This window comes from Miscanthus floridulus, chromosome 7 (assembly GCF_019320115.1).
Source record: "Miscanthus floridulus cultivar M001 chromosome 7, ASM1932011v1, whole genome shotgun sequence".
Lineage (NCBI taxonomy): Eukaryota > Viridiplantae > Streptophyta > Magnoliopsida > Poales > Poaceae > Miscanthus > Miscanthus floridulus.
Genome location: NC_089586.1, coordinates 102,860,065 through 102,932,153, shown reverse-complemented (window position 1 = coordinate 102,932,153; position 72,089 = coordinate 102,860,065). Strand labels below are relative to the sequence as shown.

The 72,089-nt window shown below is 44.9% G+C and overlaps 3 protein-coding genes and 1 long non-coding RNA gene across 4 annotated transcripts; 1 reads left to right on the top strand and 3 right to left on the bottom strand.

Annotated features, from left to right (window-relative positions):
- Positions 1-39,168: 39,168 nt before the first annotated feature.
- Positions 39,169-40,519, top strand: LOC136464050 (uncharacterized). Its single transcript, XM_066463016.1, has 3 exons — positions 39,169-39,394; positions 39,478-39,793; positions 39,879-40,519. Exons 1-3 carry the CDS (start codon positions 39,185-39,187, stop codon positions 40,391-40,393), a joined length of 1,041 nt encoding a protein of 346 aa, XP_066319113.1. The 5' UTR covers positions 39,169-39,184; the 3' UTR covers positions 40,394-40,519.
- A 3,350-nt stretch (positions 40,520-43,869) lies between these two features.
- LOC136464049 (uncharacterized) lies at positions 43,870-44,463 on the bottom strand. Its single transcript, XR_010761138.1, has 3 exons — positions 44,336-44,463; positions 44,104-44,176; positions 43,870-44,032 (listed from the first exon to the last, which is right to left on the bottom strand). It is a non-coding gene; the product is annotated as an uncharacterized lncRNA (long non-coding RNA).
- A 2,210-nt stretch (positions 44,464-46,673) lies between these two features.
- Positions 46,674-48,211, bottom strand: LOC136465976 (vegetative cell wall protein gp1-like). The gene is made up of 2 exons (XM_066464504.1): positions 47,443-48,211; positions 46,674-46,693 (listed from the first exon to the last, which is right to left on the bottom strand). Exons 1-2 carry the CDS (start codon positions 48,209-48,211, stop codon positions 46,674-46,676), a joined length of 789 nt encoding a protein of 262 aa, XP_066320601.1.
- Positions 48,212-57,536: 9,325 nt separating this feature from the next.
- On the bottom strand, positions 57,537-61,041 carry LOC136464048 (uncharacterized). Its single transcript, XM_066463014.1, has 5 exons — positions 60,677-61,041; positions 59,448-59,525; positions 59,285-59,369; positions 58,403-58,491; positions 57,537-57,943 (listed from the first exon to the last, which is right to left on the bottom strand). Exons 1-5 carry the CDS (start codon positions 60,980-60,982, stop codon positions 57,806-57,808), a joined length of 696 nt encoding a protein of 231 aa, XP_066319111.1. The 5' UTR covers positions 60,983-61,041; the 3' UTR covers positions 57,537-57,805.
- Positions 61,042-72,089: the final 11,048 nt, after the last annotated feature.

Sequence of the window (72,089 nt, the reverse complement as noted above, 5' to 3'; positions counted from 1 at the left end):
CCAGTCAAGGCCGCCACTGCCGTGCGCATGTGGCCGAGCCACCATCGCCTTGTCATTTAAGACACTTTGGCCGTGCAGGCCACGCCAGTCGGACGCGCGCATGCCTTGTCTATAGCGCCTGTGTGTGGGTGTCCTATGGCAGAACCGTCTAAAATAACTCACTTCTGGAGGTGCTTGTCTTCCATTAGACACTAAACACCCCAAGAGTGAGCTAATTTAAATAGTTCTGTCGTGCACACCCCATGGGAGAACCCAAAAATCCATATTTTTCAACAGGATCATAAATGGGAGAATAAAACTTACAACATTTTAGCCATTTCTTACATCACTTTCCATGCAACATCAGAGTATAATATTTATTGTTTATAACAGCGGAATATAACCATGTTATTAGAGTTTTAGCGGAAATAAAATTATTTAATGACAAGTTAAACATTAACATGATGATCCGTTATATACATCCTAACCGGTTATAAGTTTTTCCACTATAAAACATTTTGGGTGAAAGTTTTAAATAAACTCTATGCCCGCAACGTTAAGGAAATCCTCGCTGAGCCCACCTGGAGGTTTCCACACACAAGTGTCAGCTCCACATGTTCCTGTCACCTGCAACAGGGTAGAACAAACCCTGAGTACTCAATTGTACTTCACAAGACTTACCCGTTAGGAGGAAAGAAAAGACTCCAAGGATATGCAAGGTTATCTGGCTTGTGGTTTTATTGCATCTGCAGGAAGCATTACTAAACATGCATCCTTATATTCAATTTCCTTAGCATTCATCATTAGTTCATTAACTAAACATTCTATGTAAGCACCTATGCTACTTTTAAGCAGGTGGTAAGCAATCAGAATCATTTTACCATCTTTCATATTCCAGTTCTTACTACGGTGCTAGATCGTAGCCAAGCCATACCGTATCACACGGTGATTTGTGAACCAAGTATCCTAGCTAGGTATCCTGAAACACACGCCCCGCTTGTACCCTAGGCACAAGCAGGACCAACCCACCACTCTCCTATCAAAGGGTCTAGGTCCCCGTCCAAACTTGGACTCCAAGCCCCCACACCTAAGTCCTATACCCAGTGTGGTGCTTAGACCTCCACCATCCCCGCCTCCAATCAGTCGGTCCAGAAAGAGCCAGAACCCACAACAAGAGAGCAACGAGCCTTCCCGCCTCCATAAGCAAGTATGTGCTCAGGATAATAAGTCTATGACCTAACTAGAATCCAATGCAACGGACGGTCCTTAACCGACATAGGCAGAACAAGTGCAATCCAAGCCTCACTCGAATTCCAAACCAAGTCCAGATCCAAAGTACCATTCCACCCGATCTCCAATTATCATTCATATATATTCCATGTGATAGTAGTATAATACCAACAATAATATCTTTTCTATCTCTCACGAGTGACAGGCAATCACTTGACTTCTACCGGAGTCCTGTAGCATAGTAATCTACATGATCCTGTCATACTAGTAAGACTCATAGGATAAGGATATATATATGCAAGTGGGTTTCATTTAACTCCTTAAACTTAATGCACAAGCATAAAATAAAGTGCAGAATAATAGAGGTTATGCACTGAGGCTTGCCTGGTGAAAGGATCAAGATGCCCAAGAGGGGGGGTGAATTGGGCTAATTCTAAATTTCTTTCAATAATTAAACTCTACGGTTAGCCCAATTAACCCCTTGTGCCTATAAAGTGTTTCTATTGATCTAATGCACAAAAGTTTAGCACCTTAAGTTCCAATCCTACTCTAGCATGGCAATTCTAGGAATGTAAATGACAAGAATTGAATTGATCAAAGTAAATGCTCAAAGTAAAGAGAGAAGGAAGAGCACGACGATGTTTTGCTAAGGTATCGGAGAGTCGCCACTCCCCGCTAGTCCTTGTTGGAGCACCCACGCAAGGGTGTAGCTCCCCCTTGATCCGCGTAAGGATCAAGTGCTCTTTACGGGTTGATTCTTCGATACTCCATCGCGGTGAATCACCCACAACCGCTCACAACTTGAGTTGGGTCATCCACAAGCTCTCCGGATGATCACCAAGCTCCCAATCACCACCAAGCCGTCTAGGTGACGGCGATCACCAAGAGTAATAAGCACGGACTCTCACTTGACCACGACAAGCCTAATGAGAAGGGTGGATGCACACTTTGCTACTCTTGATCTCACTAATGAGGGCTCTCTTTGGGATTCTCAAATCTCAATCACCTTACTAGGACCTTGCTCTTCTTGGCACTCTCAAGGATGTTTCTCAGCTATTGAAATGAGCAAAAGTACCCCCACACACGAATGGAGGAAGTATTTATAACATGGCCTGAAAAACAAACTGTTATGTGCCTCTGCAGGGTGACCGGACGCTCCGGTCATGTTGATCGGATGCGCCGGTCAGTTCACCCCAAACTCCAGTGTTTAATGTGTGATCGGACGTTGGCCAGCGTCCGGTCAGCACTGACCGGACATGTCCGGACGTGATTTTCCCTCTCTGGAACCTTACTGGAGTCGATCGGACGCTGGCCCTCAGCGTCCGGTCACTTCACCTCTTAGCGTCCGGTCACTTCTAGATGACTTCACTTTGATCAAATGAACTGACCAGACTCTACGCCAGCGTTCGGTCACACCAAAGCCAGCGTCCGGTCAGTATTTGACCCTCCATTCACTTCCAACTTTCAAACATACGTGAATGAAGTTTGCTCCAATGGATCTAAGGGCTTTTTAGGAGCTACCTAGTGCTAGTTTTAGCAAGTGTGCACCACACCTAACCCACTAGACTCACCTAGGTCAAGCTACCCGTCCATACCCCCCTTAATAGTACGGCCAAAGGAGAAACAAAGTCCTAAACTATTCTAAGTGTCTCTTCAACTCCAATCGACACTTAGAACTAGTCCATCCTTAACCTTGTCGTCCATCCTTTGAAAACCAAAATGATTTCCATCGTAGGGGCATGACCACCATGATAGCCCAATCGATCTCCATTACCAGGACCTAACTTAATTGCCTCTGCAAAATACATGTTAGTCATAGTAATCACGTATTGTCATTAATCATCAAAACCCAACTAGGGGCCTAGATGCTTTCAATCTCCCCCTTTTTGGTGATTGATGACAATACTACCTCGAGTATGTGAAAGAGTTGAGGTTTTTGACATGCTTGGTTCATATAAGCTTTTGACAATAAGAACAAAAGAGTTAGGCAAGCTTATATGACCCAAGCCAACATGATGTACTCAAAGGATATGAAATAAGCATGAGTACAAGTAATAAAACTCATTTGCATCGGAGTAAAACGTGGAAGCAAAGCAAATGAGCATAACACAAGTGATATGACATGTAAATAATTCAAAGTAGAAAGCACATATGTCATATATCACGATCACGTAGATATCGCTATCACATAAATATAGTTTGATGCATAAAAGTAAACACACAAATGCATAATAATGTATCACACATAAAACTCCAAATGTAATAGATAGTCTAAGTAAACTAAGCTCCCCCTAGATATGTCGCTCCCCCTAAGACTAACATACTCGATCCCTCTCCCCCTTTGGCGTCAAACACCAAAACCTAAGGGTCAGTCGGCGGGGCTGCCGTGGACAAGTCAGGCGGTGAGGTATGAGGAGCAAGCTGGAACTGAGTGTCATCATCATCTAAACCAGAGCTCTGAGCAGTCTGACCCTCTGTAGCTAGAAGCGACGCTGAAGCGGTCTAGGTCAGATCAACAACTAGAGCTACAATAGACTGTGCAGGTATGACTGGAGTTGCTGGCTCTGATGATGCGACTGAGGAAGGGAGCGTCTCTATAGTCTCGGTAATAGGTGCAACTATAGAAGGACCTAGGATATGCAAATATGGCAGAGTAGGCTGCCCTGTCAACTCACTGAAAATCGCTCCAAGACTCCTAGAGACTGAAGTATCTAGCATTAGTAGCGAGAAAGTCTGAGCTGGTGTGAAACCCGTCTAGAGAGGTGTGAACTGTAGGGCTAACATGGGCGAAGCAAACCACTAGGACACCTGCTTTGTAGGTGAAGCAAACTGTGCTAGTGGCTGTCCCTAACTCTGAAGCCCACTAGGCTGTAACGCTAGAGTCATAGAAGTGGTGGCAGGCTGACCAAGCTGGGGTGAAGGCTGTGGCGGTGGAACCTCAATAGTTGTCACTACATGCTGCATAAATCCAAGGAGCTATTGTTGCATGAGGAGCTGCTGCTGATGCATGGCCTGCTACTGCTGCTATATGGTTTGCTGCTGTTGCTGAAACTCATCATGTCGAGCCTGGAACTGTGCAAAAGTAGTGGTGGTCTCCTAAGCTTGGCGAGCCTAATCCTGCCTCATCCGCTCAAGTATGGCAAGTAGAGCAGGGTCAGTCTGCGGTGTAGATGGAGCTGAACTGGAGCTACCAGCCTCATGATCATGTCATCGAGGAGGCATCTAAGGAATATCATGGTAGTCCTCATCTGAGCTATCGCTGGGGTCGCTCTCGACCATCCCCTCCTGCTGAGCATCAAGTTGCTCCTCCTCTATAGCTGCTATGCCCCTGATAATATCATCCTGCTGGGTTGTAGTCTCTAGCATCTCTGGACAACGACGTGGCTGACTAGGTGCACTCGGTGTACTATGGCGGATCATTTGAGTTAGGTTATATGCAGGAAACTCTATAGTAGCACCACTATACTCAGCTAGCATCTTAGGTGGCCTCATTGTAACTGCCCTGTGAATAAGAAATGTGATCCAGTGAGCATACAACAGCTGCCTGTGACCCCTAAACCCCTCTACAATAGTATCTTCCATCTCTGATAGAAGAAGATCCCAAATATCAAACACTGTCCACTGCATCAAACAATTCAGTAACCACAACTGTATGTGAGTCAAGCCCTCGCGATACCCCATCCTTGAAAGCAGTGTACTCCTCATAATGGCATCAAGCACTCTAGTAGTGGGAGTGAGATCACTGGGTGTCCTGCTAGACCCATCGCCGAATGGCTCTATGAAGCAGTGGCAGACTAGATCTATAGGGGGCACCATCCCGCCATGAGGATGTCTAGGGGGCGCTGTCTGTCCATAGCAAACCTCATGTAGCTAGACTGGCTACTCCTAAAGTCTAAGTATCTCTCTGACCCTAGTGCTCGTCAGCCTGTAATCTCTGCCACTGAATGCAAAGTGTATGAATCTGTGCTGCGGGTCAATCCAGAGAGAAGCATAGAACTGATAGACCCAAGATGGAACATACAAGCCTGTCCGTCCAAGTAAATCTGTCAGCCCTGGCAAGTAAGATAGGTAGGGGCGAATGTGCTCTCTAGCTGCTGCTATAATGGTCTCTATGTTACACACCCTCTGAGATCTGAATACAGCCCCACTGTTAAGATATGCATTATAGAAATCTTCCTATAGAGGTGTGTAGAAACCCTCTAAAGCACGCTCATCCCGCCTCGGTGGAAACCACTGCTCAAAATCCACAAATCTGAGCTGTTGAACCTGCTTGGCCGTAGCGGCCCTCAAATCCAAGTGGGTCACTAGGGGCAGACCCTATGGTCTAGGAGGTGGACGTGAGCCCCTCCACTGAGTCTTAGACCTTGGAGTGACTGGCACATAGGTACATCCAGAGCGGCGAAGCTGTGGCTAAGGAGCCTGCTCTGTCTCCACGGCCTGCTCTCCCTCCTGAGTCTATGCTGCTGGCTGTGGCTCCTGTTGTGACCCCCTTGAGGTGGACTCTCATCCAAGACAACTCGCCATCCCGCAATCATGACAGTCCCAGCTAGACCACCATGATGGTGCTCAACCTGCTCTAGTATGGCCCTCGTAGATGGAGAGAGCTGATCTATGATCTGGACTCCACTCCTAGCACCTCCTGCCTCCGCACGCTCTGCTGCTGCTGCAACTGTGGCTACTCTAGCTATGTCTGCATCTGTATACTTCTGCTTCTTTGTTGCAAGTTTCTTCGTCACCTTGCCTTTTGGATCTATAGGCAGGCGAGGCGGGTGTCTCGGATCCTCATCACCGGGACCACCTCCAACATTCTTAACACGAACCATCAGATGGATCTAAAACGAACAACTGCTGCTGACAAGAAACAACTATCAACTGTCACTTCCGAGGCTTGGCCTCGATCCGTACTCGCAAGCTTGGCCCTGAGTTGACTGACAACTGCAAATAGGACCTCAACGGCACCGACTCACTAACGAACCAGTGATCCAAAAAGAAGAGGAACGTCACACAGGGAACCACCGGGAATCACTAAGAAGTTAGGGTTCGCGGTGAGCAATGAATCGATGGCTAGGGTTCCAACAGAGCTAGGGCACGACAGTGCTGGCACTAGGGCACAGAAGCAGATGGCACGGCGGCACTAGCGCTAGGGCATGGGGGTAGATAGTACAGTGGCGCTGGCGCTAGGGCGTGAGAGCGATGCTGTGGCTGTGGAGCTCGATGGCGGCTCGGGTACTGGAGTCACGGGGAGGCTGGCATGGCGACTCGGGCAGAGGAGGCGTAGGGAGGCTGGCGCGGTGGCTCTGGTGGCTCTGGCATAGGAGGACGGGGCTATGCGGCAGTGTGGAGCTAGGTAGCGGCTCAGGCAGTGGAGTTGCGGGGAGGCTGGGGTGGCGGCTCAGGCAACTCGGGTGTAGGAGGACAGGGCTGTGCGGCGGCGTGGAGCTGGGCAGCACGGCGGCGAGGGCAGAGGCGAACGTGGGCAGAGGTGAGCTCGAGGCGATGATGGTGCGGAGGCGGTGGATTTGCGGCTCAAGAGCAGAACACGGCACGATTAAATAGTGCCCCCAACGTGACGGGAAAGGAAACAGAGAAGAGTTGGAATCCCGCACGATTTCTACTGACCGGATGCTCCGGTGGTAGTGACCGGACGCTGCCACCCAGTGTCCAGTCGATTCCAGAGAGGTCCAAATCCCCTGGAATCACGACCGGACGCGTCCGGTGAACCCCGACCAGACGTAGCCAGTGTCCGGTGCAAGCTGTCTCCTTCGTCTTCGATCGACTGGACGCTGAGCCACCATCTGACCGAACGCTCGGAGAACACTGTTTCAACATCCGGTCACTCCTTCTCAGCAGCAGTTCACCTCCTATGAACTGACCGAACGCTGGACTTTAGAGTCCGGTGCAGTGTCCGGTCACTCCTTTTCCAGCGAATCTTCAAAGTCCTTCGTGCTGCCTGTTCTCAATCAAGTCCCAACTTCAATAAGATCCAAATAAACACAAATTGGGACTAATATGAGTGACCTCTCTCAAACCCTCATGTTTTTCAAAAATATTTTGCCTTAGGCTATTTTTCTTTTTATGAAAATAGGCAATAAGAGGGCAATTGAAGATAAACGATAAAACAACATTCATGCATATACAATGCAATACTTGAAGATAAATCTAGTTGCTTGTCAAGTTTGATCCAAGGTTAAGCTTCTTCACACGCTTTACGGTGGATATCTTAACCATGTTAGACAAGCCCTATATGCATTACCAAAAATTAAACATGTTGTATATTACAATGCAATGCAAGGGACAACACAAGCTCATTTTTTGTAAAGTTACTAAAATCAAGAACATTGAGCTCATTCTGCAATCGACAAAAAGTCACCTCATCAAGCAGTTTAGTGAAGATATCCGCCAATTGATCCTCGGTCCTTACACCTTCTAATGATATATCATTTTTAGCAACATGATCTCTAAGAAAGTGATGACGGATATCTATGTGCTTGGTGCGAGAGTGTTGAACCAGATTATTTGCAAGTTTTACCGTACTTTCATTGTCACACAAAAGAGGTACTTTTTCTAGAACTACACCATAGTCTAGCAAAGTTTGCTTCATGTAAAGTATTTGTGCACAACAACCACCCGCGGCAATGTATTCTGCTTCGGCGGTGGACAAGGCCACACTATTTTGCTTCTTGGAGGACCAAGACACAAGTGATCTACCAAGCAAATGGCACCCTCCGGATGTGCTTTTTCTATCCACTTTGCAACCGGCATAATCTAAATCGGAATAGCCAACTAATTCAAATATAGCTCCTTTGGGATACCAAAGGCCAATGCTTGGTGTGTGCTTAAGATACCTAAGGAATCTTTTAACGGCTATCAAATGAGTTTCCTTAGGATTAGCTTGAAATCTAGTACACATACACACACTAAATATGATGTCGGGCCTAGATGTGGTTAAATATAACAAGCTACCAATCATAGAGTGGTAGATAGTTTGATCAACCATGTTACTTCTCTCATCTAGGTCGAGATGTCCATTAGTTGGCATTGGTGTCTTGATTGGCTTACATTCATCCATCTTGAAGGCGCTCATACCAAGCTCTTGGGGCTTGCTTAAGCTCATTTAATGCCTTGGACAACCTATAAACATGATTAGGATATCTAGGGTCTTCAAACCCAGGAGGTTGATCAACATAGACTAGTTCATTAATAAAGCCATTGAAAAATGCACTTTTCACATCCATTTGATATAGTTCCATTTCATGATGTGATGCATATGCAAGGAGGATACGAATGGCTTCTAGTCTTGCAACCGGTGCAAAGGTCTCTCCAAAATCCAATCCTTCAACTTGAGAGAACTCCTTTGCACCTAGTCTTGCCTTGTTCCTCACAACTACGCCTTGATCATCTTGCTTATTGCGGAACACCCACTTTGTTCCCATGACTCTTGCACATTTTGGCTGCTCTTCAAAAGTCCAAACTTCATTGCAGGTGAAGTTGTTCAACTCTTCATGCATGGCATTTATCCAATTAGGATCTTGAAGAGTTTCTTCTACCTTGGTAGGCTCATAGCAAGAGACAAAAGAGTGATGAGCAATAAATAAAGCAAGTTTTTGTGAGCGAGTCATTACACCCTTTGATGGACTCCCTATGATGAGATCTTGTGGATGACCTTGTAGTAGAGGTGTATTTCTTCTATTGACCACTTGAGGATGAGGTTGTGGAGCATCAACATCTTGTGCTTGTACCACCATTTGATCATGGAAGACATGGGTGTCTTCATTTTCTACTCTTCCATCTTTATCATCATCTTGTGGCACACTTGATGAAGAAGGTGGATCAATCACTTGTACATCATCTTCATCATCTTTAGGCTTGATGTCTCCAACAAGAATATTCTTCATGGCCCCCTCAATGGCTCATCACCTACATCATCAAGATTCTCATGTGCTCCTTGGGAGCTGTTAGATTCATCAAATTCCACATCATATGTTTCTTCAACCAAGCCGATGACATGATTAAATACTCTATATGCTTTGGACTTTGATGAGTAACCAACAAGAAAACCAATATCACAACATCTTTGAAACTTCCCTAGGTGTTGCCGCTTCTTGTAGATATAGCATTTGCAACCAAACACCCTAAAGAAAGACACGTCCGACTTCTTCCCATTGAGCAACTCATAAGGTGTCTTGCCAAGGAACTTTTGAAGGAATAGGTGGTTGGATGCATAGCATGCGGTGTTGATAGCTTCCACCCATAGAGCTTCGGGGGTGTTGTATTCATCTAGCATTGTTCTTACAAGAGTGATCAATGTCCGGTTCTTTCTCTCAACTACCCCATTTTGTTGAGGAGTATATATTGCGGAGACCTCATGCTTGATCCCAACTTCATCACAATAGGCTTCTATATTTGTGTTGTCAAATTCCTTCCCATTGTCACTTTTAATCTTCTTGAGCTTCACTTCAAACTCATTTTGTGCTCTCTTGACAAACTTCTTGAAGCAAGATGCAACTTTGGATTTGTCATGAAGGAAGAATACCCATATATATCTTGAATAGTCATCAACAATCATAAGACAATAAAGATTTCCTCCCAAATTCTTGTATATTGTTGGTCCAAATAAATCCATGTGAAGGAGTTCTAGCACTCTTGTGGTTGACATGAAGGCTTTGGTTGGATGAGTATTTGCAACTTGCTTGTCGGCTTGACATGCACTACAAAGCTTGTCCTTCTCAAACTTCACATCATTCAACCCTCTCACCAAATCATTCTTCATTAGCTTCTTGAGTGAGCTCATCCCAACATGAGCAAGTCTTCTATGCCATAGCCACCCAAGTGTTGTTTTGGTGAATAGGCAAGTCTTCAAATTTGCATCTTCGGAGGTGAAATCCACTAGATATAGGTTGTTGTATCTAAATCCTTTGAATATTACTTGATCATCATCCTTCTTAGATACAACAACTTCCTTCTCGGTGAACAAGCATTGGAAGCCAAGATCATACAATTGTCCAACGGATAGCAAGTTGAAGCTCAATGAAGCAACATATAGCACATTTAAGATAGAATGATCATTTGATATTGCCACTTTGCCCAATCCTTTAACCTTGCCCTTTGAGTTATCTCCAAATGTGATTCTTTCTTGTCCATCTACTTCTTCATCTAGTGAGGTGAACATACGAGGATCATCGGTCATATGTTGTGTGCAACAACTATCAATAACCCAATGACTTCCACCGGTCTTGTAGTTCACCTACACACAAGAGATCAAGCTTTAGGAACCCAAACTTGTTGAGGGCCCTTCACCTTCTCAACAAGTGACTTAGCAACCCAAATTTTCTTAGGCCTATTCTTGTTGGGAGGTCCTAAGAACATGACTTTCATCTTTCCACTAGAATCCTTTCTAAGCATATAGTAAGCATTGAAGGCAAAAGGTCTAGCATGCTTGGGCAAGGGTTGTGGTGGTGGAGTTTGGCACTTATGAGCAAAGTGGCCTTCTTGTCCACACTCAAAACACTTCTTTGGCTTTGGCTTTTGTTGTTGTTGAGCTTGAGCCTTCTTCTCTTTGTTTGCCATGTACCTAATGCCACTTCTATCCATCTTCATGACGGTGTTCATTAGTAGCTCACTTTGAAGATACTTGTCTCTAGTGAACTTGCTCAATCCAATCTTGAGATGCTCTTTCTCCAACTTGAGCTTCTTGTTCTCTTCCTTAAGAGCATCATTGTTTTTCTCTTCCTTGAGCTTCTTGTTTTCTTCTTTGAGCTTCTCATTCTCAAGCATCAACTCACCATCATGATTAAGAGTTTCTAGCACAATGGTGTTGTGACTTTTGATCTCTTCAAGATCTTTCTTGAGCTTTTCATTGTCATTCTTGAGCTTGACAAACTCATCATAATCATTAGCCTCAACCACTTGCTTGCCCTTGCTACTAGAACTTTGCTCAATGATCTCAATGATCAAATCATCACATGATGTAGCTATATCAATCTTAACAACGTTGTTAGTAGCATCATGTGGCTCATTGGATAAGAATTCTTGAGCAATAACAAGATTATCATGATTGATCTTTAGAGTTGTATATTCTTCTTTTAGCTTGTTATGGCTAGTGATGAGCTCATTGTGTATTCTCTCAAGTTTATCATGTTTTTCTCTAAGCTCTTTCTTAGAAAATTTCAGCTCCTTGAGTTTGGATGATATAGCATCATTTGCTTCTCTAAGCTTAATACTAGCCTTTTCCGCCATATCACATTTTGCTAAAAGTGAATCATTCTTAGCTTGTTCATTACTTGAGTCATCTTTCTTGCCCTTGTACTTGTTCTTGAACTTATCTTTCTTGGGCTTGGTGCATTGGTGTGCTAGATAACCAAGTTCTCCACAATTGTAGCAATCCATCTCGGAGATTGGCTTTCTTCTAGAGCTAGTGAAGAACTTCTTCTTCTTGCCATCAAACTTGATGCCACTCTTGTTGAGCTTCTTTAGCATCTTGGCGGTTTTTCTCACCATGAGAGCAAGACTTGCATCATCAACTTCGTCATCACTTGAGCTCTCATACTCAAGTCTTGCTTTGCCCTTCTCTTGGCTAGCTTTGAATGCTAAGTCCTTTTCTTTCTTCTTTATAGAGGATGAGCCATCTTGAGGTGTGATGTGCATGTACATCTCATGAGCATTGATCTTTCCCAAGATTTGTGTCGGTGTAGCGGTGGAAAGATCACCTTGATGAAGCACGGTCACAATGTACCCATATTTGTCAATAGGGAGGACACTCAAGATCTTTCTTACAACATTAGATGGTTGCATTTGAGTTAGTCCAAGCCCATTGACTTCCTCTACAAGAACATTCAAACATGAATACATTTCATTAGCACATTCTTTAGGAAGCATTTCAAAAGACTTAAGCTTTTTCATGACAAGATGATAGCGTTCCTCACACTCACTCTTTGTTCCCTCATGGAGCACACAAACGTCCGACCATAGTGCATGGGCGTCTTTGTGGTTCCTCACCCGGTTGAACATATCTTTACAAAGGCCTCTAAATATGGTGTTTCTAGCCTTTGCATTACATTTTTCATAATTCAACTCATCGCCTTGTGGGTGTGTGGCATCCCAAGGTTTTGGAATATTCCAACATCTAGAGCTTCTAGATACGCCTCCATGCACATTTTCCAATATGGAAAATCATCCCCCTCAAAGATAGGAGGAGGTCCATCCCTATGAGACATCTTTCACTAGGCGGTTAAGCCTAAATACATGAGCACGAGGCTCCGATACCAATTGAAAGGATCAAGATGCCCAAGAGAGGGGGTGAATTGGGCTAATTCTAAATTTCTTTCAATAATTAAACTCTACGGCTAGCCCAATTAATCCCTTGTGCCTAGAAAGTGTTTTTATTGATCTAATGCACAAAAGTTTAGCACCCTAAGTTCCAATCCTACTCTAGCATGGTAATTCTAGGAATATAAATGACAAGAATTGAATTGCACAAAGTAAATGCTCAAAGTAAAGAGAGAAGGAGGAACGCGGCGATGTTTTGCCGAGGTATTGGAGAGTCGCCACTCCCCACTAGTCCTCGTTGGAGCACCCACGCAAGGGTGTAGCTCCCCCTTGATCCGCGCAAGGATCAAGTGCTCTTACTGGTTGATTCTTCGACACTCCGTCGCGGTGAATCACCCACAACCGCTCACAACTTGAGTTGGGTCATCCACAAGCTCTTCGGATGATGACCAAGCTCCCAATCACCACCAAGCCATCTAGGTGATGGTGATCACCAAGAGTAACAAGCACGGACTCTCACTTGACCATGACAAGCCTAATGAGAAGGGCGGATGCACACTTTGCTACTCTTGATCTCACTAATGAGGGCTCTCTTTGGGATTCTCAAATCTCAATCACCTCACTAGGACCTTGCTCTTGTTGGCACTCTCAAGGATGTTTCTCAGTTGTTGAAATGAGCAAAAGTACCCCCACACACGAATGGAGGAAGTATTTATAACATGGCCTAAAAAACGAACCGTTTGTGCCTCTACCGGGTGACCGGACGCTCCAGTCATGTTGACCGGATGCACCGGTCAGTTCACCCCGAACTCCAGTGTTTAAAGTGTGACCAAACGCTGGCCAGCGTCCGGTCAGCACTGACCGGACACGTCCAGTCGTGATTTTCCCTCTCTAGAACCTTACTGGAGTTGACCGGATGCTGGCGCTCAGCGTCCGGTCACTTCCAGACGACTTCACCTTGATCAAATGAACTGATCGGACTCTGCGTCAGCGTCCGGTCACACCGAAGCCAGCATCCGGTCAGTATTTGACCCTCCATTCACTTCCAACTTTCGAACGTACGTGAATGAAGTTTGCTCCAATGGATCTAAGGGTTTTTTAGGAGCTACCTAGTGCTAGTTTTAGCAAGTGTGCTCCACACCTAACCCACTAGACTCACCTAGGTCAAGCTACCCGTCCATACCCCCCTTAATAGTACGGCCAAAGGAGAAACAAAGTCCTAAACTATTCTAAGTGTCTCTTCAACTCCAATCGACACTAAGAACTAGTCCATCCTTAATCTTGTCGTCCATCCTTTGAAAACCGAAACGATTTCCATTATAGGGGCATGACCACCATGATAGCCCAATTGATCTCCATTACCATGACCTAACTTAATTACCTCTGTAAAACACACGTTAGTCATAGTAATCATGTATTGTCATTAATCATCGAAACCCAACTAGGGGCCTAGATGCTTTCACCTGGGTAAGATATAACCAAGTTAGATTTCATCTTGGTGGCATGATCATCAAGTCACCATCTTTTCCGCTACTTTGGTCATCTCCATGATCCATCATTGTTCCTATTATGATATACGTGGATGCAACGCAGAGACACAATTAACCAATGGTAACTACAACTCTATAATACTATTACGCTCCATGAGCTAACGAGCCAACTTAATGACTAACGTACTAGTCTACGTATCCACGTCGCCAAGTAAGGCTTGTTTCCAAAAAATGTTTTCGTTCTACAAACCCCAATTATTTTTGACATTTGATTGATTAAATAAATATTTTTATACTAGGGCTCCTTTAGTTACCTTAACAAACTAATTCCTATGGAGCTACAAAAATTACAGTGAGCACCTAATAATGTTAAGAATTTACTGTAAAAGTTTTAGAGCCAACACTATTACTAATTTATCACGAAAATTCCTACAAGTTTATACTTAAATAATATTAGAGCATGTTAATTTTTTTAAGGGAACCGTGAAATATTTTAGAACCATGGGAACCAAGTACACTAGCAGGTAGATCATGATTTTATGAACTTAACAAAATTGGTTTCACAATTTTTGGTCAACTACACAAATTTCTATTGAATTTACAAGTTTACCTTGGAAACCTAATTAGAAAATGCTTTACAAAAAGAAAAGGGCCGGTGGCCAACGATTCGACGCAGCAGCCTAAATGGCTCATGCAGGAGCGGCCACGCGCGTAGCACACCGGCCCACCAAGTGGCCCACGGCGAGGAGCCCCCGCGTGCTTGCCCATTTTGCAAAAGAGGGCTCATACTCTTAAAAATTCAAACAACACCATGCAACACTATTCCACTAGTCTTGAATTTTGCACAAATCACCCCAGAATACCTCGCCTTCGCAACGGGGCGGTCCTCGACGTGCCCACGCGTGGCGGCATGGCACATTGGTGGCAACAACGGTTACATCGAGCCAACTAGGCTCGCTACAACAGAAGGAAGGGGCCAACAACCATCTATAGCTAAACACGCCAGGATGGGTGGCGGTTAGGGACTCGGAGGCGCCCTATCACGAGCTACAGCGGCGAGCGGCTATCCGTAGTGGCGGCATGACTATTCTAGCAAGCCTATGCCCTCACGGCTAGGTAGAGATGGTGGAGAAGCATCCATAGCTCACCTGGTGTACACCCTACTAATGGTTGAAGCTAGGAAGCGTTGTGGTGGTCTGGCCACGTGTGACCGTGGTGTACACCCTACTAACGGTTGAAGCTCTACGATGGACACCGATACATCACCACATCATCGATGAGTTCCCTACCCAAAATAGTGTGAGCACTGGATAGAGGGAGTCAAGATGAGTGCAGGGTTATGAGCAATCAAACTACTACCACTCCTACATGCCTTACCTCCCAAGCTACTGATTCAGCGGCGCCCACGGCCGGCGGCGAGCAAAACACCAAATTGGCTGACTACAAGGCCCGTTTGCACTTTGGTGCGGGTCGGTTTGCTAGCTAGCTTCCAATCCTAGCCGCTGGGGCACTAAATCAAGATGGGCTATCATGGACCGCACGTTTTAGGCTTGCGAAGCGGCGTGGCTCCTTCAGTGGCAAGGCAATGGGGCAGTGGCTTCCAGGCCCGGCCAACCTTGGTCGAGGCTGCGTTTAATGAGCGTGAGTGTCCTCATGGTGCGGCATAGATGGAGCATGTCATGGGGTACTAGGATGGGATGGCTTGGTCTTGGTAGGGCATGGACAGCGACATCGGAGATATGACCACACGAGCGAGCGGCGCGTCGGTTAGCGCCTGCGTGCGGCCACGCAACAGCATCGAGATGAGGGCATGGTAGGTGGGTTGAGAGGCGGAGGGCGAGCACTACAGTGGACAAGGTGAATCAGAGGGCGGGGAAGACGCCACGATGATCGAGCGACGGCAGTCGTAGCCTCACCTTAGCGCTGCGCGTGGCATAGCGGCTCAGCGCGGCCTAGCCAGCAAGAGGGCAGGCAAGGTGAGATGCACATCGTGGCATCATCCTAGCAGGCGGCACTATCCTACAGGGAAAGGCCATGACTAGCCTAGGGCTGAGCTCAGCACCAGCTGCGCACGTGCGCGAGGCGACCATGCCCATGGGGCCAAATGGACAAAACAATGACATGCACGCTTATTAAAGCGGGCCAAAAACTACTTACCAACTTGATGAAGACTCAACCAACTTCGTGAACCCAAAGTCGATACTAACACCTAGCTAACGAAGCAAACCTCATGTCCAAAGAGCGACTAGAGAGGGAGATAGGGAGGTGCCAACCTGGGTTCGTCACGCTGAATGCCAGATCGTGAACCAAGCACCGAATCAGGGTTCGCAGCGTGTTCTTGTGAAGTTCGGACAATCTTAGAGCGGACAACGTGACATCCAACACAATGTTAACTCATTCCATGCTCAAACACTCGCTTTGATGCAATCAACAATACCAAATTATGCGACTAGTGTTTAAACATTTTTGTTAGAAATTAAATATCAAAATAGCATTGTCTTACTACTTTTCCATACTTAGGAAGTTAAGGATTTCAATTGAGGCTAAGTCACCATTAACTCTTTTGTCGTAATTTTTAATAGATCTAAACCTTGTTAACTTCAACCAACAAATACTTCATGCAATAGTCCATACCCTATACTAACCCATAGGAGCAAAATATTTAAGCACCATTTAACTATTTCGCTCAATATAATTCACCAAAAATGGTATTTTAACAATCATTCAAGTGCTTGTCGACTTAACGAAAAGAGCTTATCTTAACGTGAAGTTTGATTTTAGAGCTCCTAAAACACTAGTTAACAACGTCTATTTTCCAAAAGTTAAAGTTGCATTGTCATCTACCAAGTTTGTACTTCCAACTTTATTTAAGTGTCACATCCATGTTCTATAGTATTTTTGCTTAATAAAAATTGGTTTTAAACCCTAAGTGATATTACATGACTATTGAATCAACTTTCGTTAAGCATTTTTGTTGATCTTTTTGAGTTATGGAAATTGATCTACACACTTTATCGCATGCAATGACACATAAACATGATGCTCATGACATAGTTTAGCAAGTTGTTTAAGCGGTAACACCGGGGTGTTACAGCTCTACCCCCTTAAATAAAATCTTGTCTCGAGATTTGAAACACGAATCAGAAGGGGAGAAATACGATTACACTTCGTAGATCTAAAATTACACGAAAGATTACACGACAAAACTACATGGCGATTTAAGGATACATGGTTAAGAGCAACCTAGTACAACCAAGGCTTAATTCAGAAGTCGGGATAGACGAGGGCAATGGAGAAACAATAAGAAAATAATTATCCAAAACATGGCGTATATCCAACAGATTCAAAAATAGGAGACTGAGAAGTCAAACATCGTGAACCCTAAGACCCAACTAACTAAGGTGGGCTTGAACTTCTTCGACAAAAACCAGATCCTTTCTTCTTCTCAGATTACATAATCACCTCGTACTAACAACCCTAGTGCTGCTGCCATGTGCAGTGCTCATCGATGATGCCCACCACTTGTTCGACGAAATGCCTCAGAGGGGTAACCTTACTAATTCGGAAAATAGGTGACGGTATCAAAACAAACTAGGCAACCAAATACACCTCAAGGCTAGCTAGGCTTACACAGCATAGACAACCAAACAACTAAAGATTGGTTTGGTGGGAGCAAGGTAAGGCTGCCCAGGCCACGATTCTAGCCAGGCTAGAAGTTGACCAGGAAACCAAACACACCCTTACTCATCATCAATTCAAACACATACAAACCCAAGCCAGGTCGATTCCAAGCGTCGCCGTCCTAGTTGGTCCCATGCTGGTTTGGGTAACATTTGGGCCGCAAAATGTCCTCGCCGACGTCGAACACGGATGAAGGTCCCACCTGCATCAAACACCGCCGTGGTTTGGTTTCTGCCCAAGATTTCCCATTTCCTCTAGGCCCAGAGGAATTCTCTTGCAGAAACAAAGTTTTCAAAGAAACCATCATTGCAACTATTTCTTTCCCATTTATGGATTACGGACAGCCTCATAAACCTTTTGGCAATAATGATGAAAAGTTGAGGTGTGTTTGCCAATGTGCTTCCCTCTCCTTTTGTCCAGTGGTCCTAGTCCCAATAGGGCAGCCGGATTGCCAGAGCGTAGCGTTCCCCTCCCTCCATGGCTCCATCCATCCCCCCTTCCTGGCTTTCCCTACAGATGTACAGTTAGTCCAAGCCCCAGCACCCAGCACCTACAGGAACAACAACGATCAATGGGCGCATTGATGATGGCAGAAGGTCAAGATAAACGAGTCTTTGCAATGTTTCATCTTGGACAGGGACACAGGATACTGTGGACTAGTATTTGGCTTTGGGCATGAAAAAAAATCCAAAAAGAAAAGAAATGTCGACCAGGCCCTGAATTTTTTGTTTTTAGCCCTTTTTTGAAAAATTTTCACAAAATATGCCCCCGGAGGTATGCTTTCAAAATCTAGACCCTTAGCTCAGCGCCATCGTTGGTGGCGCCGAGCTTACATGTCTCGGCGCCATAGATTTTGGTGCCTAGGTCTTGGGCTCGGCGCAGTAGATCTTGGTGTCGTAGATCTTGGCGTCGTGGTTATTGGCGCCAAGCTTGGCATCGTGGTTATTGGCGCCGAGAACGGCGCCAAGATCTATGGCACCGAGGTAGTGTTTTAGCCCAGCGCCCAACCTTCCTGCTCGAGCCTTCTTCCTCTTCTTTCTCCTCCCTCTCGGATTTTTTCTCTCCCCACTTCACCCTACCTCACAAATCAGCATATTGGACCTTGGAAACTTTAATTTGATCCATAGATCTTCGAGAGCAAGGTATCCTCGCTCCCTCCTAGTTTTTTTCAAATCGATTCAGTATATGTTAGTCGGATTTTTTCAACTTAAGAATCATCATTACTTAGGGTTTCATGCAATTTTAATATTTATATTATACAACCATAGGATGCCAAGGCATGGAAAAGCTACCAAACCAAGGTAACCTTAGCACATTGTTGTTGATCAAATGGGAAACCTATGGTTTAATGTTAATTGCTTTTGGCTCTTAGAACAAAAATTGCTAAATTGCAGTTATGGCCGGATGACCAGAAATGCCTTCGACCCATTGCCTCTGCCTAGTGGTGTTGCAGTGCCCATGTGCTTTTGCGGTGATCCTTGCAAGATAGCCAAGTCCGATGAAGAGAACATGTATAGGCAGAGGTATTGGATGTGTTCCAATTTTGCGTTTGAGCCTTCACTTCGTCAGTGCCGCATCAACAAGATGGTGAGGAATTGATCTTTGTGTCATATGACATCTTGCATGATTTTTTTGTTTTGTAACAATTGCATTTTTTGCAGACCCCTCCATCGCTCTATGATTTTGAGAAGTGGATCGACACTGAGATCAAGCCTGAAGACAAGGAATGGATGCAGAAACTGTTGCAGTGGGAGACAAAGGACAAGGAGATGATGGAGAAGAGATGTGGAGAGGATGCTGCAAAAAAGGAGAACAAGGAAGAGGAGGAAAGGAGCCATGTTTCTGCGTATAGGGAGGAGAGGGAGAAGAAGCTTGAGCGTGCACGCCGAGCAAAAGCAGCGATGGAGGAGAATCCTGATGCCCTGAGGAAGGGAAAGTGGCCTCGTTGCACTCAGTAGTCTCCATTACTTGCTAGTTATATGGTTTATTCATGAACAATGTTGTCTATTGTTGGACTTTTCATTGTGTTGTCATGTAATGCACTTTAAGTATGGGCATGCTTAGGTCATGTACTACGTTATTTAGTTTGTCAGCACGTACTTCTAGTATTATTGTGTTGTTTGATGTGTCATAGTATTGGACTTTTCATTATGTAGTTGTTTTCATTATTTGTGGTCATAATATCCAGTTTAATATTGCGGATGTAGTGAAATGTGATCACGTGCTGCAAACAAAACCTAACGAAGTTGGGCATTATATAATTCAACACACAAAAAACATGAAATGGCATGTGAGAACATGTATCGAACGAGGGTACAGAGGTCCTGAACTAAACCTAACATGCCTTAGGTAATTGAAGCGAACAACAAGCACAATAAATGGCATGTGAGAACATATACCAAACAAGGGTACATAGTTCCTTCGACTAAACCTAGCATGCCTTAGGTAATTAAACCAAACAACAAACAAATGGATGTGCCATGTTAATAAGATAGGGTCATCCTAATAGTGTGGCCAGATAGCAAATTGTGTTGCACCTTCTCCACAGTAGCCTACCATTATTGGTGGTTGTGGTGGCAGGGGTGATGGCAGAGGCCCCTTGTTCTTGTGATTAGGGCAGGTGTAATATGGATCATTACAGAGTGCCTCCTATGAACTTGCACCATTATTGTTGTTGTCATCTTCGTCTTCCTTGTACTCGCTGCTAACTTCCTTTTGCAGATCAAAGATTTGGTCCTACATGTAGTAGATGTATTGCTGATGCGGATAAATTAGTTGAGAATCGACCCACCTAGTGAACCCATAGTTTTCTTTAGACTCGAAAGACTACAATAAGTATGTCATGTGAGTTGTAAGGGTATTCAAGAAACATATTTAACAAATGAAATGTAATAGCAATTACCCATGCTCATGGGCATTTGAAGAAGCGACGACCTTCGTCGATCCCCTCGGTGAACATCTACACTAATCAGTCCTCACCATGCATACATTTTGGCTAATCTTCCTTCCTATCATCGTATCCTCTAAGAGGGCACTCTTTAGTGAAATGACTCTTGCTCTCAGGGGAAAACTGATACACTGGTTCCTCAAAAAAGTCAGGCCCAAGAGACCCCTCCCACACAATGGGAGTTCCCTTCATCCCCCCTTTCCTCTCCCACTCCTGAAACCCTTTCCTCTAGATGACCCTCCATACATTCCTACTCCAATGAAATCGAATACTAGTTTGGTTTTCCTTTTGGTTAGCAATGCTTCCTAGAACGCATATATATAGGCGGAGGCAGGTTTTCTAGCCATTGTATTATGCTGTAAATGCTCCTAGAAAATCTACTCAGAATCACTAAAAAGCCTACATCGTAGGACAGTGGAGAGCCTAGATTCCATGACTGAAAGCCTATTTGATTCCAGACTTCAATCACTATTTCGAAGGACACTGAAAAGTCTATTCGACGGTGACATGACAAATCATTGTAAAGGTTATTTCCCCTAGATTCCATGATTAAAAAGCCTATTTGATTTCAGACATCAATCACTATTTTGAACCAGAAAAACTGATGTCGCTGATTAATACGTACTTTAGGTAGAAAATTTTGCCATAATTTCCCCTATTTTTTATGCCATCCATACACAAATATGAGATGAATATTTAACCTCAATACAACATGTACAAACATACAAATATATGCCACATTTATCTGAAACCATATACATGAGCATATTAATAGTCCACACGGTCCATAATTACGGTCCATAGTAGTTCATATTCGATAAAAATAGTCCATACAGTCCACAATAGTTCATAATGAAAGTCCACAAAGTCCATAATACTACATAATAACATCTACCACAAACCCTCACTGCCTCCTAGTCTTACCCTTACCCTTATGACCAAGAGCGTCCGTGCCTGGAGTGTAAGGGTCAGGTGGATGGCGTCGCCTAGTGCCTGAAGGCTGTGTAGGCTGAGTCGAGGGAGCGTCCTAGAGCTAAGATGGGCCAAGCTCCTCATGCCTCTAGTCCACCTCATTATCATCCTCATCCTTGTCCTCATACGCAATGCCTATGGACCCTATAGGTGCTTGGCTAGATGAACCTAAGCCTCCTCTGCCTGTGGAAGGAACATGTACGTCTTGCATCGTGGCTGTCCTACTACCACAACGAGCAGCCACATGGCGTAGCCGAGGTGACAGTCTCTGTTGTAAAAAATAATGTTAACTGAAAGAATTTAACGTATTAATAATATATTTCAAAGAATATTTTGAATCTTACGTCTAGGAAGCTACGCGTGTCGTCGTCCCTGACTCTCGGACGAAAGCGCTCAATGTCTTCAATCGAGAATTTGAGGGTATTGCCCTGCAACAAAGTTCACAGTAAGATTGTGGTGGACATTGAAAAATGAGGATGCTACTAATCTAGTACGGAGTACTAGTTAATTCCTGACTAGTTCCTCAACTCTATCTGTTGTACCAAATTATAAGGATGCTACGACTCGAAGGTGCCACTAACTAAAATAGAGACCTCAAACACATAATGTATTGGTATGCAACTTAACATAGAAAAATAAGGCAATTGACTTACCACTCTGTCCAAGATTGGTCCTGCCTCCACCTGCCTTCCTACACGAGTAGTTTGGTCGTACGCCGTGTCTTCATCGTCGGAGGACTCGATATCGGTATAGTCATCTTCTATCCATTATAGCCTCAGCCTACAATGTGTCGCACGTTGGTACCAAGCTTGGTAGCGCCTGTACTCATGGTTCATGTGCGGCTCGTTGTTCTCATCCATGTTTTCATGCAACAACTCCCATTGTTCAATTTAGTACTGGTGGTGCTTCTCCCAATAAAAAATCTTCCTATTCTTCTGACGATCCAACCTTCATGTCACATAAGATGTTAGTTTCTGGCAGTTATAAAATTGATGCTGTAAAACGATGGCACCATTGGCCATCACGAGTCAATTAAAATAGCAAAACAATTACTTGTGTAAGTCAACACCAGTCGAGAATGGAGCCGTTGGCCAAAGCTGTCTCACTCCAAATTGGCGTGCAACTCTGGCAGGTGGAACTCGACAGCATAGAAACAGATTAGAGGGCACCACATCCTATAGAAGTCATCGTCGCACCCACACATGTTGCTCAACTAAAAAGGAAGTGCCCCTCTCCATCGTACGGCTCCCACAACACCTACAACATGTCAAAACAAGATGTTAGATGCTATACGAAACCATTTCAAACCAGCATGGGAAATAAAAATTACTTACACTAGATGCCATGAGCGTGTCTAGCTCATTCATGAATTCAATGTACGCCCACTCTAACCTCACGTGCGGAACCCTAACCTAGTCCCAAAGGTACGCCCACGTCGGCTACCCACATGGAGGCTAACCTAGGAACCACTCACGACTAGCCAGAACCTCGGGACAGCCAACTGGTAGACGAGCCCACATCCACAACTGGAGCAGGTACACGCATCCACCAAGTGATGATGAGGACGAAGTCTGACGACATGCCTCAAAAAGCTACCGGTAAAGAAAACCCAACACTACAGAGCCCCAGCTGTATTGACCCGCCTGGTCCCAATCAGTGAGGCAGTGGACCCACATCCACAATGCAGTGTCACCCATGGCGTCGGGGAAGAGAACGCATGCAAATAGGTGTAGGATCCATGCCCTATAGTAGTACCCAACTGTGGGGGGTACGACCCTGGATACCCACGGCAGACCACATAGGCTGCGCCCCTAGGGGTAGCCTAGCCCACAAGACGAAGCCTTGCGGGGCACGGTGCTGCTCGGCATGTCCCGCAAGACACCGGAAAGATATCCTAAAGATACTATAAGATCTGTTAGGATACATATGATCCCATGATTCCTATAATATGTTATTACTTTCTGGTTATCTCCTAGATCTAACTGACTTGTAACCCTGCCCCTCGGACTATATAAGGCGGGCAGGGACCCCCTCCAAATACACGCAATATCATACGATAGCCAATATAATCCAATAGACCACATGAGTAGGGTATTACGTCGTGCTGATGGCCTAAACCTGTCTAACTCGTGTGTCTCTATTGCCTTCTTGTTCTCGATTACACGCATCTCTGCCGATCAATCTACTTTTGTGGGATACCCCTCAGAGGACTACTGACGATATTCTGTTGACAGTTGGTGTGCCAAGTAGGGGTGTGCGTGCTATTTCTATGTTGAACAAAATGGTATGTTTTGCAGGCTCTTGTCTCTCCCACAGCCTAGCCAGATCTTCATAGTCAGATTGATCTCCTGGATCATCAACGTTAACATAGTTAGAGAGCTCATCGAGCCAGTGTAGATCAATACTGCGCCGATCACCCCAACACCTATGACTACAGATCTGATCTTAGAACCGCCTCTGAGGTTGTCTTCATTGACAATTCACCACCTGCCCCCCCCCCCCCCCGCTATCCGAGGAGGCAAATCAACAATGACGATCTATTCGCATCCACCGATCAAGTTGGCCAGAAGCTCGATGATTGCCTCTCCATCGCAGAATCGGCTCTAACCACTCTAGTCTAGTGCTGACCACCCTCCGATTTAGATCTATCAGAGGTGGATCAGGAAACTCCAGGGGTTACGGCCCTACCCTTCAGGCTCACTAGTGTCGTTGCCACCTATCAAGATGCCTTAAGGGGAAAATTCGCCGACCAGGTGGGAGATATCCATCCTCTCATCGACCAGATCGCCGACCAGCTCTTGCCGGTTGTCAACATGCTACACATCGGCCGATGCCTTGAACCATCCCTCTAAACCATCCAAGAGGAAAATCCAGGCTTTGAGTCCTAGGGCTCTATGGAGACTATCGCCGAAACCACCGCCGTACAACCTCCTTTCCCTCTCTACCATGGAGGCAGAATTTTCAATGTCAGCATCGATAGCCCCCCTACGGGATGGGAAAACCAAGGAGGACCGTGCCGCTCGTGTCAATAGGAACACCAACCATGCACAACACCGAGCAAATGAAGCTGCCCTTATGCTAGCCGAGGTTGCTCGCAACAATCAGCTCGACTCGCAAGGAAGTCCACTCCAACTCCAGCGCAACCTCGACGACAAATTTGTTCGTGTTGATGGCCATGGCATCTACAAGACCCAAGCCCCAACTTGTCCGTGATCGCTAATGAACTTGCCCGGCTCCCGCAGACACCGAAGGTCACCAAGGTCACCACCATGCTTAAAGCGGTGCACTGCCAGGTCAACAAGATCTACCAGGATCAAAGACCAGCACCGTGATGATGGATAACCTCTCCAGGGGGAGCTTGGGGCAACTGCGTCGACCACCCCCACCAACATGACTAGGAAGTTGACCAGGACATCCGAGCACACCTCAATAATCTCTGAGACACGCGATAACGTATCGACGAGCGCCGTTTTTCTCGCCATGAAGAAGAAGTACGCCACCGTCAATAGTACGAGCAAGAGTTCAGTAATCCAGACTCAGCCCTCCAGCCACTCAACGTCAGCAACGCCGCAGATCATGACGACGATGATCTCAAAGGGCCCCGAGCATTCACAAGGGCACTCCGAACACTCCAGTGGCCCTCTGGTTTTAAAATCACTAGGATAGAGCCCTACGAGGGATGAATGAACCCCACGCAGTGGCTACAAGCCTATGCCACTGCTGTCCATGCCACTAGGGGAGACACCAACGTCATGGCAAACTATCTTCCCATCATGCTCACGCCAACTACGATGAACTAGTTCACAAGCCTCACCTCGAACTCCATCAGATCCTAGGAAGAGCTAAAGAAAGTCTTCATCGACAACTACATGGCTATGTGTACTCGGCCAGGCACCAAGCATGATCTAAACCGCATCTACCAGAAGTCATCCAAGCTCCACCATAGCTACATCAGACGCATTTCCAAGATGAGGAATTCTATTCCTAACATCACAGAAGTAGAGGTCATCACTGCCTTCTTCCGAGGACTCCATCACCGCGACCTCTGCTAGAAGTTCAATCACAAGCCGCCTAAAGGGATTGGCGAGATGATTACAACCGTCGATCAGTACACCAACGCTGAAGAAGCCAAAGTACGCTTCAACGAGGATGTGAGCACTCATCACCCAACTAACCGCAGCGACGAGCGACCCGAGGACCAATGCCACAGCGACCGTCGCTACGACGACCGCAGTCACCATCAAGACAGTGGTCCTGATCGGCCAGAAGGGTCCAAATCTGGTCAACATCGCCACCGCCAACCAGACCACATCATCGTCACCGTTGACGAACCTCGCGCCAAGCGCAACTATGATGAGCAGTACAAGAAGATCCTCGAAGGCCTGTGCCCTCTCCACAAAAATACCAAGCATAAGATGAAAGACTGTCTCAGCTTGGATAAGGAATTCTAGGCTAAAAAGCCAGATAACGACAACAACAATGGAGCCAGAGGCCGCCGACCACCTGGGGGCAACAACAATGCCTTCCAGGATCACGACAAAGTGGTTGCCACCATCTTCGGGGGTCTCACCACCGCTGAAAGCAGAAGAGATCAGAAGCTCACCGCCCACCGGGTGCTCGCCATCAACGCGTAAGACGCTATCACCAACCCCAGCTATCGCCCCTGGTCCGAGGTCCCCATCATCTTTAGCAAGGCCGACCAGTGGGTGGACATCCATTATACAGGGCATTTCCCCCTCATTCTCGATGCAACCATCAGGAAAGTACTCATCGACGGTGGAAGCGCCCTGAACCTCCTCTTCGTCGAAGCCCTAAAGGACCTAGGCCTCAGGATAGGAGACCTCGCACCCTCCGACTCCTCCTTCTAGGGTGTGGTACCTTGCAGGGCATCCAAACCGCTTGGAGAGATCACCCTCCAAGTACAGTTTGGCACGACTAGCAACTACCGCGTCGAGCACATCAACTTCTACGTCACCGACTTCAACACCGTCTACCACACCATACTTGGTCGGCCAGCTCTGGCCAAGTTCATGGCCATACCGCACTACGCCTATCTGGTGCTAAAGATGCCTTCGCCTATAGGAGTCCTAGCCCTACGGGCCAACCGCTCCATCGCCTACGCCTATGAGACAGAGAGTCTCGCTCTCGCCGAAGCCACCGACCTCTCCATCTAGATGGCCAGCGTGGTCACCGATGCCAAAGACGATGCCCACCGATGACCTAGAGATCCCAGTGCTGGAGCCTCCGTGTGCCTCTGCCAAGTCCAAGGAAACCAAGGAAGTCAGCCTCGGCCTCGACGACCCCTCCAAGACCGTCAAGATTGGGGCTCACCTCGACCCCAAATAGGAAAGCATGCTCATCTCCTTCCTACGTGCCAACGCCGATGTATTTGCTTGGAAACCTGTAGACATGCCGGGGTACCACGAGAGAAGATCGAGCACTCCTTGAATGTCTCACCGACCGCCAAACCGATCAAGCAAAAACTCCGATGATTCACGCCAGACAAGGAGGCTATTAGGGTAGAAATAAAATGGCTCCTAGCTACCGGATTTATTAAAGAAGTTTATCATCTTGAGTGGTTAGCAAACCCTGTTCTCGTTCAAAAAAAGAATAAAGAATGAAGAATGTGCATTGATTACACTAATCTCAACAAACACTGCCCTAAAGACCCCTTCAGTCTGCCTCGGATAGACGAGGTTGTAGACTTCACCACTAGCTATGAACTGCTCTCCTTCCTCGATTGTTACTCTGGCTATTACCAGATATCCTTCAAGGAAGACGACCAAATCAAGACGTCGTTTATCACACCTTTTGGTGCGTATTGCTATACCACCATGTTCTTTGGACTCAAGAACACCAGGGCAACCTACCAAAGGGCCATCCAGATGTGCCATGATCAACAGATAGGCCACAACGTCGAAGCATACATCAACGATGTGGTCGTCAAGTCCAAGACCACCGATAATCTCATCGCCAACCTCAAAGAAACTTTCGCCAACCTAAAAAGATACAGATGGAAGTTGAACCCTTCAAAGTGCATCTTTAGAGTTCGATCCGACATACTCTTGGGCTACATCATCAGCGCCCATGGCATCGAGCCCAACCCTGACAAGGTCTCCGCCATCACCAACATGAAATGACCAACCTACGTAAAGGACATATAGAAGCTCACAGGCTGCATGGCTGCTTTCAGCCGCTTTATATTATGCCTTGGCAAAAAGGGACTACCGTTCTTCAATCTCCTCAAGGCCTCTGAGCGCTTCTCCTGGTCGAAGGAGGTAGATACAGCTTTCAAGCAGCTCAAGTTGTTTCTAACGAAGCCTCCGATCATGATGGTGCCTCGACCAGATGAAACCCTACTGATCTACATCGCCGCCACTTCTCGCATCGTTAGCACAACTATCATCGTTGAACGTGAGGAGGCCAGGCATGCCTATAAGGTGCAACATCTGATCTACTTCATCAGCGAGGTTCTTAATGAACCCAAAACTCGTTATCCTCAAGTTTAGAAACTGCTATATGCTATTCTGATCACATCACGCAAGCTCTACCATTACTTCTAGTATTATAAGATCGTTGTGGTCACCGAGTTCCCTCTAGGGGACATCCTCCACAACAAAGAGGCTAACAGCCACATCATCAAGTGGGTTGTTGAGCTCAGCACTTACTCCATTGAATTCAGAAGCAGACCTACCATCAAGTCACAGTTGTTTGCTGACTTCATCACTGAGTGGACCGAGATCTAAGAGCCCATCCTCGCTACTTGCCATGAGCACTGGGTGATGTACTTCGATGGTGCCCTAAACATCAACGGTGCTGGTGCTGGCATTCTGTTCATTACACCGACCAAGGACAAGCTCCAATACGTTCTCTGAATATATTTTCTAGCCTCCAACAATGTCACCGAATATGAAGCGTGTCTCCACGGACTCCGTATAGCCGTTGAGCTCAGCGTCAAATGCCTCATGGTATATGGAGACTCCGCGCTGGTCATCAACCAGCTCAACAAAGACTGGTCCTATTCTAGTGAGAAGATGGATGCATATTGAGCTGAAATCAAGAAACTCGAAGGGAAGTTCTACGGTATCGAGTACCACCATGTGGTACGAGATCAAAATCAGCTCGCCAACCACCTATCTAAGATAGGCTCTTCTCATGCCATGATTTTGCCAGGGGTCTTTGTTCAAGACCTCATTACGCTGTCTATTAAGGAAGACAAGGAAGTTCAAGAAATTACCCCCGTCGAGCAGTTGGTACTTACAGTACCTTCGCCGGCCACCGACTAGAGGGAATAGTTCATCAAGTACCTCACCAGCACCGACGTACCCACCGACAAGACTGAAACTGAACACCTAATCTATCGAAGCAAGCATTATATGCTGGTAGACGGAAACTTGATGAGGAAAAGTGCCAAGAAAGGGATACTGTAGAAATGCATCACGTAAGAAGAGGGAGTGAAACTACTTTTCGAAATTCACTCTGGTTCCTACGGCAACCATGCGGCCTCGAGAAACCTGGTCAGCAAAGCTTTCTGAGCTGGTTTTTACTAGTCCATGACTATCACCGACGCAGAAGACCTCGTCTGACGTTGTGAAGGATGCCAATTTTTTGCCAAGTAAATACACGTGCCGGCACAAGAACTACAGATCATCCCAGCTTCTTGGCCTTTTGCATGCTAGGGACTGGACATGATCGGGCCTTTCAAGCCAGCGCCAGGTGGTCTTCGGTACGTGTTTGTCGCCATTGACAAGTTCTCCAAGTGGATCAAATACAAACCGCTTGTTTCGGCTACTGCTAAAAAGGCAGTCGAGCTCTTTGAAGATATCATCTACAGATTCGGTCCCCCAAACAGCATTATCATGGACCTCGGAACTACATTCACTGGTCATCATTTTTGGGACTTTTGCGAAGACCGATGCATCTCCGTTAAATATGTCTTCATTGCCCATCCTAGAGCCAATGGCCAGGTCAAACAGGCGAACGGCATGATCCTTGATACCCTCAAAAGAGGCTATATTAGAAAGAGGAAAAGCATTTGGGCAGATGGCTTAAAGAGCTACCAGCTATGGTATGGGGATTGCGTACTCAAGCTAGTCACAACACTGGTGTGTCTCCATATTTCTTGGTCTATGGCTCAGAAGTCATACTACCAACGGATATTGCCTTCCGAGCACCTAGGGTGGAACATTATAATAAAGAGCAAGCCGTAGCTATTCGGACAGAGGACGTCAATAGGGCCAAAGAAGAACGCCTGATCACTTGCATCCGCATAGCCAAATACCTAGAAGGCTTGCGAAGATACTACAACCGCAACATCAAAGGTCATTCATTTGCTGTCGGCGACCTCGTTCTTCGCAAAAAACAGAAAACCGAAGGGATGCACAAGCTCTCCTCCCCCTAGGAAGGCCCCTATGTGGTCAAAGAGGTTACCCGACCAGGGTCTTACCAGCTATGTGACTTGGACAGAATCGATATTCTCAATTCATGGCACATTGAACACCTTATACATTTCTATCCTTGAAACGCTCTAGATATGTACTCTCCACTCCATATTGAATGAAGTTTTTGTCGCCATAATTTGTCTCCATTATATCTCGATTACAGTTTAATCTCCATTTGCGGTCGCCAGCTCTAAGCTACAACTTAACAAACTCTAATACGTGATCTCCATAAATGCTCTGCCACGTTTCACCATATCTCCAAGATATTTCGCCAACCGCCGAGCAGCACACGTTTTGCTCTATGCTCTTTGGAGAAGACCTAGTCTCTGATCTCTCCCTATATGTGCTACGGGCTCCGCGCTCTACGTTATGGGTGGTCGGTTGCGGCTCCTTGGTCATGCCTGTTCCTCCTACACGTGAACGGGCTTCGTGCTCGACATTATGGAATATGGGCTAGCCAAGGCCAAGATCCCAGTAACGAACTAACTGTTCGGATGCTACTTATACTACATATAATCGTGTTAGGGTTAACACTACAACGTTTTTTCAATGAAATACTAGCAAACTGCATAAACATGCACATGTCACTTTACAACATTTATACATATACATAAATAATTCTCTGCGCTCTCGTGCATTTTAACTATCCTCTCCAGCTGTTACAGATCACCCTCCGAGCAGGTTATTATGTTTGGCTCTCTTCGTCCACCTCGCTAAACAGGTCGACGTCTCCGACCAGCCTCTTCGCCGCATCCTCCACCTCATCTTCCAGCTCCTGCTGCTTCGTCGCACCAGTGCCTCTGGCAAATCTGGCCCCTATCGCTCGCAGATCGATGGTAGGGTAATGAGACCAGACTACTGCCAGAGCATGTGTCTCCTCACCTGCCTCCTTAGGGCACTATGCGAACTCTTGCCGAAGCCAGTAGATTAGAACTCTAGAACTACGAGCCCCTTGCTCGCCAACCTCACGCCTAAGGAAGGCCTCTACTCATGCTCTCCAATCTTCTGACCTGCACTGCCTAGTCACTGCGTTACCGTGAATCCTTAGACCTAGCATCTTTTGACAGTCCTAGAGCATGACTGTCATCTCTCCAAAAGGCAAGTGAAAGCTGTGAGTCTCCGACCGCCACCTACATTTTAGACAAAGCAAGATTACATGTCAAAAAGGCAAGCACATGAATAAATGGCCATGAATGGAGGCAATGATTGAAGATAATACCTGTCAACCAACGTAGTTATGGCCGCTGAGTTGAACTTGGGCAACCCACGACAAACCTGAAAAGAGATAACATCTAGGCTAGCTCTTTGCAGGAAAGGAGTGTACTTGTTGTCGTACTACATGTCCAAGAACCCATTGTGGGTTCTAGGACGAAGGAGCAGAAGGTCCTACATGGAATAAAACATAGTCTCCCGTTACTTCATGAACACATGTACGCTCACAAAAATTTGAACAAGACGTATAGATTATTACCTGCCCCTCCGGTATGAGACGTCCTCAGTGGGTCTCCTCGTACACGGGGTCGAGCAGGTGGAATTGCGCCATCCTACAAAAAAGTCAATGAAATAGAAATTCAATATACAATGAAACATAAACTTAGAAATATACAAGTCATTGACACAATTACAAGCATAAATTGAGACATGCATAATTAATTGAATGAATATGACAAATATGAAATAATGAAAACAACCAATAGTCACACCTCACTAATCTGCCAATGGCAAGTGCGTGAATTATGGTCTAGTCTACAGCACTTGCCGCACTCATATTGCTCGGGGTCAGTAAGAAATGGGGTTCCTCTCCCACGCCTCATTCTTCTGTGTATCTGATCCATAACCATCCTATGCCTCGTCCTCTTCCTTGATCCACGCTTGTTCCAACGGTAAGCTGGATCCGCAATGTACTTTGGCCCATCATATGGAGGCCACTCTCTAGGGTCCCAGAAAGACACAAAACGGGGGCTCCATGTGTGCACAAGCGTGTCGACATTGAACTCATGAGGTATCCTGCCTCGATATTAAAGTTGCGATGCCTAGCTGCTGCCACAAAATGAGAACATAGAAAGTGGTGCTGCCTTGGTTTACCACAAGTGCATGTGAAATCTTGGAGGATTACCACATGCATCCTCGACTCTCGGACCTCACCGTCCAATGTTGTACCACCCCTATGCTCGACTAGATAAGTCCCTGTGGCATGGTCAAAACATGTAACCTCATATGTGCCAGCCCTTTCATTTGCCTTCTCTAGGTGTACCTTTGGTTTTAGAGTCCATATCTCTCCATCACTCCGCAACTTCAATGCATGGGCATGTCTATCGTTGAACCAGGCAACAAGCTTGTAGAAGGTGAATTGAACGATTGCATTCATGGGCATACCACGTATCCCCAATAGCAACTTATTGAATGACTTCGCCATGTTGCTGCAATGAAACTCGTACCTCCATCCACCGGCGTCATGAGCTCTTGTCCATTTCTCCAAATCCCTCATCAAACATGTGAGCCATTGTCTACTTTCTGCATTTGATGTGGTTCTGACCAGCTCCAACTTTTTCTGAAAATACTTGTCCTCAAGCTGTCGAGCAGCCTCCTAGAACAGATCAAAGTTATCCTTCACACCATCCTTCTGGAGTAGATTCTCGGCAAGGTGCTGAGTACACCAATGATGGTGCAAAGGTGCATACCCCTCTATCTGCTCTTGCACGGCATTAAGTATGCCCTGGTGCCTATTAGATATGACGCCAACCTCCCTACCAGGCCCAACCACATGTATCCGGACTAGTCTCAAGAACCATCCTCAATTGTCATTGTTCTCCTTCTCAACCAAAGCAAATGCCAAAGGAACTAACTTGTTGTTCGCATCACAGGATATGGCTATAAGAAGTGTGCCTGGTATTTGCCAATCAAGAACATACCATCAATGGAGAAGACAGGACGATAGTGCCTAAAGGCCTCGACACACCGAGGGAAGCACTAGAAAGCACGGAAGAATATCTACCCCCCATCCTTCCATGCATTTAGTTTTGGGATGTACTCATAATGCATGCCTAGATTCACCGCTTTGATTGCATTAAAAAGTACTGGCAACTGCTCATACCCATCCTCCCAGTCCCCATATATCATCTTCCACACTCGCTGCTTAGCCCTCCAAGCTTTACCATAAGTTATCACATAACCTCCATACAACGCCTCAAAGGTCCTGATAATTGTCCTAACCTTCATGGTTGGTTCTCCTTGCAATATTCCCATCAACCGCTTAGCAATGAGGGTACATGTCAACTACCGATGCTTTAGTGTCAGCACATGGTCAGCACAATTGTGTGGCCCAACAACTTTTGTGATCTTCCACTTTTCGGTGACCTTTTGCTTCCTTGCACAAACCCTCCATGGGCAGCGTTTCTTGTCACACACAACTCTATAATGGCGCTCCGCATATGAATACAAGACCTTGTAAGGTATCTTTCGTATCACTACAAACGCCTGCAACCACCTCTTCAATATATAGAGGTCCTTGAATACCCTACCCTTCTCAATTACCATATTAGGGCCGGCCTCAGGAGCTTCTAGGAGCTCATCATTAGGTCCTTCTGCACACGCCTGATCGGAATGAGCAAGATCGCTGAACTCGTGAACTCTTAGATCACGGCGATCAGGAAAGATACGCCTCAGCATCTCAACATCACTCTCTGTCAGCTCTCCAACAGGACGATCATCGTTAGAATCAAGAGCCCTTGCCATCTCATATGGCTCCAAATCATTCATAATTTCAACACTATTAGAGCCACGGAATCCATCTCTACAATGCACTTACGCAGCAACAGTGGGCACATCCACATTGTCTGAAATATCCCTGCAACATAAGTAGAAAAATGAGAAAAGAATGAAAAAATAGATGTAAGAAAGGCGGTAAGCTCCCAATAACCATGCGGATAAGACACTTACTCAGATGATTATGTGTCAAAGGGATCTCATGAGAAGGATCTGCCACAACATCATAAGTCTGACAAGCATCTCCAACTAGCTCATTGGGACCAAATTGAGCATCGGAAACCGTAGGTGCAACCTCCACATCCATATCAGGTTCCGGGACGGAAGGGTCGAAGTGTGCCTGCTGACCCATTGGTGGAGAAAACCCATGAGGGATAGGATCAACTAACACCCGACGCACAACCACGTCCAAACTTTGAAACTGGCACTTCATAGCCGATCTCATATAGTTCCCCCACTAGTCTGCATACCCAATTGGGATCATCTTCCTTAGGATGTTGGGAGGGGAACCTAGGTGAAGTACACCATCCACTGCGATGCCATCATCATCATCGGTTCCATGGCAATGTAGCTTCTCCCGAGCCCTTGCAACCAACTCACTAAATGAAGGCTTCTCATTGAATAACACAGATATTATTTGCATATCAACAAACTCAACATATCCATAGCGATCTCTTTCCACGGTGCCTCCATGATATATGCTCAGTAAGTTGTCCATCTAGTAGTTCAAACAAAAATTAAAATACAGTTCGTTTAGCCCAAAGTAGTTGCTATATAGTACCTCTCTAATAGATAATAACCAACTACATCCTAAATAACTATGTCACTAGCTATCTAACTATATTTATCTCAATAACTAAATCAACTAGCTATGTAATAACTATGTACAGTGCTGACTCATCTAGGAGTATGTATTTTCTTTTTTTCTACAGTGATGTACAGCACTTACTGTTTCTACTGAGAAAAGATGGGGAGAGGAGCGAAAAGGGCTTCGTAAATGTAAGTGGGCCACTTCTGGTACGATTTTAAAGGCGCGAAGGCCCGATACTGGTGGACAGGAGCCTTCAGGTCCGGGCCAGCCGGAAAGATCTTTCCGTCTACCACTCACGCTGGATTTTCACGTCCGGCCCAAACGAAAAGAGAGGAAAAACTCGTGCATGATCCGTGTGCTTGCCGCGCTGCCGTATCCTACCAGCAGATCGACCTCTGATCTGATTGACACTATACTAGGACTCTGACAGTTCATCAGGCCCCACCCGGCGGCCGTCCCATCCCATCCCATGCGTAGCGAACCCTCAACTAATCCCTCGTCGCGCCGCCGCCCCATATCGGAACTCGTCTCTGCGCGCGCGATCAGGATTCGTGCTCGTGCAGCGCAACACCATTTTCTGCGCCGCCTCTTGTTCTCTGGAAAAATCGTTCGTGTGTTCCACCATTTTGGTGGCTATCGGCAATGATCCGCTGGCCTCTACGCTGTCCCGATCGATCGAACGAGCAGTAGGGCAGGCGGCAGGCGGCTGCACGGGCCACGGGGATGCTGGATGCAGGAGCGGCGGGTGCGGAGAGACAGAGAGGCGGCTGACAGCCAGCGTGGTACGTGCTGCGTGCACGGTGCAGCGGACCACAACGGGGAGCGGCCAGCGCGCGGGTGGGATACTGGGACGGATGGGAATTGGGATCATGGGAAGGCGATGACTGCCGATGCCGAGCAACGCTTGCAACTTTGCAAGGTTGGCGCGCGGCCGACACGGCGGCGGCGGACAGGCGCGCTCCATCGTGCCACGGCCAGCCGTCGTCTGTTTGGATCATAGCCGGGAGCTGCGCCCGCCCACGCACGTCGATCCAAATAAGCGAGCAACGCAGGAACTACATGTTACTCCGTATTAGCAAGACAAAACTTGGACAGCTCAGAAAATTTGGTTGGTTGAAGGTGAAGAGTTGGTACGCGAAAAAAAAGAGAGAGTAAAACTACTAAATCAGTATGATTTGATGACGGGTCGTAAGCCCGGATCATGGGCTGCGGCGTATCACACGGCCGACGACGGCGCGGGCCGCATGGCCGCGGCGCGGAGAGTGTCCGGCGCCCCGCGGTGAAGCATTTGGTGCCAGCTGCTGCGCGTGGAGGAGACGACGGTGTGAGGCGAGGACGCAACGCGCAGGAGAATCGAGGGCCTTGAGGCTGTCCATGTCTTGTACTGCGGCCTGGCATGGCTTCCTCCACGTTGAGGAGCTCTCCATTGAATCTGGCAATGTTGGAAATTTGTGCATCTGTATTCGTTTGGAATTGGTTGTGAACTCTTGAGACGACGGACTCTTGTATGATTCGAACGCGAGATTTATATAAGTAGGAGTATTAGATATAGACAGGTACGGATATAGATATATGATAGATATAGATGGATTTCGAGCACATATATAATCTCTCGGAGCCATCAAGACACATTGGATCATATATAAGACAGCACAAGAAATCTACGTTTACAACTCACCTGCCAAACTTAGGTTTTTATATTATCTCGTCGCCGCCGCCGTTGACCAGAAAAGACTCTTGGAGGATCGATATACACCTGTTCGCTCGATCGTATCAGCCATGCTTATCAGTTCATGATATAGTGTTTTTCTCTCATAATAAAACAGCATCAACCGGCTTATAAGCCACAGAAACGATCAATCGAACAGGGTGTAGAGGGCGGGCAGGGGAAGGAGAGTTGTCTCAGACATTGACTGTGTTATGGCGGCGACATCTGGCTCCGCCGCCCCCGTGACATCCGCCGTCGCCGTCCAAGACGCCGCCACAGTCATGGAGGATGCTGTCGGCGCTACCCTGAAATTTATAAAATTTGATGTGGATGCTGCCGAGGGTTTAGTTCAAAACCACGATTACAGAGGCCTCGAGGAGCATGTTCTTGAGATCTTGACAAAGGTCCAGGGAAGTAGCTTCTATCAGCATCCAGGAATTCTCTTCTCCATTTACCAAGCCGAGATTGCCCATTTGATGGAAGCGGAAAAAGTTTTCAGTGATAAAGTGAAGCCTCTCCTGAACCACAACAGTGATGAACTGTTCAGGCCTGCTGATTTGGAGGATCGAGTGAAGATGGTCCAGAATTGCGTGAACAACCGCAAGCCACCCGCAGCAGATCAAGATGAAAATATTTTCGGTGTTCTCTGTGATTACCTCCTCCTGTATTTCCCGTCATGCATGCCAGGTGACAGAGACAGGAAAGGTTCAGTTTCTGATTTTCTGGTGGCTTTCGACGATGAGGTGAGGGAAAGACGACTCCGCTGCCTGGCCTGCCAATGGGTGATACCAGCGTCGACCACAGCTGGGAAAATCACCAAACATTTCAGGAGCTCTGATATGCACGTGGAATGCTGCTTTAGAGTCACAAAATGGATGATTCAGTATCTTGATTCTCTCAAGCGTGAGCCTAGCACTGATATCCAGCAGGGTGATGTAGTGGTTAAACCACAGCCGAAGAAGAGGAAGACTTCAGGTCCACTGTTTTTGTTTCACAAAGATCTGGATGGGAAACCTACTTCCTTTACTGTTACTCCGGCTTTGATTGAAAAACACAAGGCCATTAGTTTGGCCAACATGTTAGCCCGGTGGCTATTGCGAATGAAAACTCTGATGAGTCAGGTGCTGTGGCCAAAGGAAAAGATATACTGAGCCAACTGCAAAAGCTGATTTCTGAGCTGAATGACCTGTTCTTTAGTTCTGTGCTGGAAAATGCTCCAGTGGATTCTTCACTGGCATTCATGAAGATCAGCAGTCTCGACCATTTGTCCTTTGGTCTCGTTCCGTTGAAGATGGACCTGACGTCAGCTTCCAGAGTGCTGGAAGATCTATGCCTTCTGACTATTGACCTGAATACAAGCTTTTTCATTGATTTCACGGGGCCTGCTGCGAAGACCATCCGTGCAACAACACCTTCTACATCCAGCACCGGATCAAACACCCCGTTTGCAGGTACTCTAGGCACAGATGTTCCTGGCCCATTTTGATCTTATCATGATGTACTCCCTCCATTCCAACCGATTTTTTTACTATTTGGCCCTTTTTTCGAAAGTTTCTCTCAAATAGACCCCTGGCGGAAAGAATTCCAGAAATGGACCCTTGGCTCGGCGCCAGAGTGAGTGGCGCCGCGCCAGAGTGAGTGGCGCCGAGCTCGGCGCCACGATGACTGGCGCCGAGGTCCTGGGCACGGGCAAACGGCCTGTAAGGGGCTCGGCGCCATCCACTCTGGCGCCGAGCTCGGCGCCATTCACTCTGGCGCCGAGCTACCTGCATTTAACCCCAGCCCAGCCTTCTTCCCCGAGCGTTCTTCCTCTTCTTTCTCCTCGGGTTTTTTTCTCACCACTTCATCCTACCTCACGAATCGACATATTGGACCTTGAAAACCTTGATTTGATCCGTAGATCTTCGAGAGCAAGGTATACTCGCTCACCTCCTTGTTTTTCTCGCATAGATTCGGTACATATTAGTCGGATTTTTGAACCTAAGAATCGTCATCACTTAGGGTTTCATTGTATCCCTCAATATATGTATTATACAACCGTAGGTTCATTTCAAGGCGTGGAAAATGCTAGCAAACCAAGCCACATGTAGTTATGTTATGGGTTTATTGTTGTGGATGAAATGAGAAACCCTAGGTTTAGGGTATAATGTTAACTGCTTTTGGTTCTTATAACAAAATTGATTGGATTGTAGTTATGGTTCTTATTGATATTTTGTTGTGATGTTTTTATTTATGTTTGCTAAATTACATCCTATTTGTTAGATGCAAGAAATATTTCGGGAGGAGTTTTGACGAAAACGAGGTCGTCCTCGAGAATTATACCCCGACGCGTCTAGCAAAGATGCCCACGTTCCCCCTGACCTTCCTGTCCCTAACTGTGATTGTGGTTTCCCGGCCCATGTTTTTCAATCGAAACATCCGGACACAGCCGCGCGTTGCTTCTACACATGTAGTCGGTTTAATGTAAGAAATTATTTGTACTATCCTTTTTCTTTATTTGTTTAAGTATGGTACTAATATATTATTGGAATCTCGTTGTGTAGGACCATGAGAGGTGCTTTTTCTTTCAGTGGATCGATGGTGCAGAAAAGTTTGATCCTAGGTACCTCTTTTTCGACGATTGGTTTAGAGGGAGACATCCACGTGAGCACTTCAAGCGGTGGGTTCCACCCCCCTAACCCTCCGGCAATGACGGCTAAGGAGAAGCACCTAGCCGCAGTTAGACGACTCGAGAAACCTCCTCTGTGCGATTGCGGAGATCGAGCTGTGATAAACCCTAAGAATACGTTAGAGTTTGTGTGTCCAAACAAGCATGAAGTAAGTGCAAAGTGTATGTGTTAAAATCTTGAGCTATATGTGTTTATGTACTAATGTCTCATTATTTAGGTGTATTCGATGGCGAAGTGTCGTTTCAAGGAGTGGTTGTATGGTCCTAAGAACCAATGGCCGGAAGAACCGCGGAGGGTTAAGGAAAAGAAGAAAGAACGGGTAATCTACAAAGCACCTCCTGTCATATGCGAATGTGGTGTAAAATCCAACTATGGCCTAGTCCCTTCGGAGCTTGGAATAGGTCATTATTGCGGCCATATGATTGAGTATGATGAGGTTCGTTATATTTCTGGTAAACATGAAATCGTATTTTGTTTGTTTTCCTAATACATATATGATATAATATTTGTTTTGAACAGAGCACTAGGAAATGCAGTTGGGAATGTTATGATGGTCAAGCTAAGTTCTTGGATGAACTGAAGAAGAGGCAAGTAATTGCATGGAAGAGGGGATATGGACCTGACTACGTCAACCTATTCGTTAAACATCACAAAGAAAAGATGTGTGAGTTTGCTAGACAGCGCGGTATTTGTAACCCGATCGATGTTGGGCTTAACAAATGGGGATTGGAGAGGCGGACGACGTTAGAGGAGGAGAGGGCAAGGAATGAGGCAAGGGAGGAGACAAGAGTACAGATGCAGGTCTTGGACGAGCATGTTGCTACATTATGTGCCAGTGAGTGCTTGAAAACCTTTTTTCGTTGCCTGGTTTTAAATGTAATATTATCGAGTTGCTAACTGATTGCATTTTATACATCAAGGGATTGGTTGCAGCGGGGAACATGCTGCAGAGGTGGCTCGTGCAAGATATGAGGAGAAGAAGTTAGATGCCCATAGATCACGAGCTGGTCGCACCGTTCAATCACCGATTGTGCTGTGTGATGATGGAGACGAGGATGAGGACGACACTGGCAGACTGAGTGAGCTCATTGCTTTAGCAGAGGCGGGCATACAGGCGCAGGAGGCTGAGGACGACACAGGCAGACTGAGCGAGCTCATCTCTCTAGCAGAGGCGGGCATTCAGGCGCAGGAGGCTGACGATGACACTGGCAGACTGAGCGAGCTCATCGCTCTAGCAGAGGCGGGCTTACAGGTAGAGGAGGATGACGACGCGTTCTTCACTCAGGCCGCAGCGGCCGCAGACGAAGCGGAGGCCGCTTACTACAAGCGACAGGCAGGTCAGAGCAACGCAGTTGAGCCTAGCCGCAGCAACAGGGTTGTAGTAGAGGACTGGTACTCGGATGATGAGTTGCTTACTCAGTACGTTTCAGATTGAGGATTTGGAAGTGCATTTGCCCCTTTGTCTACTGTCGGCACTTAGTTATACTATTAATATGTTGTGTAATGTGACATAGTATCGAACTTTTCATTATGTGGTTGTTTTCATTATCAATGGTCTTAATATTCCGCTTAATGATACAGACTTATTTCCATTTGAACACGTGCTGCAAAAAACAGTTAACGACATACGACATTATAGAAATCAACACACGAAACACATTAAATGGCATGTGACTACAGGTACCGAACCTGGGTACATAGTTTTCTTTGACTAAACCTAACATGCCTTAGGTAATTAAACCATGCCTTCGGTAATTAAACCTAACATGCCTTAGATAATTAAACATGGGATTCTCCACAAGAAAAACATAAAGTCATCCTAGTAGTGTGGCCACATAGCAAATTGTGTTGCACCTTCTCCATAGTAGCCTCCCGTTGTTGGTGGTGGTGGTGGCGGGGGTGATGGGGGAGACCCCTTTTTCTTGTGGTTAGGGCAGGTGCAATATGGATCATTGCAGAGTGCCTCCTATGAATCGGCACCATTGTTGTTGTCGTCCTGTTCGTCGTCCTTGTAACCGCTGCTAACTTCCCTTTCTAGATCGAAGATACGGTCTTGTAGGTAGTAGATGTACTCCGCATGCGGATAAATAGGTCGAGGATCGACCCACCTACTGAACCCACAGTTTTCTTCGGTCAAGGAAGACTACAAAAAGTATGTCGTGTAAGTGATATACAAGACAAACATATTGAAGAAACAAATAGTAATAGAAATTACCCATGCTCGCGGGCATTTGAAGAAACGACGACCTCCATCTATTCCCTCGGTGAACATCTGCACTAGGCAGTCCTCACCATGCATGCATTTTGGCCACTCTTCTTTCCTATCATCATATCATGTCAGTGGTGCCTCTTTGGTGAAATCACTTTTGCTCTCAACTGGGAACCTCTCATAAAGAGCTTTGTACATTTGTAGTTAATCTGTGTACTTTTGCTCTCAACTGGGAACGTAATAAATTTATAGTTAATCTGTGTACTACATTTGTGCCTTTGTACAAGTATAGTATGATTAAAGATTCACGCAAAAAATTCGCAAGATACGGTCTTGTATTAGAAGCATCCACAAGATACGGTCTTGTTACAAACAGAGGCATCAATATATATTCTAAACATTTAATCATCCAACAAGCATAATGCAACCACAACGAATATCACAACTAACATAATATGTCATGCAAAGTACAAATAGTCCACAATGTCCATACAGTCCCGAATAATTAAAGATAAGTAAATACAATAGTTCATAGTAACATCTACCATGTCCCTCACTGTCTCCTACTCTTGCCCCTACCCTTGTGACCCAGAGCGCTGGTGCCTGGAGTGTAAGGGTCACGCGGACGGCGTCGCCTAGTGCCTAGAGGCGGTGTAGGATGAGTCGATGGAGCATCATGGAGCTGAGAGGGCCCAAGCTCATCGTGCCTCTTGTCCATGTCATCGTCGTCGTCGGCCTCCTCGTCCTCCTCCTCGTCCCCTGTAGCTGCTTAACTAGAGGAACCCAAGGCTCCTCTTCCTGTGGAAGGATCGTACATGTCATGCGTCGTGTTTGTCCTGCAACCACAATGACCAGCCGCACGGCGTAGACGACGTGACAGCCTCTGTTGTACAAAACTATGTTAAGTGAAAGAATATAACGTATTAATGATTTGTTTGAAAGAATATTTGTAATCTTACATCTAGGAAGCCAAGTATGTAGTCATCATTGACTCTAGGCCGAACGCGCTTGATCTCTTCAACTGAGCTTCTCAGTGTATTGCCCTGCAACAATGTTTTCAATAATAAGACTTCTGAACATATATCATTTAGTTTTGTTTTCTTTTGTACAAGAATGTAACTTATTACAAGGGTTATACAGCTTGAAGGTTGCAATAACTACAATAGATAACTCCTAACGTCGGTCCAAGAACACCTAATGTATTGTTATGTAACTAAACGTAACAAAATAAGTCGATTGGCTTACCACTCTGTCCAAGATCGGTCCTGCCTCCACCTGCCTTCCTGCACGAGTGGACCGGTCGTACGTCGTGTCCTCATCGTCGGAGGACTCGATGTCGGCGTAGTTAGCTTCGGTCCACTGTAGTCTGAGCCTGCACCTTGTCGAATGCTGGTACCAAGCTTGGTACCGCCTGAACTCACGGTTCGTGTGCGGCTCATTGTTGTCGTCCAGGTTGTCATGCATCTCCTCCCATTCCTCAATGTAGGACTAGTGGTGCCTCTCCTAGTCAAAAATCTTCTTGTTCCTCTGACGATCCAACCTGCACGTATGTCATCGTTACATTAATCCACGTACGTGGCACCATATTATAAGAAATGGACCATCATCATGACTCATTTGAAATATCAAAACACTTACTTGTGTAAGTCAACGCCAGTCAAGAACAGAGGCATAGGCCAAAGCTGTCTCACTCCAAATTGGCGTGCAACCCTATCTGGTAGGTGGTACTCGATAGCATAGAAGCAGATTAGAGGGCACCTCATCCTATAGAAGTAGTCGTCGGCCCCACATACGGTGCTCAGCTAAAAAAGTAGTGCGTCCTCTCCACCATATGGCTCCCACTCTACCTGCATCATGTTCAAATAAGATGTTAGATGGTATACTAATCCTTTTAATAGCTGCATGGAAAATAAAATTTACTTACACTAGACGCCGTCAACGAATCTAGCTCGTTCGTGTACTGAATGTACGCCTGGTCTATCCTCGTGTGCGAAACCCTGACCTGGTCCCAAAGGTACGCCCACGTCGACTGGCGACTTGGAGGCTGACCTTGGAACTACTCACGACGAGCCAGTACCTCTGGACGACCAACTGGAAAACGAGCCCACATCCACAGCTATAACAGGTACACGCATCCACCAAGTGACGGGTTCGCCGTAAACCGATGACACCCCTCGCACAGCTGCCGGTATAGAAAACACAAGACTGCAGAGCCCCAGCTGTACTGACCCGCCTGGTCCCAGTTACTGAGGCAGTGGATCCACATCCAGGACACATTGTCACCCGTCGCGTCGGGAAAGAGAACGCAAGCAAAAAGGTGTAGGATCCACGCCCGGCAGTAGTACCCAACCGTCTCCTCATCTGCCTCCTCGGGGCACTGTGCGAACTCTGTACGTAGACATGAGATGGGAACTCCAGAAGTGCGAGCCCCTTGCTCGCCAAGCTCACGCCCAAGGAAGGCCTCCACTCGTGCTCTCCATCCCTCTGACCTGCACTGCCCGGTGACTGGGTTCCCATGAATCCTTAGGCCTAGCATCTTCTGATAGTCCTGAAGCGAGACTGTCATCTCCCCGAAAGGTAGGTGGAAGCTGTGAGTCTCCGACCGCCACCTATATTTAAGACCAAGCAAGATTACTTGTCAAAAAGTCAATCGCATTAACAAATGGCCATGAATGGAGGCAATGATTCACTTTAATACCTGTCTACCAACGCAGTTATCGCCACTGAGTTGAACTTGGGCAACCCACAACGAACCTGAAAGGAGATGACATCCAGGCCAGCTCTTTGCAGGAAAGGAGTGTACCTATCGTCGTACCGAATGTCCAAGAACCCACTGTGGGTCCTAGAATGAAGGTGCGGAAGGTCCTGCGTCGAATATAACATAGTCACATGTTACTTCACGAACACATGTACGAATAAAACTTATAGATTATTACCTGCCCCAGCGCAACGAGACGTCCTCTGTGGGTCTCCTCGTACGTCGGGTCGAGCAGGTGGAATTGCTCCATCCTACAAAAAAGTGAATGAATTAGAATTGCAATGTACAATGAAACATGAACTTATAAATGTATAGGTAATTGACACAAATACAAGCATAAATTGAGACATGCATAATTAAATATATGATACGACAAAATATAAAATAATACTATAAACCAATAGTCCTACCTCACTAATCTGCCAATGGCAACTTCGTGAGTTGTGGCCAAGTCTACCGCACTTGCCACACTCGTACTGCTCGGGATCAGTAACAAATGGAGTTCCTCTCCCACGCCTAGTTCTTCTAGGTATCTGATCCATAACCATCCTATGCCTCGTCCTCTGCCTTGATCCACGCTTGTTCCAACGGTAAGCTGGATCCGTAATGTACTTCAGCCCATCATAAGGAGGCCACTCTCCAGGGTCTCGGAAAGGCACGAAGCGAGGGCTCCATGTGTTCACAAGCTTGTTGACACTGAACTCGTGAGGTATCCTCCTCTCGATATTATAGTTGCGATGCCTAGCTGCTGCCACCAAATGCGAACATACAAAGTGGTATTGCCTTGGTTTACCACAAGTGCACTTGAAATCTTGGAGGACAACCACATGTATCCTCGACTCTTGGACCTCGCCGTCAGACGTTGTACCGCCCCTATGCTCGACCTGATAAGTCCCTGTGGCATGGTCAAAGCATGCAACCTCATGTGTGCCAGCCCTTTCTCTTGCCTTCTCTAGGTGTGCCTTTGGTTTCGAGCCCATATCTCTCCATCACTCCTCAACTGCAATGCATGGGCGTGTCTATCGTTGAACCAGGCAACAAGCTTATAGAAGGTGAATTGAACAATTGCATTCACGGGCATACCACGTATCCCCAATAGCAACTTATTGAATGACTGCCATGTTGCTGCACTGAAACTCGTACCTCCAGCCACCGTCGTCATGAGCTCTCGTCCATTTCTCCAAATCCCTCATCAAACCTGTGAGCCATTGTCTACCTTCTGCATTTGATGCGGTTCTGACCTGCTCCAACTTTTCCCTAAAGTACTTGTCCTCAAGCTGTCGAGCAGCCTCCTACAATAGATCAAAGTTTTTCTTGACACTATCCTTCCGTAGTAGATTCTCGGCAAGGTGTCGAGTACACCAACGATGGTGCAAAGGTGCATACCCCTCTAACTGCTCTCGCACGGCATTAAGTATGCCCTGATGCCTATCAGATATGACGCCAACCTCCCTGCTAGGGCCAACCACATGTATCCGGACTAGCCTCAAAAACCATCCCCAACTGTCATTGTTCTCCTTCTCAACCAAAGCAAATGCCAAAGGAACCAACTTGTTGTTCGCGTCACAGGATATGGCTATAAGAAGTGTGCCCTGGTATTTGCTAATCAAGAACGTACCATCAATGGAGAAGACGGGACGACAGTGCCTAAAGGCCTCGACACACTGAGGAAAGCACCAGAAGGCACGGAAAAATATCTGCCTCCCATCCTTCCATGCATTAGGTTTTGGGATGTACTCATAATGCATGCCTGGATTCACCGCTTTGATTGCATTGAAAAGAACTGGCAGCTGCTCATACCCATCCTCCCAGACCCCATATATCATCTTCCACGCTCGCTGCTTAGCCCTCCATGCTTTACCATAAGTTATCACATATCCTCCATACAACACCTCAACGGTCCTGATAATTGTTCTCACCTTCATGTTGGGTTCTCCCTGCAAAATTCCCATCAACCGCTTGGCAATGAGGGTAGATGTCAACTGCCGATGCCTCAGTGTCAGCTCATGGTCAGCACAATTGTGTGGCCCAACTACTTTTGTGATCTTCCATTTTCCAGTCACCTGTTGCTTCCTTGCACAAACCCTCTATGGGCAGCGTTCCTTGTCACACACAACTGTGTAACGGCGCTCCACATATGAATGCAATACCCTGTAAGGCCTCTTTCGTATCACTGCAAAAGCCTGCAACCACCTCTTCAAAGCAGGGAGGTCATTGAACACCCTCCCCTCCTCAATTACCATGTTAGGACCGACCTCAGGAGCTTCTAGGAGCTCATCATCACGTCCTTCTGCAAACGCCAGATCAGAATGAGCAAGATCACTAAACTCATGAACTCTAGGATCACGGCGGTCGGGAAAGATACGTCTCATCATCTCAACATTACTCTCCGTTAGCTCTCCAACAGGACGATCATCATCAGAATCAAGAGCCCTAGCCATCTCATATGGCTCCAAATCATTCATAATTTCAACATTATTGGAGCCACAAAATCCATCTGAAAAGTGCACTTGCGTAGCAACATGGGGCACATCGATATTCTCACGAATGTCTCCTGCAACGTCATTACAGAAATGAGGAAAGAATGAAAGAAATAGATGCAAGGAACGGGATAAGCTCCCAAAAACCATGCGGTTAAGACACTTACTCGGATGATTCTGTGTCAAAGGGATCTCATAAGGAGGATCTGACATGAAAACATGAGTATAACAACCATCTCCAAATAACGCATTGGGGGCAGATTGAGCATCAGGAACCGTAGGCGCAATCTGCACATGCAGGTAAGGTTCCGGAACGAGAGGGTCGATGTGTGCCGGATGATCCATTGCTGGGGTAAACCCATGAGGGATTGGATCAACTAACACCCGACGAACAACCACGTCCAAACATTGCAGCTGGCTCTTCATAGCCGATCTCACATAGTTGTCCCACTGATCCACACAACCAATTGAGATCATTCGCCTGAAGATGTTCGGAGGACAACCTAGGTGCAGTACACCATCAACTGCAATGTCATCATCTCCAAAGCAATGCAGCTCCTCCCGAGCCCTTGCAACCATATCACTAAATGAAGGCCTATCATTGAATAGCACAGGCACGCTTTGCATGTCAAGAAACTCAACATATCCATAACGATCGCTTTCAACCGTGCCTCCATGATATATGGTCACTAGGTTGTCCATCTATTTAAAAAACGTAACAAAACACATGTCCTTTAGTCCAAATTAGACGATAGATAATACCTAACAAGTACTTTCTAACTACAAACTAAGTAATCATGATAATAACTATGTATATATTTATAGTGTACTCACTAAATAGCAAGATCATATGTAGTTAACTACAAATATAACTACATATCTAAGTAGCTATCTAACTATATCTATTTACCAATGTATCTATGTTTCTATCTATCTACATATATATCTAACTAAATCAACTAACAAAGTCATCACAGTATAACTAGTCAATAACATACACCAACTAAATAGGTACATTGCATATTCATATTTTTTACCTTTCTGGGTCGACGGACGATGGGCGTAGGTCAAGGCAAATATCCGGGACTGCGGTGGCGCGGCCAACGACAGAGGTGGTGCGCGGCGGTCGCGGGGTGGCCGGCGCTCCGCGCTGCGAGACCGGCTCGACGGCCGCGGGAGGCGGGGCGAGGCGAGGGCGGCGGTGGACGTCGGCAAGGCGGGGCGAGGCCGGCGGTGGAGGGGGCAAGGCGGGGCGAGGCCGAGGCCGCCGCGGTGGAGACAAAGGCTAGGACGGCGGTGGAGGGCGTGGCGGCTCGGCGCTGCAGCCAACCAACGGGCAACAGCGTGAGGGCACGGACTGCGTGGTGCGGGGCTCGGGCGAGGGAGCGGAGGCAGCGGCGCGGGAGTGGGCTCGGCCGCCGGGAGCAGAAGCGTGCTCGGGCGGCGGAGCTGCAGGGCTAGGACGGCCCGCGCGGCGCGGGCATGGCGCTGGCAGGCGGCTGCGCGGCCTTCAGGGAGGGAGCGCGTGGCGCGGTTGGCGCGGCGGGCGGTGCGCGGTGTGGCGGGCGCGGCTCGGGGCGGGCGCGGCGGGAGCGGGCGGGCGCGTGCGTGGGCGGGCGGCGGCGGGCGGGGGCTGCTAGGGCAAGGAGATGGGGAAGAAGGCCGAGGGTAGATATTAGGCCGTAGCTCGGCGCCAGAGTGGATGGCGCCTGAGGCCCCTTTACAGGCCTGTTTGCCCATGCCCAGGACCTCGGCGCCACTCACTCTGGCGCCGAGCCAAGGGTCCATTTCTGGAATTCTTTCCATCAGGGGTCTATTTGAGAGAAACTTTCGAAAAAGGGCCAAATAGTAAAAAATTCGGCCATTCCAATTGTAAGGCGTTCTAGTTTTTTTCTTAATTCAAACTTCTCTAGTTTTTAACTAAGTTGATAGGAAATACATAAATATCTACAGAATCAAATTAGATTCATTCAATACATCAGGAAATATATTTTATTGATACTGCATTTATTTGATAGTCTAGACTAGATAATATAATTCTCTATAAACTTGGTTAAAATTCCTTAAAATAGGTTGTTATGTTGGTATGCGCTGAGGTCCATGGAATCTTGTAGTTCCTGAATGTTGGCCCAGTTTTAGAACGGTCTTTTTCTTTACACAAAATTATACTCACAGGACATAGTTAAATCCAATATTGAAAATCACAAAATTAGTGATTTCCATATGAGTAAATTACACAATTCAATAAACATTGGAGTTGAAATAATAAAGTAGGGAAAACTAGATATTTTATTTCCATATGAGATGGAAGTACCTAAACAAACACTACATGCAAAACACAATTAGTAAATAGAATTTTGAATAGAAACCATAAAATGTTAACAGTTTGATCTCCAAATGAATTTGTAAAGAAATAAGATAAATAATAATTCAAATAAATTATAATGAGTAAACACTAAAATTAAAGAAAAATATTAATTTGATCCAATCTGTTTTACTCTCCCAAGGAAACTACTAACTTAATCATTTTCTAGATTTTTTTCTCGATCGTACCTAGGCACGTGTTTCACTGAGAGGAGATAGATAAACATTACAAGCTACCCCGCATTAGTAAGGGACGAGCTTAACAGAGAGGAGGCGGACAAAAAACACAAGAAAGAAGCTGAGGATTACAACAAACTTAGAGGCGACTGAAAGCATCTAGGCCCCTAGTTGGGTTTTGGTGATTAATGACGACACAAGATTATTGTGACTAACGTGTGTTTTGCAGAGGCAATTTGAGTTCGGTCATGGTACCGGTGATTAATTGGGCAATTATGGTTTTCATACCCCTATCGAAGGAAATCGCTTCGGTTTTCAAAGGATGGACAACAAGGTTAAGGACATACTAGTTCTAAGTGTCGTTTGGTATTGGAGAGACACTTAGAGTAGTTTAGGACTTTGTTTCTTTTCCTTTGGCCATACTATTAAGGGGGTATGAACTAGTAGCTTGACCTAGATGAGTCTAATGGTTTAGGTGTGGTGCACACTTATCAAACTTAGCACTAGATAGCTCAAGGATAGCCCATAGATCAGTTGAAGTCGATGTCGTTTTCAAAGTTGGTAAAATTTGAGGTGAATGGAGACTTAGATGATGACCGGACGCACAGGTGCCGCGTCCGGTCAGTGTTAGCTCGCGCAACTAGGGTGTGCTCATCGACCGGTCACTGGAGCGGACTCACAGATGTCGCATCTGGTCAGTATTAGCTCACGTTGCTAGGGTTTGCTTTTCAACTAGACGCTGAGGACGTTGTGACCTGATGCACAAGAGGTAGTGTTCGGTCAACAACAGTAAGCATCCAGAGAAGGAAATTTTTTATCGGACGCGTCTAATGGGTGGCGACTGGACGCTAGTCAGAGTCCGGTCTCTAATAACTGGGCTGGCGTCATGTAGTCATTGGCCACTGACCGGACGCGTCCGGTCACTTTGACCTGAGCATCTAGTCACCCCGAAATGTGCTGAGTTGGACCCCAACGAGTATGTTTTGAAGTGGGGAGTATAAATACCTCTCCTACTCGTCCAACTTAGTGCTATTGCCCATATATTCAGCTGAGAAACACATTTGAAGTGTAAGGGGGAGTAAGAGCCTAGTGGGGTGATTGAGATATGATAACCTAAGATTAAGAACCTCATTAGTGCATAGGGAGTAGCAAGTGTGCATCCATCCTTCTCATTAGGCTTGTCTTGATCAAGTGAGAGCTTGTGCTTGTTACTCTTGATGATCGTCATCACCTAGACGGCTTGGTGGTGATTGGGAACTTGGTGGCCATCCGACGGAGCTTGTGGATGGCCCAAGTCATGGTGTGAGCGGTTGTGGGCGATTCACAGCGACAGAGTGTCAAAGAATCAGCCCGTAGAGAGCACTTGATCCTTGCGCGGATCAAGGGAGAGCTATACCCTTGCGTAGGTGCTCTAATGAAGACTAGTGGGGAGTGGCGACTCTCTGATACCTCGAAAAAACATCGACGTGTTTCTCTTCCTCTCTTTACTTTGAGCATTTACATTTGAGCAATTCAATTTATGTCTCTACATTCCTAGAATTATCATAATAGAGTAGGATTAGAACCTAGGGTGCAAAACTCTTGTGCGATAGAACAATAGAAATACTTCTAGGCAAAGGGGGTGAAATGGGCTAAGTGTAGGGTTTAATTATTGCAAGAAATTTAGAATTAGCCTAATTCTCCCCCCTCTTATGTATCTTGATCCTTCCAGTGACCTCAACTGCACGAAACCTACCGATGCCCACTCAAAGGCCACCTGGGCTATAAACTCCCTAACCACCCGACGACACGCTCAATTGTTCAGGCCGTGCACAATCCAACAGAACAACTTCAGTGACAACATGAATCCTTAACGCGCCTCGGCCAGAAGCGTTCAACCTCTGTGGCAAAGTCATCCAGGAATGTGTTGTACTGAACCTCGAAAGCCTCATGCTTAGACTCCGATAGCGGTTCAGCAAAGATGGACTCTTTTATATAGCTGCAGAGTTGACGGGCTGTGCTAATTCGCGAGCCTCCACTTCCATAAGAATCTTCAGCGCCCTGAAGAGTTGCAACGATAACAATCTAAATGTACGAAAATACATAGAAAATCTAATAAAATAAATAAAGATTCCAATACAGAAAAATAATAATGTAAAGAGACTATGTACCACTACCAAAATAGATTTTAAACTATATATGTGCATATTTGGATGGATGGCGTAGTACCGTAGAATTCAATAAATATTAATTAGATTTTACAATAGTAATAAAACAGAATAAGAAAATTGCATGGAACATGTATGAGAGGGATTACATGCATGTAAAAGAACTATCCAAGCTGAACACTTTGTCTTGGCACACATATGAAAAATCATCAAAGCACTTCGGATCCGCATTCCACTTCTATCTTATTGCCATCTCAACATGTCTCTTGCCATAAATTTAAGGTCATAAAGTTGCTCTTTCCTCGTGTTCTATGGTGAGAAAGTTTTGCATCATCAGTGACGTCGATGAAGGGGAGACAACAAAATAGAATGCGTGAGACATTTGACCCAATTTGAATTTGCCCATAGTGTATGTTACTATGTTGTATGTTGATATGGGATTGTGGGGTTTAGCACCACTGTGGTTGTTAAAGGTGAGATAGACCAACGTACAGGGGTTCTAGAGTCTATACCACCAATCCCATGTTAACTCTTGTACATGAAACAATGACTAAAGTTTATTAGTGGTAGTGTATGACTCACTCGGCGTGTAGAGTTGATGCCGTTTGAACTCTGGAGACTCTGGCGTGTTACAATATGTCAGTTCCAATGGCCATGGTTCATGGCAATGACCGTTGTGGTTGCAAAAAGCTAATTGTAACAATCGGCTACAGCGCAGCGAGAAAAATCATAGCCATCATCAGGCTGAACAACTAGGAGCATAACAATAGAAGTTATGGATGATAAGATGTGGTCCGGTGGGTTCATGGAATGAGCGAACGTTAATGTTGGGAGTCAGACATCCGTCCGCGTCGGATGCCTCTATTAGTGGACCCGACGTCTAGAAGCTGTCGTTCCTATCCACTCCATCCGCTCCCCTCCAGTCACCGCAGATTAAAAAAATCACACATTCGCTCCGCGACCGGCTCCACCGAAGCTCCCACACGACTCCCTCTCTACCACGTCTCCCGCCAGTCTGCCTCTCCACTTCTGTGGCGTGCTCCCCCACGACCGCACCGCCACGGCGTGCTCACCACACATGGTCACACCACCCGACTGCTACTGTCGCCTCCACCGCGGGCGTCACGTGCGCCCTATCACCGGGGCCGCATAGCCGCCCGCCCGCTGCCATCCTCCTCCTCCACGACCGCATAACTAGGATCCCGCTGTGCCGTGCTCCACCCGCCTGGCTGCCATGTTTTGCTAAAAGCACATGCTGCAAGCATATGTTTCGAGTGTTTCATATGTTTTAGAGGTATGTTGTAAGTGTTTCAGATGGATGTTGCATATGTTGCAATGGTTGTACATGTCTGTTGCAAAGGTCTATTACCAATGGTTCATCTGTGTTTTCTGAACGTATGTTGCAAGTGTGTTTATCTGGATGTCGCATATGTTTCGCACATACGTTGCATGTATTTCATCTGGATGTTGCGTATGGTTGCAATGGTTTTCAAGTGTTTTCATGTGTTTTTTTCAAGTGTTTCTGAAACATGTTTCAAGTGTTTTATCTGTCTTCAGACGTATGTTGCAACTATTGTATTTTGATGTTTCAAAAGCAGATCGAGTGTTGCATCTCTCTTCCTCGTCTTCTGCTGCATCGTCTCGATGTGTCCTCCTCCCGACGCCGGTAGGACATCCATATGACGCTGTGGCCGGATCTTTCCGAATCGGAGGCGCCTCCCCCTTCCCCTCTTGTGGCTCGAGCGGCATGGGCCCCGCGTGGAGCGCGTGAAACGGAGTGTAGTGCGTGGGCGTCCGTCTGGACATCCGGGCACTAGCACCGCCGATGAGCGAAATGTGTTCTCATTACTGTTCGCAAAAGTGCCACACCAACTTTTGTCAACACTTTAACGGAACCTAACGGAAGTGGCAATGAGGAGATATAACGTTGATGTTTGGCACACAAAGGGAGTTTAAAATGGTATATACACAAACAAACTACAGCCAACATAAATTTTAGCGGCACCAACATAAATACATAATTGGTTCCTCTACCCTACCCTGCTGTAGTGCTGTTAACACAGCCATGCAGATGCAGCCATCGTGGTACGTGCACCAGAGTACCAGACGACAACAGGGAGCGGGCGAGCGGCCAGCGCTGGTGCGTGGGAACGGATGATGTGCACGGCTGGCGAGCGGGTGCGGGCGCGCGGCCGAGACGGCGGTGCATGCGGGCGCGCTCGATCTAGACAGCCCCTGCCCGTCCATCATTTGATCATTTTTTTTCGTTTGCCCGGCACTTTCTCCAACGCCACGCCACTGCGCAGGCAGTGCCATTTTTTCCTCGCCAAGCTAACCGGCCGGACCGATGGCGAGTGCAAGGCTAACTCCCGCTGCCTGCACCCTTTCGTTTGCTTTCAGGCTTCAGAGTTCAGGCTAATACTTCTCTCTAGTCTAATGATACGCATAAACTTTGCATGCAAGGGAAAACAAACAATAGTGTGCCTTATTTAAGTGCCAAGTTCATCATGTCCATGCATGTCGACGGATCGATCAGATGGTGCTATGCAACGGAAGAAACGAGTAATGATACTAGAAAATAAAATGGTTTACTGATCCTAGTAGAGTCCAGCTTAAGAATGCCAACTTGGTCACACCGGGGCGATAAAACCGTGATTGGTTAATCAGCTCGATGATACGGACCGGCTCCAAAGCTTGCCGAAGCACTGGATCGCACTGCATGTCATAATGGCAACGACGCGCATGGTCAGATGATCGAGGTCGAGCTGAGCCGCCCACAAAATCTATGCGCAGCCCCCGAACCTCGTGCCTCAAGAACGGGGACGACGGATCGAGACATCCATGTGCGGTTGAGTACATGGCTCTGCCCTGCTTCTCGTGCCCTATAGCTAGTGTTCGTACGACAGATATACAGTGCTGTGAAATCAAATACACTTGCTTTAATTTGTTTTTTTTTTGGGACCAGATATCTGGCTTGAATTTGTTGCTAGGAAGGATGGTGTGGACCTTACTTTCCATGCACTAATCACAACTTCCCTGGTTAATCACAAACCTCTGTTCGTTGAAACTTGAAACACAAAGTAAAGGTCGACTAAGGTATAGATAATTCCAACCAGCTGCGAGAACCGAATTTTTTACTATTTAGCCCTTTTTTCGAAAGTTTCTCTCAAATAGACCCCTGGCGGAAAGAATTCCAGAAATGGACCCTTGGCTCGGCGCCACGGTCACTGGCGCCAAGGTCCTGGGCACGGGAAAATGGCCTGCCAGGGGCTCGGCGCCAGTCACTCTGGCGCCGAGACACCTGTATTTAACCCAGCCTGCACTTCTTCTCCGAGCGTTCTTCCTCTTATTTCTCCTCCGTCTCGGGTTTTTTTCTCGCCACTTCACCCTACCTCACAATCACCGGCATGCTGAAATTTTGGCTAAGTCCCTAAATTTACCATGAGATGGACATGCTGAAATTTGTCTTGGACATTGTCAAATTGGATTTTTACCGTGGGCTATGACTTAGAGACTAGAATTACCATGAGATGGACATATGTATATTTACTATGAGATGGTCTGATTTTTTACCGTGGCTAAGTCCAAACTTGACGAGACTTGTTTTGTTGTCATGGAAGTATTAGCTTTAACCTTGTTAAACACCATATCATTCCTACTCAACCATATCGCTCAACAGAGCGCAACAACTCCTGACACGTGGTGGTGGGACCACGACCTGAGGAACTCGTAGTAAGGTATTAAATTGAGTTGCTATACAAATTTGGAAGATAAAATATCGCAAACTGATTTAGGTTTAGGTCCAAAAACAAAGTTTGTTGTACTCAACTCAAACTACAACTTCTATTAAAGGTCAAACTTTATATCTAGAAAAGAATCTATAGTTTTACTGTGGTCAAAACTGCATCATGAAAAAGGGTGTTAACTATTGATCCAATACTTAGAAACATTTTTAGGCTCGTTCATCAACATGAACCCTAGATCATTTTTATCCTAAGTATTTCTATGTTGTTTTAAGTGCTCAAATATCATGTCAGTGTAAAACTCTAGAGTTAGCCACATTTCTCAATATCCAAATCATGGTAAAATTTTAAATTTGTCAATGTCCAAGTCATGGTAAAATTCTAGTCTCTCAAGTCATAGCAAAAATTCAGACTTAGCCATTTTTGCATATGTCTGTCCCACAAATTTCAGCATGTCCATCTCATGGTAAATTTAAAGACTTAGCCAAATTCTAAGTTGCCCATCTTATGGTAAATTTAGGGACTTAGCCAAAAGTCAGCTCGGGGAAGAAGTGCAATGCAGGTCTCTCGGCGCCAGTCACTCTGGCGCCGAGCCCCTGGCAGGTCATTTTCCCGTGCCCAGGACCTCGGCGCCACTTACCGTGGCGCCGAGCTCGGCGCCAGTCACTCTGGCGCCGAACCAAGGGTCCATTTCTGGAATTCTTTCCGCCAGGGGTCTATTTGAGAGAAACTTTCAAAAAAAGGGCTAAATAGTAAAAAATTCGGCTGCGAGAACAGAGGCTGCAGATGCATGCTACAGTGCTAAAGATTTGGCTAGGTGCATGTCTTGGCCACTTGACATGAAGAAGAACCTTATGGAGTACGTACGTACACCTCGGTACCTTTATTTATTCTAAAACCACTCCCAATACATTCTGTACTTGTATATATTTTACCCAATGCATGGAATCGTTAAACACTGATGTACTAGTTATGGAGCCTGCTTTCTCCTCGTCTTCTTCTGTCAGCCACTCAACCCCCATCGGAACGATGATACAAAGCACATATAGCCACTCTCTGATGCTTCATCATTCTCGTCCCTTACCTATCCATGTCTTCTAAGAGATCACAACAAGCTAGCAACCACCACAGCACTCCATGTTTAGCGTAAGCTCTCCCAAGGGGCGGCTAAAGCTCAGCATCACCACTACCGACCTCCTAGTTGTGTTCATCCTCACTCTCTACGTTACCAATTGCGAAGCTCGTCGTGATCTCCGTGTCCATGGTAATAAGCACTGCTCAAGCAAGCTGATTTCCTCACCACCCAAGGTAAGCCAATTCACATTCTAACTAAAATCATTCGATCTAGGCCAACAAGTTCTACTTCTAATTTCAAATCATTTTCTTTTCATTTTCTCTCTGTTCCATAGGGTGTGATAGATGGTGGTGCTGCCAAGGGGAATATGAGATCTTCATCGGAGATTCCGGTTGGAAGCAAAATGGATGCATCAATGGTCAACAAAGCAGCGATTGTGGCGAAGGCGAAGAAGGAAGTGACATCATCAGGTGGAGTAGTTAGAAATGCTAGGCATGTCGTTAGGGCTTTGCGACAGCTTCAGCGCCATGGGCATGAGGGTGATCAGGGAATCCATCTGGATTACGCTCAACCTAGAACCCACACCCCACATCACAACCGATGAGAGAATATCATGTATCACTGTGTGACCCTAGTCGTGCAGTTACCTTTCAATACTTCTTCTCTTCTCATACGACGACGTTCATCCATGGCGTCTATGCATGTTTGATAGGATCTCGACCCTTGTGATGAAGTTGACTTAATGCTTGTTACCCGTAGACATTTGAATATATATACCTCGAATGAAACATGAAAACGAACCATACATCATGTATTGTTAGATTGCCCATCAGCGATGCGTGTGCACAAACTTATTGTAGCTAGGCACCCTTTGATTCATTGAGCATTCATTCATAGACACAGTTGTCTGATCTGCAGGTGATTCCTATCGTGGTTCTTTGAGAAAAGCAATCGAAGCGATCAAGGTATGCCGCATGTAAATGCGTTTGGCATTGCACAGCATTTTGCAAGGAAGTGAAATAGGAAAGTCTTTTCTATCTTTATATATGTAGGTGAGGTCAGGCATTGGAGAGCGGTCGGTGCTTGGAGCTGATGGTTCCAACAGCGAGCAAGTAGGAAGTAACACGACCGCCGCGTACACCGCCGAAACCCTAGTAGCCATGGACTACCTAGATGCGCACCCGGCACCGGCTGTTCACAACAGGTAGCAGCAGCGGTGCATCTTCAGGCAGACAAGCCACAACAACAGGGGGATTTTGAAGAACTGCTGGGATATCCTAGTCAACGTTGATATACAGCATTGTTAGCAGTTCGGCAATTGCCTGAACTCAGCACATCTTGTATTGTTGTATAGGAAGATCGACGACCGAGGATCATGTTCCATTGTTCCGTGCTCATAAGAACAATGGAAGGGGAATTTCAAGTTCACAACAGCTCTAATTCTTTAATTTCATCTCCCTTCGTATGTAGTGTAGTTGCCCTTTTGATTGCTCTATTGTCGCGCACAGAGTACGCATGATGTGATGAAATAACAGTGGAGAACTAGTGTAGGCAGAGCTTCCAGATAAATTACCATGACCGAACCATGTAACTCTTTGCTACAACAAACGAGTAACCACTGTTAATTTTAGGCACAAACTACAAAGCGTATTATTATATGCCTGGTTGTGGCAAATATCTCAATCTTCCCAAGAATGTCCCCTCCACCACATCAATCTTAACAACAATCAGCTGTAAATAATGCTGAGCAGGAATGGCCTGTTCCAAAAAAGACAGACATCCAAACCCCAGATCCAAGCAAAACCTACTTGTATTGTACCTCCATGTGATGGGTGGATGGAGGCTGGGTAGAGATAAATGAATCAGAAGCTTCTCTTGGGTTGTACGACTATCATCAGCTGCATTTCACCACGAATGGACTAAAGGCACTTAAGAATTGTGAGGTTCGCATCCCGAGCTTGAGGTCAACTTCTCCACCACCCATCCAGAAGAAATCCTCATCCAATTTGGTGATAGCTTCATCTATGATAACCTGTGGAGGAAACTTTTTGCATCAGGTACCTTGTTAACTTTGTGAGTTCACTCATAAGGCATAAGCCGTGCATTTTAAGCAAGTTACATAAGAATATCCGAAAGCATCGGTTTGAAAAGATGTTTTCTCCATACTCACAGCTGAGTGTTCAAGCCTTCTAACTATTGGTTATTGGTTATTGATATTATGCATCACTTACTCTTATGTAACTGGAGTAGGACCATCTATCTATTAGCTACTGCTACCATTCATTTACCCTTATGTAATTGGATTGGAATAGGATAGTAGCTGTAGGATTGGAAAAGCTAAAGAGATGTTTACTACAGAATGTCATGCATGGATATGCAACATACACAGTTTGTCACACATAAATATATCAATTTTAATCTAAACCTAATAGATGTATCTTTGCAATGTACATGCTTCAATAGCTGCAATGTAAATATAAATTTACATTACCGGTATGTTTGTTTCCATCCCAATGCAAGTGACAGCGTTATGCACAAACCCAGTAAGTTTGTGTGACTCCTCTTCTGGTGCCAACCTCACTGCATCAAACAAAAGTAAACAGCAAGGCTGGTTTCAGATGACAGCAATAGTAGGCCTGCAGCCATTCAAATTGCCTAAACTATGGTTAGAGCCACTGCTCATTAGTAGCACTGAAAATGTTTAAATAGAAAAAGAAGCAGAATTACAACGGCATAATGAAGAAAAAGTTAGCGCCAAGGAATTTTCTTTCAGTGCCTATTACAAAATATGCCATGCACCAATGTTTCAGAAATCAGTAGTGAACCAGTTACTTGTTCCCCGGCGGCAGGTTTAGGTCAGTTCCTCATAGTACCAACAGCAATAAAGTAAAGGGCATAAGAAATAGCCTGCAATTTGGCCAGGAATAGAGACACACAACGCCTATTGTGGAAGTTGTAAAAGCTAAAACTTTACTGAAATGTGTTAGTAGCAAATTCAACATCTTTTCATCGTCAATGTTAAGACTCTAAAATCCATCAAGAATATCACGGTAATCAGCTCGTTGCAATTTGTACATGATTTTAGTGCATTCATTATTTTTTTATGATGACAATTTCTGTTTATAAGAATTCCTCATATATGAACCAAAGAGTTCTACTTAGAGACCATCATCCACATAGAAAAAGTGCTTGCCCTAGCAGCAGTCAGCCATAAAAAAGAGATACACCACCTGAGTGCACTGATAAAAAGCCGAGGATCATTGTACACATATCAGCTTACCCCCCCCCCCCCCCCCCCCCCCCCCACCACACACACACATACACACACACACCAAAAAAAAGGAACTTCAAATACATTGTAAAAGAATCTTACTGTTAAATCTCTTTTTGGGTATTTGCTTCTCATTTAGTTCATACAGGAAGTTCTTGATGTTTTCAGCGTTAAGCCGTGCATTATACTACAGGAATATACATTACGTCAGTAAAAATACGAGGTATATAAATTTTAAATGGTACATTCATATCTTAAAGCTTACCTGAACAACAACGACATAGTATTTTGAATTCTTTGGATTACTGCAATCAACAACATCTGCAGCAGCTTGGGTGTTCACCTAATAAAAGATGGACAGAATTCATCACAACTAATGTTAAAGATAGATTATTAACAGATTTTGAGGCAGAATCTTCTTAATGAAATGGCGTGCAGCTCTCCTGTGTTGTTCGAGAAAAAAGATTTTGAGGCCGGATCATAAAACTGTAGTTCTATGCTTCAATGCTAAGTAAATCAATGCATGTCCTTCCCAAGATAAAACAGTACTCGTTTTGTGTTCAACCACTCCATTAAAGCTGATAAGCAGTGATGCCCCACTGCTTCTCAGATTGCATCTCTGATTCTCAAAGAACTGTAGAATTTAAATAAGCCCAATGCAATTAAAAAAAGTTCTGGTTCCGCAAATACTTTAAGTAGGCGAAAATTCTAAAAGAATCTCATGAAGCACACAAGCATGTTGGTCTGTCCTTAATATTCAAAGTAGGAAGTTTTTCAGCACAAACTTTGAGGCGTTTGCAGATAATGGCCTCTATCTCTTATCCATGCCATATAGCAATCAAATCTGATCAACAAATTAGCAAACAGCTACTTGCACCAAAAATCAAGGGAAACAGACTCAGGTAATATAAGCATGTTATAGACAATGCTAGTTATTTTGGAGAAAAAAAAAACTGCTTCTGATAAACTTAGCGCTGATTATCTCTGATATAAGCTAGAAATGCCATAACAGTTTTTGTTGCAACTTGTCATAGCTCATAACATAGTAGCATATAAAACAACAAACTCTACTATGCATCAGCCTACATGCAATGAAATCATGAGAAACAGCAGCTATGTACTTATTTTGAATCTTCAACAGGATACCACAGTACTGCTAAATCAAATTACTTGCCAAGTTATAATGCCATGACAACAACTAGCATAACTCATGATCTTTACTCAGCCACCAACTAACTATAGCAATTGCGCCCATGGTACTATTTATACAAACAAATTCAACACAACTATTTGCAACCTTCAGAGAGTACGCGATTCATTGTTCAATAATCAATAGCAACAATCATCAGTAAATTATCCTATTCAAGCTATCCTATGCGCACAAAAATGGCTATAAAAATACTACATTAACGTAATTGTATTCAACCTAGCAGTTAGGCAGGCCCAGTGCTCGACGAAACAGCCACAAGGAAATGGAAAGGGGGCGAACCATACCATGACGATGCTCTTGCAGAGCTGGGCGACTGAGTCGGCTCGGAGCAGGCCGCGGCGCTCCTCGAGGGAGCGGTCGTAGTAGTCGGCGGGAACGCGACGGAAGGCGAAGTCACGCACGCCGCGCGCGGCCAGGAGTGCCGAGAGCCTCGCCTCGGTGGCCCTGGCGTCGGCCTCACCGTTCTCCGAGGGCGCGGCGGAGATGGAGAGCGCCCCGAGGCGGTGCTGCTGCGCGGCGAGCTCGAGGTCAGCAATACGGCCGAGGATGCGGAGCTGACGCACCTCGAGGTCGGCCGCCGCGGCGCCCATGGTTGCCGGACCTGGCGTCGTCGGAGGGAGTCGTCCACTCGTCCTGCTTTTTTTTTTTTTTGAGGGGAGTCCACTCGTCCTGCTGCGGTATGTAGAAACCGGATGCAGGCCGACCTGCCTTCTAACGGGCCCAATTGAAGCCATTTTGTAAAAAGGGCCTGATAAAAGACTGGTTGGTCCATGGATTGAGAATTCATCAGTAGCTGGTTTTAATCAATACCAGTATGTCCTTTTTTTTACAAGAATGCTATACAACACGCATGTGTTTTATCACAAAAAAACACATGGATTTTGTGTCCGTCCATCACGCGTTGCGATTCGTGCTAGCGCCTCCTCCGCACACGGGCTGAGCTATGGGCTGCGGCGGCCTTTTTATCTTTTTTTTTTATTTTTTTAAATCTCAGGAGTCGCGCCGTTTTGTATTCATTTCTCGAGTGGGGAACCTGCGCGGCGGATGGTCGCCTCCATCTCCCCGTCGGATGGTCGCCGGCTGCTCCCGTTGCCCCTCCCCGTGTGACCGTGCCTCTCCCTTGCCGCACCGCTCCCTTCCCTTCCCGGGGCGAGATCAGGTGGCTGGTGCGCCGGCCCTCCTCGTGGGATTCGTCGATGGTGGAGACGGGATCCAGTGAGCTACTCACCAATGCCGTCTCCGTCGCCGCCATCTGCTCCGGCGCCGGGCCCTCCCTCCTCTGCCGCTACAGCAGCTACAACAAGCCTGCTACCACCATCGTCTGCCTCTGGGACGGCTCCGCGGCGCTCCACGCGGACCTCAACGCCACGCAGGTTATGTTCGCCGCCGGACGCGTCGACCTCGCGGACCTCCACGCCTGCGTCTGCACCGCCAACGAGCTCCTCCAGATGCTCCTCCGCGGCATGCAGGACAACGGTGGTCGGGACCTCTGGTGCGTGATTCATCCCTGTTCTTCCTCTTTGTTTTTGTGTTTGTCATCAGCTGCATGATTTATCCAATCCCCTTTCATGATGTGGTGTGGATTTGCTCGATCCCCTTTCCTGGTATGGTGCTTGATTCTTCCTCTGGTGCGAGGAGCTTGTTCTGTTGTGCTGTTGGGATGTGATCTGTGAGCAAGGAGAGGAGTTCGCCCTCTGCTGCAGAATCAATTTCCGAGTCAATTTCAGGTTGAGCAAATCTAGAGCCTAGGTTGTGGCAGTGCATGCATTGATTTGGGAAATGGAACAAGAGTGCATTGGAGGGAGTGAGCATGGATTGGGCAAACCAGGAGGTCTCAGCGGCAAGGTTAAAGCACGACTCAAGCGTGGCGTTGTTTCTGTTAGTGTTTGGTGCAAGAAAATATTTTCTGAAGGTAGGAGGACATGGGAGGGATCCACATTCTGTCAGTCCATGGAATTGTTGGAGGACATGGGAGCTTCGCTTCATTTAGTTACCTGAACAAGCTTCAATGCTTCATTCACCCATTACTTGTCAGTCTGTCACTCACCTCATTCTGTCATGGCATGTCTTTTTCTCCAACACAAGTCATTGCTTGCCTGTCACTCTCCTCTCTCTGTTGGCATTCTAGGGGTGCTATCCAATTTGATTAATTGATTTTGGATGCAACTACTGCATTTCCTACTATCTGTTGCACTCTGCCTTCACATTGCAGCCACCAAATAGATAGCCGAGTGAAATAATAAGGTGAAGCCATCAGTACAGAGTAAAAAATTATGTGCAACAAACTAACAGTAGTCCAATAAACTTATTTCCTGGTAGGCGACTAAGATTAAAAATAATTGTAAGCAATAAAATGCTGAGTTCGTGCTCATACTGGACAATTTGTTAAACTACTCTAGGAAAGTAACATACACAGATTATGTCTGCGTGGGTGGTGCATCTGCTGTTTGCAGGAATGTCTATGTGGCCAGGGGGCGGTGGCTTCCAGTGTTCTAGTTTCCTTCGATTGGGATTAACATTACCTTGCGTTTCTGAATTGCAGACCAAGAATGTTTGTGTTGATTTAACTAGATTTGTGGTCTTGGTGTTCCGTTTCCGTTCACAGACGTGTGTGCCACCAAAGGATTGCTGAAATGCCTAGCTTGGGATGAAAATGATACTACCTAAAGTTTGCACGTTACTGTGAAAGTATAGCTCCGTAGATTTCCAGGATCATACTTCTGGAGTTCTTGCGCAGTTTTGTATCAGAATTCAGAACAATACCATTTTGTTGGCATCTTTATTCATCTGTGTACTCATTTCTTGATTTGATATATGCATGTTATAATTTCAGTAATTTAAATATGTGTTCAACTATATAGAGAGAACGCTGCCAAAGGGAACTTGAAGCTCTGCAAGCAAAGGGTTATCTAGAAACTAGTAACTGAACTCTCCTAGGTAAGAACAAGCTTCCCTCTGTTCCATATTTTTATTCATTTTGCCACATGCAAGAAACATGTTCTTATGAAATAACTAAACTCAGAACGTACCTCTTCCCTCACCATATAGACCATTCTTTTTGTTGTCTCAAGTATCAAGATGTTCCTTGCACAATCTGTGGTAGTGCTCACTGCAATAGCCACTTCTTTATATAGAGAAAGTTTCTCCCATTATATCTTGTGATGATTTCAGATCTGTTAGGACCATTCTAATTTTCTCAATTTCATTGATAATAAATTGGCATCATTGTGTGTTCTGTCATATGGCTTACCTTATTATTAGATCTTGTTGCATGTTGTTTCCTCAAATGTGACATCTGTTTTTGTGCAAGCGCAACGAGAATAATTAGTAGTTTTCTAGAATATGCACTTGCTGAATCCCCATCCTATTGTTCTGTCTCTAGAAGTAGTACATCTATCTTTCTCTATTCTTAAGTATGCATGGCCTTCAAATCGCCTTCAATCAATAGCACAAAAGTACACAATCATCCATGAACTAGTTCACAAAAGTAACTCCATTGCATTTCTGTATAGATATACAAATTTGCTTGTTTTAGCTGCTATACACATTACACACTTGCTGCTTCACCATAGGACTACCGTCTCAGCTCTTCTTGTTGGTCGTTGGCTCTGCACCAGTTGTCCCTTTCCTCATCATTGCCATAAACTCTGAATAATCTATCCTTCCGTCCTACATGTGCAAAAAGTAAATTTAAGTCTTTTGATTTGATAAGAAACTAAAAACGCATACGCTCAATACCTGGAACAATTAATCAAGACAAGTTAATCATTTGATGTAGTGGATTCTATTTCTGCAACACCAACGCCTCACAAGTTGATATGATGCTGTGGTTTCTATAGTCTATTATGTCAACTAAAATTTACATAATGTTTGTTCCCTACATTGTCACAATCGGCATCTAAGATGATCGCTTTGATTTTATCGGCGTCATACAACCCTTTGCTGATGTTGTTAGGTAGAGGTGAAGCAATATTTTCTAGCATTTGATGTGTAGTTTTACCAAATAAATATTTGGCTCTAACCTAATTTATAGAAAATTAAAGCATTGTTTCTTCTGCTAATTGATATTGTCATGTCCTTTTCAGTGTATTGTATTTCTCATTCTCGGTCAAAGTTAGTAGCCTGAACCAAAACTTCTATCTAATAGCAGACTGTAGGCTCAACTCTTAGACATACTCCTATATAATCCATTTGAAACAGTCCAACATTCTTTTTCTCGTGTCACTGTTATAATCTTTAGTAATCTGTTTTCTTCGTCCATCTTTTCTGCTAGCATGGCTACTTCTTCCGTATCCATTGACTACACATGTATGGCAAATGAAGTAAGGGTCAGCTACATTCTGTTTCAGTTATATTTTGAGCTTCCTTAAATTCGGATGCTGACATCTCTGATCTGATCTGCTACGTTCAGACTTAGAAGTCAATTGTTTCAATGTTCAGCGCCACTTATTTGTCTTTGAAAAAAATTTAAATATACACTAATTTGATAATCTCGATTGATGTTCACCAGTCCGTATAGATATATAAATACAGTAATACACTGCTCTTTTAATTTGCAGCTCCACATCTCCAATCCAACCAACCATTGCAAAGCAATATACTTTAACAATGGGCTACTCGAAGCTCATTGCAGCAGTACTTGCCCCGGCTCTTGTAGCCCTCCATGCCGTTCATGTCCCAATGGGTTACAGTTTCTGTGTGCAATATTTTTTAAGGTCATCAATGGTGTTTCTTTTGGATCTATAGATCTGGTTTTACGTGCAGTGCTTGTTCATGTTTTAGTTTGATATTGGGATGCGACTGTGCTTGTTTTTTGACTTGAAGTTGGAGCCTGCACCGCTTATGGTGTTTGTAGGTTCCACATGTTGTGGCTGAGGCTGCTTTTTTAGCATATGCAATTTGTGTTGGCTATTGTAAAAACATTCAGATAATTAATTACAAATAGGAATAATGTAAATTGCAGGTATACAACACTGCAATTGTAGTTCTGAGTATATGCAATTTGGTTGTATGAGCTCGTTATATTATTTATTTCTCGATTTAGTCTGAAAAACATTAGGTGATTCCCTGTAGGTTGTTTTTAGGTGCTGTTGATAATTATTCCTAAGTGTTAACTTGCTTCTCTTGCTCTTAGGACTCCTGCAAATGGCAGCCTAGGTCAGGAATTATTAGAGCACACTGAGGATGCAATTGGAATGATCGACATTATTCTAACAAATCACTTAGCCAAGCAGTATGTAATTGTTTCATGTTATTCAGAAGGCATATTATACAAATATATTTCTGTATATTGTTGGCAGTGGTTGGAGCGTAGCCATTCTCTTTGTTTTTAAGTGTGTCGCATTTTGCTTGCAGGGGTTGCCTATTAGTAAGTGGATTATTCTTCCACAACAATCCTTCCAACTTTGTTCACCTGGGTGGTGGTGTAGTGGATTGTACAGGGTTTCATTCTAGTTTTAGAGCCAGAGCCACACAGACTAGACTTTCACTCAATATCGGTTTGTTCTTATCATCTACAAGCCCTTTGCTTTTTTCTTGGTGTATTTTTTCTGTTTGTTTTTTGTTTTCCAAGAACCGAGGCAATACTGGTTACAACGGGTCAAAACTAGATATGTTTGTTTTCCAGTTTTATTTACATGGGAAGTTGTGATTTGTACCACTCCTTTTTTCAAACTTTGAGCTACAATATTCATTTCCACATCTTGTCCTTTGTTTTTGTGATTTGTGTCAGCACACGCCACATTTTTGTCCTTGTCCTTCCATAGAAATTTTTTTTTGTGATTTGTGCCAACACACACTAAATTTTTGTCCTTGTCTTTTTATAGAAAAAATTATTTCTTATGATTTGTGTTAACATACCTTGTTCTTTGTTTATTGTGATTTGTGCTAGTGCACACCACATTTTTGTCCTTGTCTTCCTCTAGAAAAAATTGTTACTTGTGATTTGTGCCGACACATTTCAGATATTTGTGCTAGAACACACCGCATTTTTGTGATTCTGTTTTATTGTAATTTATGCAAATAAAGACCCCAGAAGCTAAGCTCGTCCTTGTTTGTTTTGTAGAAGTTTTTATGTTTTTGTGCATGATATTTCTGTACAGTGTTCTCATCTGCGCTTGTGTTGGGCTATGTGCGAGGTTATATTAAAGACGAGCTGAACTGTAGGAGTATGTACGCTGCTGCTACTCCCCACTCATTCCTAGCCACCTCTGTCCCTGCACAAACACCATAGTCCACAGCACTAGTAGGGCTTTTGTACCTTGGAGGAGGCTGGTGAGCAGAACCCACTAGTGTTGGTTTTTGTGGTCTGAGATAGCTGATTTGCGACGGAGAGTCCCCTAGTCAATTGGTTTATGGGAGCTAAATGCTACAAGTATGCTATGCGCCCAGAGAGATATATTGATTCTGGTGGAAGTGAAGGATGAACCTTGTTTTGTTGTAATCTGACAGAAGTTTGCAAAAATATACGAGGCAAGCTTTGGTGAAAGTACACACGATAGCAGTTTATCGCTTCGCTTCTGTTCCTCTGGTTTTGCTGTGTCCCCTGTCCTGGTTTACCCGGGTCACTTAACTGCAGCTTGCTAGCTGAGAGTGGACTAACGTCCGTATAGCTGTGAGCCTGTGAGAACAGATTTGTCCAGTATTTCGGTGAGCAGCCGAGTCGCTGCTATTGCACTGGAGTCTCTTGCTTCGGTCTCTGCACTACGGTGCATCTGAAGTGATTGTTACATCTCCATAGTTTAGACGTTTTTGGAAAGGGTAACACCATCACACAACCAGAGCTGGAACGGGACTAGAAACCACACCTCTAAGCAACAGCAGTAGCAATACGATTGGCACCAAGGTGGTTACTCCATCCCATCCCTTGCCCAATTGATCTGGTGTGTTTCCCTCCTTCGAAGGCCTCTGGTCCAGTTGTGCATTAGATAGATTTTACATCATCGTCAACCATATTCGACTGATATCTTTGCTGCTTGACAGTCACAGAATTCTCTTGTTACCTGAACAGCGTCAGAATTACACAACAGAATGATTTACTGCTCAGTATATATACCAAGGAAAAAAGATTAATTGTCTAAAAGGAACTTGTGACGCCTAAGTTTTAATAGTAAGTAGTAACCAAACAACATAGTTGAAGCTGACACCTCTAGCCGAGGAAATCAAACCAGCACTATTACATTGAGTATTATGCATCCTCCATGCCAACACCTCGACACCTCAAATGCTTGTGCTTTTCAATAGTCAGATTTCTTGCTTTTTGGGTGGTAGTCTAGCCATGATTTATCCTTGTGCAGGTCCTCTACTGAACCTATTTCCTGATCTATCTAAATAAATCACTGGTGTTTCATGTACATGCATAGTTTATTTCAAAATTATTCCTGATCATTGGTTTTGTATTGCTTGGCTGTCTTGTTGCTGTTGTAGTAGAATAGTAGGAACTCACATCTTTTAACTGTGTGTTGCATATATTCTACAATAAATATGTGTGCAATATCCATTTCTTGATTGCACATTTATAAGTAGTAAATTGCGCACTTAAATTACTGCAATTATGGTGTTTAACATGTGCAATATCCAATCTTTATATGTAACTTTCTCACTATTTTGTTTTCCTTTTTACATTTCATTAAGCAGAAAAAACATATGTTCAGAAAACCACTGCATATAAAGGAGATTACAACTTTATTCTCTCCTAATTAAACTCTTTCCTCTCCCTAATTTAAGCCTTCCTGATTTGATCCCTTGATCCTTTCCCACCTAATTAGCCCCTACGACAGCGTCTATAGTTATTACCAACCATAACATCTCTCCCCTCCTCTGGAAAGAGCTCGTCTTCGATCAAGGGTTTAATTTGTGCCTATGATATTTTCTGTAATATCATATTGCTTCTAGATTATAATTCTGTTAATTGTTATTTGTGCCGGCACACCACTTTTTGTCCTTGTCCTTTCATAGTTTTTTGTGATTTGTGGCAACACATCTTAGATATTTGTCTCTGTCCTTCCATAGAAAAAAATTGTCTCTTGTGATTTGTGCTAACTCACCTTTTCCTTTTGTTTATTGTGGTTTGTGCTTGCCCAAGGCAAGTTTTTGTCTCTGTCGTTGTTTTGGAATCGGGAGTTGTGGTTTGTGGTGCGTGTGGATGCTTGGGTGACGTGGTCTGTTGATGCCCACTTGATTGTACTAGGAGAATGGTTGGGTTATGTGTTCCTCCTATGATGATTGAGTGCCAAGTGAAAATGAGGGTCTCAGGCTGTCTAGAATTCATATTGCTAGTCTATAAGTCTAGATACCTTGAGATTGATTTGGTTGATTTTCTTTATTGTGCTAAGGAAATAGTGAATTCTGATAAGGCCTGATGGTTATACTATTGCAGATTGCAGTTGATAAGTTAATTCATTTGTGACATATATGTCAGCCCCCCTCTCTTTCCTGGTTTCTCTGCATTGTATTCTGTTCTAGAAAGATTGTTAGAAAAAGGAAATTTTCTGCATTTTACTGTTGAACCCTTTCAAAATCCAAGTGACCACATGGGGGGTTTATGCAGAACTCTCCTTTGGGTTTGTTCCATTTTGTGCCTTTTTGTCATATCTACCAAGTGCTGACTAATAGGCGCATTCTACCATAGTCTCATAGCCATAGGCATAGTGCGGTTAACATAATAACAAATTGACAATGGCAGTGGCATTTGTCAAGTGCATATATGAGGTGAAAAGTTCATAGCTGTTGGATTGTTCCCTTTTACGCTCTCATATCCTTTTTTAAACTGTCAGAAATATCTTCATGAATCATTACGTGTGGCATAATTTCTGTTCTTTAGGTACACAGGGTGAATGTTAAAATTATGACAAACAAATGCTCTTGTTTTATTATGGCAAATTAATAGCTTCTAAGCACATTTCATGTTACAATTATACTGTGTCGAAAGAGTGTTGCTTGTAGAACTGAATTACAGCTCTAGAAACTACTAATTGATGCATTTTCTTCTGCAATTTGTGCTTGCTTGAACAATAGGTTGCAATTTCTGCAATTTGGTTCTATATGCATGGATCAATCTGATTGATATTTACCTTTTTTGTCCCTATTATGCACAAATAGAAAGTAGGAACCAATAACCTACTAAATTCCAGCTTTACAATGATCAAATGAGCATTTTTTACTATTAAGAATGTTTGCTTTTTATATAAATTATTGCCAAACTGTCTATAATCTGAATGTTCTTTTAATTGTTGTTATCCCCAAATAATGCAGTATACACCGGCTATTGACATTTGGAGCATTGGATGCATATTTGCTGAGGTGTTGACTGGGAAGCCTTTATTTCCTAGTAAAAATGTTGTTCATCAGCTAGATTTGATTGACTGATCTTCTAGGCACACCGTCAATGGATAAAATTTCTCGGGTATAGTGCTATAACCAAGGAAACTCTATTTTTATTTCGTCTCATGGCTCAGTGACTCCAAAGTTGAACTTGTTTTTTATTCATTTCTAGGTTCGGAATGAGAAAGCAAGAAGGTACTTGAGCAGCATGAGAAAAAAGACCATGTTCCATTTTCTCACAAGTTTCCCAGTGCAGATCCTTTGGGACTTTAAACTATTAGAAAAGCTATTAGCGTTTGATCCAAAGGACCGTCCAACAACAGAAGAAGTAGTCCTTTGCTGTTGTCTCAAGTAGAAGGTACATTCTCTATGCAACACAATCTTTGAGAAAACTGGTGTGATGCTATCTGATCTATCAAACTAGTTCACACATTATGGGAATCTAGAATAGGAAAATCTAAATTTACTAATTAATTGAATGATGGCTTTGCTTAATTGGTTCATTGGTCAAGTATGTCGAGCTAAACTTGAAATTTAACTTCTTTATATGTTCATTTCATCCTTAATATGCTTTAGATGTTGCTTCTATGTATTGACCGGTACATGTTTTTTACTACTAACCTGCTGGTATGGGCTGCTGCTGTTAAATGGGTCATTTTGTCATTTTAGTTAATGGGCCAACTTTGGTTGCACAGAAATTATAACAGATTTCCTCTAAGTGAGCCTTCTTTAAAAACGTGTGCTACCTTGTGCTAAAACACATGGTTTCTTCTCTCTTGGAAATCATGTGTTATGCAAGCAACCAACAACCATGTGCTAGCTTATGCTAAAACACATGGTTTTTCCTCTGTTACAAATATAGTGTTTTGTAGCTAGCAAATAACCATGTGCTACCTTTTGTTGAAACACATGGTTGTTGGCTAGACAGACTCTTTTTTTAATAAAAAAAGTATGTTCTTTTTTGTTCCCTACATCCCAAATTGTAAGTCATTTCAATTTTCTTAAAAATACAAAGCATCTCAAATTTGATCAAATTTATATAATAAAATAATAATATTATGACACCAAATAAGTATCATTAGATTTTTTATTAATTATATTTTTATAGTATACCTATTTGATATCACAAATATTTCTAATTCTCTCTATATATTTTCATCTCAAAAATGTATTTTTGGGTCTCTTGACTTGTCTTGAGGTGTCATATAGATCCAAAACTCTAAAAATACCATTTCCAGGTCCTAAACTTATCTAGCGTGTTATGAAGGTCTTAACGAGGCCCAACTCGCCTATGCATTGTTGGTTTTGTATGTTCATGGTTATTATGTTACTAGACGGAAAAAAAAACTAAACCAACCCTTGTGATCAACGGCAGAGCTTGACTGAACAAATGGGGAGGGGGCTGGGTGGGGCTAACTAAGCTCCGCCCCTACTTGTGATGTTAGTAATAGGAAAAAGTCTACTTAACCCCTACCTTTCATACTTGGTCTACTTCACCCCCCAATTATGAAATCGTCTGTTTTACCCCCTGAACTTTCTAAAACCGTCTATTTTACCCCCTAGGCGGTTTTCAGCGGCGGTTTTGGCAAACCCGCTGTTACTGTAGCAAACCGCTGTCAAAAACCGCCGGGGGGGGGGGGGTAAAATAGACGGTTTCGGAAAATTCAGGGAGTAAAACAGACGGTTTCATAGTTGGGGGTGAAGTAGACCATGTATGAAAGGTGGGGGGTTAAGTAGACTTTTTCCTTAGTAATATGATATACTCCCTTCGTCCCTAAATAACTGTCATTTTCACTTTCCGAGAAACAACTTTGACTAAATATATATGAAAATAATAATAATATTTGTGGTATAAAATTAATATCATTAGATAGATCGCGGAATCTATTTTCATAATAAATTTATTTGGAGATACAAATATTACATGTATTTTCTATAAATCTAGTCAAACTTACGGCACGGAAACAAAAGACATCAGTTATTTAGGGACAGGGGGAGTACTCTCTCTGTCCCTAAATAAGCGTCGTTCTCACTTTCCGATGAGTCAAATACTTTTTACTTGACCAAATATATATAAGAAAATATTAATAGTTATAGTATATAATTAGTATCATTAAATAGATAGATTATTGAATCTATTTTTATAATAAATTTATTTAAAAATACAAATGTTGATAATATTTTTTTACAAATCTAATCAAACTTACAAAAAAAAAGTTTAATCAGCATATACTCCGTATATCATAGCAGCCCTTGTCTTGCACGGAGAGAGTACATGAAAACCACACGGACCCGCACACGGTCACGGGAACCAAACTAGCGACGTGACCAGCGAAGTCTGGGCTAGCTGGAGTGGAGCCTGCAGGCTGCAGATGC

Bases quoted from the DNA above. Each gene is read 5' to 3' on its own strand.
- LOC136464050 (XM_066463016.1), top strand. From the start codon at position 39,185: ATGGCGAAGTGTCGTTTCAAGGAGTGGTTGTATGGTCCTAAGAACCAA. The intron at 39,395-39,477 runs GTTCGTTATATT...TGTTTTGAACAG, and splicing joins ATATGATTGAGTATGATGAG to AGCACTAGGAAATGCAGTTG. The intron at 39,794-39,878 runs GTGAGTGCTTGA...TTATACATCAAG, and splicing joins TGTTGCTACATTATGTGCCA to GGATTGGTTGCAGCGGGGAA.
- LOC136465976 (XM_066464504.1), bottom strand. From the start codon at position 48,211: ATGGAAAGAATTCCAGAAATGGACCCTTGGCTCGGCGCCAGAGTGAGT. The intron at 46,694-47,442 runs GTAAAAAATATG...CTGCATGTGCAG, and splicing joins TCGTCCGTCGACCCAGAAAG to ATTGCGCCTACGGTTCCTGA.
- LOC136464048 (XM_066463014.1), bottom strand. From the start codon at position 60,982: ATGGGCGCCGCGGCGGCCGACCTCGAGGTGCGTCAGCTCCGCATCCTC. The intron at 59,370-59,447 runs GTAAGCTTTAAG...ATATTCCTGTAG, and splicing joins ACTATGTCGTTGTTGTTCAG to TATAATGCACGGCTTAACGC. The intron at 57,944-58,402 runs GTAATGTAAATT...TTTCCTCCACAG, and splicing joins GGATGGAAACAAACATACCG to GTTATCATAGATGAAGCTAT.